Consider the following 72,089-nt stretch of genomic DNA (forward strand, 5'->3'; position numbering starts at 1 on the left):
TTGTCAAATTAATCTCTGTAGTTTGTGCCCTTAGTAAATGTTGTTGGGCTCTATCTGATCATTACGTTAAACCAGAAATGTCATTATGTAAAGTCTGAATGCTATGCTGAGTCTGTTTCTCTAAATGGCATTATTGTCCCTTACTTACTGTCTCTATGGAAATTTTGAAAAGCTGTGAAAACCTTTTTTTTTAAAGGGTACTATTGATAGCACACTGTACTATGTTAGAACTTTCTTGTTTTTGTGCATTTGCAATATTTACTATAAATAACATTTTTGTGTAGTCTATTACATTACTAAAAATAATTGCATACTCTTGTACTGTATGAGATTTAGGTGACTGCAGAAGGTACATTTAACTGTTGTGTATGTGAAGAACTAACAACGCTAGAATCAAACAGATTGTTTATCAGAATAGGATATATCTTATGGTATGGCTTACATACTAGACTCCTGTGACAAGATAGACATAAGTTAGGAAAGTTACTTCCATAAACAACAGTCTTTATGAATTGGTGTACATTTTATGTATGGATTATAGGCATTTCTACATTTACAAACACAACTGAAATCTAATGTCCGAACATCAAACATTTCAGATTTACTTTTCATGTCTGGCATAGAAGGTTTAAACCATGTAAATTTATATATACAATATGTGGTCACTGTAAAGTTAACTGTCTGTACTTGCATCCATGTTACAACTGTGAAGAAAGTACCATAATTTGTGCAGAAGACAAGCAGGTGTTCAGGCTGAAGTCAATCTGGAAAAGGACGGTGTTTCTCCACAGACGAATTGTAGGTGGTCCGACACAGGACAGCTTCCATGGCGGTGCTCTGTGTCCACCTACGAAGTACTGTAACTGGAACTGTTTCTCTGTTAAAGCAATGGAACTGTCAAGTCTTAAACTAACGTACTAAGTAGTAGGGATCCCTCTGTAATATTAACTGCTGGTAATAGATATATGGTCACTGCCACTGGCCAAGGCTCGACCCGAAGAAATGTCACCACTGAAGAAAATGTCCAAAAGTGACCAAACTCCATACTACTGTAGCTGTTATTCTTTATTTGTCTCAGAATAAATTCTTGCCAAACAGTTAATTCTATCAGAGCTATTTCAATTATATTATAACACAGCTAGACAGATGAATAGACTAATGCACACTTAGTCAAAGACGTCACTACTCAGTGAAAACATACTGTCCAATTTATATACTCTTTTTAACCAATATTATTTTTAATGTCCTTGTGACTTGTTCTTCTGGTTTCTGTCTGTGTCACAAAAAAGTCCATGGTTATTTCATGCCCTTTTTTGGTCCTTGCTGTATCTGAAGACTTCACAAAAGTCTCTCCACGTCATCTTTGCGTCACTTGACCTGTATGCATTTTATTTATTTATTTCTGCATCTGAAAGCCAAGAAAGTCAACTTTCTTTTTTCTATAACAGGATGCCTTTACAGTAAAGCCCAAATCTATATGTTATTAATATCTAAGCTGAACATGTACAAGAAATAACTGTTCTTGCAAAGCAAGCCATATTATTTTGAAAACTGCTGTTTGGCCTTGCACATTTCCTTTCACTGTATGCACAGTATATTGGGGAAAAGCATTTTAATTTACACAATATCTATCAACCATGATAGCTGAAAAATTGTGGTACTATACCTGTGGGATTTAAATACCAAGAGAGTGCAATAAGAAATATATGCATAATATCCTAAACAGTTCCTCAGATTTCTGTACTATTAGACAAATCTCTAGAACCTAGCAAAAGGAATTCATGATTCTGATCTTACAGTGCAACTTCTGAAGGAATTCCAGTCATCTTTTCCCACCACAGAATTGAACTGGGCAGAGTGACGCAATCAGCATTTGTGCTGGAATGGCTGGCGCATTTATAATAAATTTCCAGGAGAACTGTGAACAGGGAGTGTGTTGTCAGCACTGGATTAGGATGGAAATAGTTAGTAGGCATCAGTAGCAGACATGCAACCATCATCCATATCATCAGAAGTGGGGCAGAACAGGAGAACTGAAGGGAGCAGTCAGCAAGTGGAACAGCACCAGGGTAATGCAGCCATACAGGAATAGCAGGGCAATATCAGCATGGAGGGGAAATAAGGCAATGTTAGTATGCAAGGGTAAATGGATGGGTAAGGATAGCATGCAGTGACACCAGGTAATGTTAGCATAGATTGAAAGTAGGGTAATGGTAATGATACCATAAAGTGGCAGCAGGGTAATATTAGCATGCAGTGACAGCAGGGTAATGCTAGCATGCAGTGATGGCAGGGTAATGTTAGCATGCTGGGGCAACAGAGTAATGTTAGCATGCAAGGGCAACAGGGTAATATTAGCATGCAGGGGCAACAGGATAATGTTAGCATACAGTGACAGCTGGGTAATGTTAGCATGCAGGGGCAATAGGGTAATGTTAGCATAGAGTGACAGCAGGGTAATGTTAGCATGCAGTTACAGCAGGGTAATGTTAGTTTACAGGTGCAGAAAGGAAATATTAGCTTATGTTAACAGCACGGTAATGTTATCATGCAAGGGCAGCAGGGTAATGTTAGCATAGAGTGACAGCAGGGTAATGTTAGCATGCAAGGGCAGCAGGGTAATGTTAGCATATTAGGGCAGCAGTGTAATGTTACCATGCAGTAAAATCAGAGTAATGTTACCCTACAGAGGAAGCAGGGTAAATGTTATCATGCAGGGCAGTATGGTAGAGTTATCATGTTGGGGCAGCAGGGTAATCTTAGCATGCAGTGAGAGTAGGGTAATGCTAGAAAACAAGGGAAGCAGAGTATTGATAGCTGGCAAGGGTAGCAAGATAATGATAGCATGCAGAAGAGGCATGGTAATAGTAGCAAACTTGGCAGCAGAGTAATGTTAGCATCTAGGATTAGCAGAATAATGTTATTACACTGGACAACAGGATCATGTTAGCATGTGGGAATAGCAGGGCAATGCTAGCCTGCAGGTACAGCAAGGTAATGTTAGCATACAGGGGTATCGGGATAATATTAGCATGCAGTAACAGGAGGATCATTTTATTTTCATGGGGTAGCAGGGTAATATTAGCATGCAGGGTAGTAGGTCAATTCTAGTGTACAGGGACAGCAGAGTTCATATGTTCATAGGTGTATACTAGGTTAATGGCTACAAGTGCCTTTATAAGCCTAGCCGTGCAAACCAAATGTGTTTCATAAGTTAAATGCTTTATAAGTTTATATGTTATAACATGATTTACTGCTGCCTCTGTCAATCAGAGACATAGGCGCCAAACTAGAGGTGAATTTCTGATTTTACATCCAATGGTCCAAGCAAGGTTTATGGAGACTTTGTTTCACATGGATGGGGAGCCCATTCTAGAGAATGGGAATTTTCTGAGATACGTTTGTCTCTCCAACATGTCTACAAAATTTAGGTCTTTAGACCTAGTAGCTCTGATGCTGTTTGTTTTGTGAATGTGCAAAGGGTTCATCAGAGTATGGTCCAAGGATGCCTTGTATGCCAGGCATAAATCGCCTCTCAGTCTGTAGGAGAGAGAGTACAGAGAGAGAGGACTTTGAGGCAGTCTGCATTGGACACTGTGTTTATGCCCTGCATTATTTTTGTAAGGAACCTTTAGGGATGTTCCAGTTGTTGCATGTGTCTGGCCAGGTATACACTGAAGGCGGCACTATACTCTATGATCGTTCTGATGAGAGCTGAGTACAGCAATGATGACTTCCCTGGATCTAGATGATATGCCCTTACTTATAAGGACAGCAGCATAGAAGGATTTTCTTACTACTTTGGATACATGTCGGTTGAAGGCTAGGTTACTATCTGCATGTTCCTCAGATCCCCAGCTTAGTCAACTCTTAGAGGTGTTTTATCGATGACATAGTTTTCCAGAGTGTCTGACTTACTAAAAAGTACTATAATGCATTTCTTGGCATTGACTTTTAAGCCGTGGCTTTGTCACCAGTCATTTGTCTGTGTTAGATCCTCCTGTAAGGTATTTGCATCTTGGGGGGATTCTGTCACTGCTGCCAGTTTACAATCATCTGCAAACTTGGTCATCCAAAGACCTCTAATGTTGGTCTTGACTTCCAATAAGTAGATGCCAAATAGGAGTGGCCCAGCACAGAGTGCTGAAGGACTCCAATGGTGACTGACCTCTTTGTGGAGATGGTCACACCAGTCCTTAACTTCTGGTATCCTATCCATGAGCCAGATGGTTATGCAGAGCATTATATAGGGAGAGATGCCTAATTCCATAAGTTTGTTAACAATGCCCATGTGGGTGTTGTAGCAAATGTCTTAGCCAGGTCAGGTTAGGCAAAATGCATCATTTTCCCTCATGCATTGTCTTAGTGACTTTTACATAGAAGTCCACCAGAATCAGTAGGCATGACCTACATTTGACAAAGCCAAACTGGGATAGATCCAGTGTATGAAGGTCTCCTTTGTCATTGTTGATCATTCCATGATAATACTTTCCATGGCTTTGCATATAAGACTAGTCAGACTAATGAGTCTGTGATTTGTTTGATCTGTTGATGGTCTGCCCTTATAAAGAGGGATGACTGTTGCAGTCCTCCATTCTTATGGCACAAAGTCTGTTTAGAGACTATAGCTAAACAGTGACTCCAGTACCCCTAATAGGTTATATTTTAGATTCATAGATTAGTACTAGGCTAACTGCCCCTGCAAGCCATTTTAAGCCTAGCAATTATCCCCTGTGAGATTTAAACCCTGTATCTTGTGCTTGTAAGGCAAACACCTTAACCATTAAGCCACCCTCCCAACTATTCAAGAGGTATCTGAGGCTATTATCAAGGCCTTTTGAAGCTGTGTTCTTGGCCTTAGTGAGTGCAGTCAGGATATGCTGTCTAGTTAAAGTTGGAGGGGTTAGGTTTGAAAGTATTTCTTGGGGGTGGTGGCTGGGGTGAGTGGGGTGTAAAATTGGAGCTGAATTTGTCAGCCAACAGCTACATCTCCAGGCTCAGTGAATATGGCACCATTAACCACCAGTTTGGCACACTTCTGTGTGCTGTTGTTGAGTTTTGTGACATAGCCGAAGAAGGCTTTATGGTTGTCTTTTGCCTGGGAGGTGATCTTGACCTCAGAATTGGCTTCATTGGACTTAATTTGCCATCTTAGTTGCTATTTAGTTTGGTGAAACAGTTCTTATCTTTATGGGAGTTACATTTCCTGATATTAGCCATGAGTTTTTTCCTTTTGTTGTATAACCTGTTTACTTTGGGATGGCACCAGTGTTATTTGTTTCTAGAGTTAGTTTTGGACTTACTTCTGGTAGGTTTAGCAGCCTCTATGCAGCCATTGACATGGTTGTAGAGAATTTATGTGAACAATTCTGCATAGCCTGCTGTGTTCTCTAGGTTTGGAGGGGCACTGAATTTTTGACAAACTATTACTTAATAAAAGGTAGTTTACCTTGGAATAGTTCCTGACTGTTACTGGGTTTACTGGGGTTACCAAGCTGATTTTGATTTCAGAAGAGACAGCTTCATGGTTAGACCTTACCAAGGAGGATGTTACACTGGGGAAGGGTGCAGCATTCACACATATTTGTGAGTATGAGATCCTGTATGTTGGAACTTCTAGTGGGCATTTTCGACTGGAAACAGACTGCCTGCCTTGCTTGGATTACTTTCGAATACTTAGTAATTCTGTAGAATTATATATTTTTATTATTTTTATTTATTTTCTTTTTTACTTAAGACGAGTTTAGGTTCACTACTTCTACTACTATTGTCTGATTAATATACAGTGATTAACTAGAGATATATGGACTGAAAATCTTCCACACAGAGAAGTTTCTTACACTGCTTTGTTTTTGGACCCACTACACTTGTTTAGTGGGTTGTTTTGAGACTTCGGGGATACCACGGAGATTACTTTTTTTTTTTTTATCTCTAGTGATCAGCGCATCATACTGTTTAGCCAGCCTAGAGGTATGCTTGTCATTGATGAATATCAAGACACCTCCTCCCTTGGCTTGTGTTTGTGCAGCTACTAGTCAAAGTGTGCAAGGCATTGAAATCTTGCACTGCCAGGGTACTCTCTATATCTTTAAACCATGTTTTGATAACTGCATGGATGTCAGAGGTATTGTAGTTTTTTGTTTTGGTTCCTGACAGCACTTTGAGGTTCTGTTGAGTTGAATTTTGCTATGTCAGTAGGTTTGTCAGTTTGATATTGTAAGAACAGCAGGGTAACAGTAGCATATAGGGACAACAGAGGAATGTTAGCATGCAGAGACTGTAAGGTAATGTTAGCATATATTGACAGAAGGGTATTTTTAGTGTGTGGAGGGGTAGCAGGGTGATGTTAGCATGCAGAGTCATCTGAGCAATATTAGCATGCAGGAAGAGCGGGGTAATATTTCTATGCAGGGACAGCAGGGTAATATTAGCATACTGAGGGAGCAGGATAATGTTAGCATGATGGGAGGGTAAGAACATGTTAGCATGTAGGGGCAGCAGGGTAATGTTAGCATGATGGGGCAGGGCAGCAGGGTAATATCATTAATGCAGGGAGAGCAGTGTGATGTTATTATGCAACAGCAGCAGGGCAGCAGGGTAACATAAGCATGCAGTAGCAGCAAGATAATGTCAACACCCAGAGACAGCAGAGTAGTGTCAGCATGCAGGAGCAACAGGGTAATTTAAACATATGGGGCAGCAAGGTAATGTTAGCGTGTAGTAACAGCAGGGTACTTTAGCATGCAGAGGCAGCAAGGTAATGTTAGCATGTAGTAACAGCAGGGTACTTTAGCATGCAGGGTCAGCATGATAATGTTATCTTGCAGTGACAGCTGGGTACTTTAGCATGCAGAGGCAGAAGGATAATGTTAGCATGCAGTGATAGCTGGGTAATATCAACCTACAACTGTAGGGCAAAAGACTTTGTATATATGATCACATCATTGCTAATAAGTTTGACTCTGTGGTGCATGGCATAACATCAGGTGAGACCTTTAATTTTGGAAACAAGTGAGAAATCCCATCTAAACTAATATTGTAAGATGCAATTATAGAAAAGTAGGGAAAAGGAAAGGTTATGTAGCAATACCTGCTCTATGTTTCAGCTGATGGATGGCAGTTAGATACTTTTGCAGAAAAGTTGACATTCAAAGCAGGGCTGATGAATGAACAAGGGCTGTGGCTGACTGCTAAGATGTGGCAAACAGATTAAGTCAAGTATACACTGAATATCTTAAAGTCTTGTCCCTTTTCTCAGCATCTTACAGACTACTGAAGGGACAGCCCTGCTTCGCTTACAGACTCTAAACTGACCCTATCATTTCAGACCTACTGAACATCCAGGAGTCCAGTGATGGCATAAACTTTCACTGATCGTAGGTTTACCCCGGGTATCACTTCTGTGTCACTGTTAGACAGAGGCACAGTATACTAACCTCGAAAAAGGGCATAGCAAAATTAATTTAAAATGGGTGGCAAAAGCCAAACACACTCTGGCTAGGCTTATAAATGCCCTAGGGCAGATAGCCTAGTATGAACCTATGAACCTATGAAGAGATGTTAGTTTCTTCCTTCTGTGGCATAAATAGAACATGTTGGAGGGATAGATGCATATTACAGAAAATACTGCTTCCCTGCAATTGTCTTCCTATGCACATAAAGCAAAGTATTTTTCTTACTCTGCTCAAACATAGTCTGGACGTATGGAATGGAAACCATAAATTCACACCTGGTTTAACACCTTTGTCCCTTATGGATAGTGGGTAACATGTAAATAACTGGACTCTGGGTTTTTTTATACATATAGTACAAGAGGGATAAACTTTTTAGGAATGCATGGCTAAGCTTCAAAATGATCTTCATGGATCAATAACCTATAATGTATGAAGCTATCAACCTATCAGCCTAATTGCAACATAAACACTTTGGACCAGATTTTAAAAGACTTGGTCTAAGTGCAAGTCTGCCCTGATTTCAGAAGACTTGATCTCAGTGTAAGTGACTTACTTTGGTGTAACACCTACCTATAAACAGGCTTGCACAAGGGACCATATTTCAAAACACCCACTGTGAACCTGCACTCATTGGAAGTAGTAACTTACACTGAGAGTAGCCCCCAGATTCAGCAAGCCTTGCATGGTGTGCAGAAACAGTGCAGGAGCTCCAGGAGGCAATATGTCCGCCGTGCAATCCAGGAATAAGCTGCAGGGATGTGCATGAGCACTCCTGCACTATTCCTGCAATTACTATAGTTACCCCATTTGCAGGTGAAAACCATGCAAATGAGGTGAATTTGCAATCCAGGAAGCTGGCAGCTGGCCATGCAGGACTAGTGTAATCTGCAGAAATGTACTCGGTTAGTAACCGAGTACATTTCTGCAAACTACAAAACGGAGCCATGACAGCTCCAAATAAAGGATGTATATAACGGGTAAAGTATGCCAATGGCTAAGTATATGGCCATTGGCATGGAAAACAGCTCAAAAAAATAAATAATAAGTTTTATTTTTTTTAGCCAACTTCGGCTGTATAACAGTAGGGCAGAGGCACGCAAAGGGGATCGGGATGAAAATATAAAAAATAACCTGAAATAAGCATTCTAACCAAAATCACTATTTTGCCATTATACTCAATGGCAGGCAGAAGACAACATGGCCAGTGAATAGTGGTTGCTAAGGAGGGAGGCTCAGTGTGGGACCTGTAGCTATGCATTAACAGGCAATCCTATGCAAATGAGGGGAATGATACTGAATCCCAGATTTCCCCTCAATGCTAGTCAGCACCCAACAGTGTAAGTGCAGGAATAGTTTGGTTCAAGCCTAAGAGTTAGCTGACATCATAGGGGGGTGTGTCAGGCATACTGTAAGTGGACTGGAGCCCTGTGTCTTGGGTTTTCCCTTAGCTTAGCAGAGCTAAGCAAGGGTGTGTGTCTGAGGCTGCCTAACACTCTTTACATTGCCTAAGCGGGTGTGCGTGCCGCGCACCAGGTTTTAAAGGGAAAAAAAAGTAAACCAGGAAATAGCAACTCTGTGCACATTTGAGCACTGTGTTTGCGCAGCGTGCCCCTGGGCTTAAACAGGAAGGCAATGGGAAGGGAAAACAGCAGTAGGAAGGTAATCAAGGAGAACTAGTATAGCTGGCAAGTGAAATTTATCAGAATCAGCCAATTACACAGGCAGCAGCCCAGCCCAGAACACTACTATAAACTATGCAAACACCTTTCCCTCTGTTTTTTTCCCACATACTCTACACCACCAGTGTATACAAGCAGGGAAATTTTAACAAACAAAAACAACAAAATGATAGGGGCTGTAGTGGCTATCATAGATCAACATGTGGAAGAGGCTGAGGGTGGTATCAACCAACCCACATTGAGGAGACGGAGAGGAGTATACAGACCCAGGGTAACCTACCAGGGGCTACATGAGCTGGAGATAGTGGAGCACTATAGAGTAGACAGGGACCTCCTACAGCAAACTGGTGAGCTGTGCTGGCCATGCCTCACACACAGAACTTACAGAGGGGAACCCATCCCAGTGGATACCAAGGTATGTGTAGGCCTACGAATACTAGTCACAGGTACCTTCCAAAGGCCAACTGGGGATATCATAGGGATCTTACAGACATCAGCATCCAAGGTACTCCACCAGTTCCTGGATGCCATGTGAGCACATGCCGGTGAGCATGTATATTTCCCCAACACTCGTGAGGTGTTGACCAGCAATGTGCATCTCTTCCTCCAAATAGCAGAATACCCTGAGGTAGTGGGTGCTATAGACTGCACGCACATATACATCAAAGCACCACCCAGTGAACAGGGTAGGGTCTACATCAACCGCAAGGGCTTCCTCTCCATCAAATGCCAGGTGATGTGCGATGCCCAGGGCATTATAATGAATGTGTGTGCTGGCTGCCCTGGAAGCTATCATGATTCCCACATCTGGCATCTGACACAGCTGTACCAGAGATTTGCCAATGGGGACATCCCTAATGGTCACCTAGTGGGGGATGCTGGTTACGCACTGGAGCCATGGCTGATGACACCCATCAGAAATGCACACACACTCGAACAAGAACTCCATAATGAGGCACAGACCAGAATTATAATAGAGCATGTGTTTGGGTTGCTCAAGTCATGGTTCTGGTGCCTGGACACATCTGGTGGAACCTTACAGTACTCACCAGCTACATGTACTCAAATTGTCATTGTATGTGCCATGCTACACAATATGATCCTGCAGAAACAGCTGCAGCAGGAACAGCACAGGGCAGGGCCACACAGCCCCCCACCATTGCCAAGGCCTGCACAGGCACAGAGTGACTCTAAGAAGGAACAACCTGAGCCTGGCCCAGTAAGCAGAAGGAGGTGTGACAGATTGCCCTGACCTTGGCAAAGAGGCAATGCATAGCACATACACTGACACAGTAGGGACCCAGGGAATGACACCTTTCTCTGACTTGCACATACAGTAAAAGGGATGCCAAACCTGTGCTTAACCATGTATTGGGAGCGTACTATGTGCATCCAACATAGGCAGCCCCCCAGGACCATCCTCAATACTGGCACAGCCAAAAGGTAAGTCACTCTTCTTACCAATTGCTCAATGGAGTAGTATGTGTTGTTACTTGTATCTATGGTATGGATGTGAGCATGCAAGGGAATCGGGTGGCTGAAGGGGATGCCAGCAGATAGCAGACACCTACAGTGACAGCATGAGATCTGTAACAAATACTGGTGTCACCATAGTAGCCAGTACTACACATGGTGACAAAACACACTGCAGGAAATGTGCTGGGCCACATGTGTATCAATATGACACACACATGCCAGTCAGAGCGGCTCACATATCCGACAACAGTCTCAGCCAGCAGGACAGATGTAGAAAAACACAAACAAAGGCTGTGCTAAAGCCTCTGAATGATGGCTATGGGTAACCTCCCCCCCAGGCCTACACAGACAGACTACATCAGGTCAGGCAGTGGGATGTTAGTTCTGAAGGGTAAGAAGTCAGAAACTGATATGTAGGTCAATCAAACCTAAGACCTGTAGTACATTGATATGCCTCTAGTCAGCATGATAGGTTAGAATACAGAATGAAATGGAGTACCTGACATACCTGTACAGTAATAACAAATGTGTACAAGTGTCAGGTGTGCCCCCCAATCCTATGTAGAAATGTAGTAACAGTCAGGTGTGCCCCCCCAATACTCTGTAGAAATGTAGTAACAGTCTGGTGTGCCGCCCCAATCCAATGTAGACATGTTGTAACAGTCAGGTGTGCACCCCCCAATCCTATGTAGAAATGTAATAACAGTCAGGTGTGCCACCCAATCCTATGTAGACACATAGTAACAGTCAGGTGTGCCCCGCAATCCTATGTAGAAATGTAGTAACAGTCAGGTGTGCCCCTCCAATCTGATGTAGACACGTAACAGTCAGGAGAGCTCCCCAATCCTAAGCAGAAATGTAGTATCATGTATGTGTAGGTATAATACCAGTGGAGCACAGATTACCTGAGGTGTCCAAGGTAGCAGTATAGATTGTAGCATTTGTACAATATGCAGGTATGCGTGTGTTAGGTTGGTGTGTGTTTCATATTGTGTGAGAGTGGTCAGTATGTATGCATGGTGAGGTTTGTCCTAGTGGCCATTTCCCAGTACTGCCGATGACAGGGCTAAGTCCTCACAACTGCAGTGCCAGACATGATGCTCCCCAATATAACACATTCTAGCAGTAAGCCATTGTAAATGTATGGAGGTAATATGTGTCACCATCTGGAAGATGGACATGGCATGACTGTTGGGCCAGATATACAAGCAGTACACAGGGGAAAGTACCCCAGACAGACAGTGTATAATGTGTAACCACTAAATGGATACACCTTGAAATTGTACATACAGGTTTGCAGCACATTATCTGGGCTTGTAGTAGGGAATATCAATGTTGTCTGGCCAAGCACTCACAGACCACAAAGGTCATAGGAATGATGTATTGAAAAACAGCTGATGTCCCTGCACTAGACAGCATAAGTGGAATGCCCCATGCATATCTGTGAGTCAGATACAAGTAGTGTCTACAGCACACATGCACCCAGCTCACCCAACCACCACCCACAGATATCTCTCTGGTCTTATCCCTGCTGTTGGGAATGGGTACAATATGACCCCCACCTGTGTATGGCAATAGTGAAAGAATGCAGCATGCAGTGCAGGTGTCCCATACAGGTGTGTCCCTAGCTGTAAACAGCACCCTGCCAGCATCGACACCACTTGATCAATACTGACTGAAAATATTGGCATGAACACCTAGCACACCTACCCTGTCACCCCAGGAAAATATACTGCATTGCAGTCTGGGACTGTAGGTCTGACATAATGCAACGGCCTGCTACAGCTGGCCTGCATCACTACCAAATGGCCTGTAGTTCTCTGCCAAAGGCCTGAGTCTCACCCATACTGCCAATGTATGTTATGTCATGGACTCCCAAATAACAACATAACACAGTCCACAGAACCCATATGTAAGGCCATGTGGACAAACCCCAGTAACATGTCCACCAAGTCCCACTGCATGAACTGTGGACCAACACCAAATTACTGCTGGGATGAGGTGATAACTATAGGGAAAGTATCAGAGATTGTTTGCATAATGTATGGAAGGGGATAGAATAATAGAGGGGAGGTGAGAGCATAGGACCAATGATTGCCTCACCAAAAGGATCCAGAATTGATTTGTTCAAGAAAAATCTTGACCAATGGATGGGAGATGATCGAATAATATACCCCTAGGATTAGTGTTAGTGTTTGACAGAGGACAGAGGCAATGCCAAAAATAATGTGGGCAAAGTAAAATCCAAATTCAAAGGGGTGGCGCAGTTACAAAACTCTGGGCTAGGCTTATAAATGCCCTTGGGCAGATAGCCTAGTATGAACCTATGAACCTATGAACCTATAGGCAGCATGGAATGTCCGAAGTCCGAAACACAGCCATGTGCACATACAATCGCTGACTGCAAACACAAGAATGGGTGGCTACAAACCTGCTCATAAACCACAATGGGGTAATGTCCTGACTTATGACCCCTGCCTCTGGGTAACCTGTGTTAATTTGTACAGCTGTGAGATATTGCCACAGCAAGATAAGGCCATACTGTCACGTCGATGGATGTACAAGTATGGGATCCTCTGCCACTACTGTACCAAGGTGCTGAACCAGTGACACAGACCCAGTAGCAAGTGTCTGCAGCTCCCCCTCCAGAATGGCATTAGTTTGCAGGAATACATAGGTGTTTGACCACAATAATGGACACAGCTACATTCACCCTGTGTTCCCAAGGACATCGCTGCAAGCAAAAATGTCTACCTGACAGTACTTGATGACATAAAACATCATAGTGTATAACAGTACACATGTCTGAATATCTCTGCTAACACCAGGACCATGTAGCAGAAGCAGCACAGACACAATTACCTACAGTACCCACTATCACTTGCCCAGTTTGACCCCATATTGTCAACTGATCTACAGATATCCTGCAGAAACAGTTTGCTAGCTGTAGGTGTAGAACACAAAAGTCTGCACTGTAGTACAATCTACCTGGAATGGATCCACACATTCAATACAGAAGGGCATACTGAGCATGCTCCCACACTTAGAGAAATGAAGGCAATGTCAGACAACAAAATACTGAAAGGTCATACTGGGCATGCTCACACACTTAATGAAATGAAGCCCATGTCTGGCAAAAACAGTGAAACATACATATCTGACAGTTGTAGATGTTAGTGCATACACTCCTCAGTTTGCAATAGTCATACTTTGCAGACACATTGGATAGGAATGTGCACATATATCCAAGGACAACACACTATAATATGCCTAAAGTACACATACATAGATGTGTGGAAGAGAGTGACAGTGACAAAGAGCCTTCCATCATGAGGCCTGTCCCACCCAGCACACAGCCAAATGGCTACAACCACATGATGTGTAAATGTCACTCACCGTAGACATTTGCTTCTTGAATCCCTCAGCATTATAGACTCTGTGGTGCTAGTGCTAACTGTGCAACATGACTTTACAAGGCAGTAGTCATCTAGCAGTTGTATACACATACTTGTGGAATATAAACTTGTGTGTGCCTGAGTGTGGTGTATCTACCTCTAGATGAATGGGTGATGGCCCATGCACACACACTGCCCTCCCCATTGCCCTACTATTGCAAGCCTGCTGATGTCAGTCACTTTAAAATACACATTTGGGGAAGGGATAGCCCAGTAATCTCTGTGGTGTGTACTATAGCTGTGGAATGATGTAGTGTGATAAGTTAGTTAGCTAGGAGTTCTAATCCCAGATGTGGCAAATGTGTGTGTGTGTGTGTGTGTGTGTGTGTGTGTGTGTGTGTGTGTGTGTGTGTGTCTGTGTAGGGATCAATGCTTTTTAGGCTAGTCACACTCACTACAATTCAAATGCCCTACCTTGGCATGCCTGCTGATGTCATTCACTTGAAATACACCTTTGGGGAAGCAGTAGCCTTGTAATCTCTGTGGAGCATCCTATAACTGTGTAATGCTGTAGTGTGATAAACTAGTTAGGTGGGAGTTCTGATCCCAGATGTGGCAAGTGTGTGTGTGTGTTTGTCTGTGTAGGGATCAATGCTTTTTAGGCTAGTCACACTCACTACAATTCAAATGCCCTACTTTGGCATGCCTGCTGATGTCATTCACTTTGAAATACACCTTTGGGGAAAGAGTAGCCCAGTAATCTGTGTGTGTCCTATAACTGCATAATGCTGTAGTGTGGTAAACTAGTTAGGTAGGAGTTCTAATCGCAGATGTGGCAATTTTGTGTGTGTGTGTGTGTGTGTGTGTGTGTGTGTGTGTGTGTGTGTGTGTGTGTGTGTGTGTGTGTGTGTGTGTGTGTGTCTGTGTAGGGAGCAATGCTTTTGAGGCTAGTCACACTCACTACATTTTCAAATGCCCTACTTTGGCATGCCTGCTGATGTCATTCACCTTGAAATATACCTTTGGAGAAAGTGAAGCCCACTAATCTCCATGGTGCGTCCTAGAACAGCATAATGCTGTAGTGTGATGTAGTAGTTTGGTAGGGGTTCTATTCCCAGACATAGCATGTGTGGATGTTTGTGTGTGTGTGTGTGTGTGTGTGTGTGTGTGTGTGTGTGTGTGTGTGTGTGTGTGTGTGTGTGTGTGTGTGTGTGTGTGTGTTTGTCTGTGTAGGGAGCAATGCTTTTGAGGCCATTCACAGTTACTACAACCCCAGTTGTCCTTCTGTGGCAAGCCTGCTGATGTCAATCACCTTGAAATACACCTTTGGGGAAGGAGTAGTCCAGTAATCTGTGTGGTGCATCCTAGAACAGTGTAATGCTGTAGTGTGATAAAATAGTTTGGTAGGGGGTTTATTCCCAGACATGGCAAGTGTGGATGTTTGTCTGTGTTTGTTTGTCTGTGTAGGGAGCAATGCTTTTGAGGCCATTCACAGTCACTACAACCCCATTGCCCTTTTTTGGCAAGCCTGCTGATGTCATTCCCATTGAAATACACCTTTGGAGAAGTAGTAGTCCAGTAATCTCTGTGGTGCATCCTATAACAGCACAATGCTTTAGTGTGATAAACTGGTTAGGTTGGGGTTCTACTCCCAGACATGGCAAGCGTGGATGTTTGTGTGTGTGTTAGTTTGTCTGTGAAGGGAGCAATGCTTTTGAGGCCATTCACAGTCACTACAACTTCCAGTGCCCTACTTTGACAAGCCTGCTGATGTCATTCACTTTGGAATACACCTTTGGGGAAGGAGTAGCCCAGTAATCTCTGTGGTACATCGTATAACTGTTTAATGCTGTAGTCTGATAAACTAGTTAGGTAGGAGTTCTAATCCCAGACACGGGCAACTGTGTGTGTGTGTGTGTGTGTGTGTGTGTGTGTGTGTGTGTGTGTGTGTGTGTGTGTGTGTGTGTGTGTTTGTCATTCGTATCCTGTGTGGAGGTGGCTGTGAGTGTGTAACAACTGGACTCATTGTGGAGTGGGTTATGTGCCTATTATATGTCACAATGTCCACCTTACAAGGATAACAGATGTCAAATAGCCTAGAGGCTGGGGTGCCAATCCATACCTCTACATGTGACATTAAGGCCTGGAGAACAAATTAAGCAACCCTTGTATTACCTATAGAACACTCTCAACCCATGTCTCACACACAAACACACTTGCCCAGGCAACAACCACTTTGTTGATAGTACCCTGCATATTGCTCACAGATAGTAACCATGGTGTGACTGCAGTGGTCTACAGAGGGCATGGCACCCTGTCCCATCACTACAATAGGCACATAATTGCAGATAGTACACCTTCACTATGTTCCCCACTGGATGCCTGCTACAACTGTGTGCCGTCAAATGTGACCCACAAAGGACATACCGTGCCTTAAACACATGCCCTGTATGGACAGATGCCACTGACACAGGGAATACCTGTATCATGCTATCAATGTAGGTGAAGGGTCAACCTGGTGTCCACTATCAGTTCCCACCACATGAGGCCAGGATTGGCACATCTGATGATAACAATCTGTATACACAACATGGGCCAGACACCCCAGGTACAGTTCCACATGTCACTGAACATGCATGTGGGGCGTGTGCACATCTCAGACACCATCCATGTCATGTACTATAGAACACATACATGGGAAGCATTGCACAGCACTGGCCACACACAATAGTATCCCATGAGACTAGATGGTGAATACAATACCCACCTGTGTGGGCCAATCCAGACACTACACTCCTAAGCCGCAATGCAGACCACTGTCATATGGTCTGATACCTAGCCATGCACAGCCTTCTGGCACAGTCAACCACTACACACCTGTGAAGCAATGCACCCATGCATGTCAGTACTGGCACCCTGTGTCTGTGTGTGTGGAGTATGATACTTTTGACCACATTCACACTCACTACAACTCACATTGGCCTACTGAAGCATGCTGTCTGATGTCAGACACCTTCCCTTTGCCCATATATCATCTGGATAACCCCTGTGGTGCATGTGATACCTGCGGATTACTGTATTGTGGCAAACTAGCTAGTTAGGAAGTCTATTCCTGACCCTGCCAACTTTGTCAATGTGTGTGAGTCCCTGAGAGAGTGTGGCTGTGTTGACATTGACAGCTGTTCATGTGGACAGGCACATGTACTACACCTACCTTATCACTCTTATATCACTGTTGCAGATGTCACTCACCATCAAATATACCTGTGGACAGCTCTCCAACATGTTAGCTATGTGGCGTATCCAATAACTGCATAGACATGGGATAGCAATACATAGTCAGTCAGGGGGTTGAAACCCCATACTGGTAGGTGTGTGGCACAAACATGCTTAGGTTTTACTCTCCCACCCCCTCCCTGACTTACTTTGTCTCTGTCTGTCTCTCTCACTCCCTCTCTGGTGAATGTGGAGAAGTACAACTGTGTTGCTTAGGCAGCAGCTTGTGTTTTGTAAGTGATGCTCATGATCAGCTGATGGCATCTGCATGAATTGCACTTGCCCTCTAGCTGATTGCATGTGGAACAGCTTTGGTAACATTCCCATAACCAATTGCATGGAAACACACTCCAATATCTAGGAACATCATGTGAGTGTTGGGCCTTTTCATTCACTGTGAGCAGGACCTCAATTTGGTGTTTGGCAAACAGCATCACAGATGGTATTGGGATTTACCTCTAACAACATACATTGTGGAAACAGGCAAGCAGACTGGAGGGGGATGTGCCAGACATGACTACAGAATGTAAGTGTTGCTCTTATGCATTTGGAGTAATTTCGGTTTAACAGGGTGTGTGTGGAAATGGCTGGTCCACATGAATTAATGCCTGTCATGACAGTGTTATGTGTTTGAGGAAACTCCCACCTGTGGGGGTATCTGCAGACTGGGCAGTGTGTGGAGCCTTATGTTTCTTGTGTTACTCACAGAACACCTATCTTAGAACTGCAGAAGCATAGTCTGAGGATTGCAGTCACTACATGGTGATAGCTATGAGATTTACTAACTTTATATCCCTCATAGAACATATGTCACAACAAACCCTGGTATGACAGTAAATGTATGAGGTTGTCACAGCAACATGCCAATATTGGGCCAGTGTTTGTCGCTTCAGCCACAAGTCTGTCAACCTTTGTACACATGTCATGCAGTAAGAGGTGCATATGTTCTGCAAACCATTATTTATTGACTTCATACCTGATAATAAGCCAGTCAGATATCAGACTGCTAGACATGTTATGCATAGTAGGGGTTATTTCTGAGGACATAACCTGGGCATTCTGCAGTTGTGTGTACAGTACTGGGGTCTGTGTACTTATGGTAATTGTTGACAGCATGTGTATTGCACATATGTACCTTGGGCTGTGCATAGACTGCGGCAGATGCCACTGTTCTTCATCCTGTTCTAGCTAATGTTACATGCTGCAGTGTATGGTACCCTAGCAGCTCACATGTCTGTAGGGCCAGACACACATGTGTCCCATACCACAGACAGGCATTGGACCACACTGTGTCATGACCCAGTGTATGTAGGGTTAGTGTGTGAGTGGCACATATGATAATGGTGTTTATTAGGCAGTCCATATAGTGTTACATTAAGCTTATGTACCATATCTGGCTGTGGCTGTGTTCACATTGGTTGTGGGTATGCACTTTCGCACAGGTGTCTGTTACTCTGTGCTGGACATGCATGTAGAGTTTGCTATATTTGCAGGTACATGTGTATTCCCCCATAATAAATGTAGTCCAGTGTTGTGGCAGTCTGCCTGTAGTTTGCACAGTGCTTTGTGACATGTCTAGCAGCTTAGTGTAATTACCCAGTGTGCTGTTATGTCCAGTTATTTGAAAAACATACTGCTGCCAGGCCACCATAACTGTTGTGTATTTCTGACAAAGCAGTGGGATTCTGTACAGATGTATGTCACTAACTACTGGGTAGTATGTGGCCATGTGACCTCTGCACCACCAGGTATTATGTGTCAGGACAGACTGGCATGTGTGAATGCATAAACTGTGTGGGTATATGTAGTCCAGTATTTACGTGATATACCTATGTACATGGCTGTTAACATCCACATTATGAGGCATGGTCCACATGTCTCGTATGAAGGGGATCTTTGTAACACCTCTGGACTGACCACAGAGTGCCAGACTGTCCACATATATTGGTCATATCTGTGCTGTAGTCCACAGGATCAGTACTGTGTTAGCAGCGGTACTGTACCATAATGTCCTTAGGATGTCTATCAGTAGTCAATGGTGTACATGTCAAAAGCAGATGTGACCTGCCACACACAACATGTCTGTTAAGACAACCCCTGTTACAGTAGCAACAGTCTACATATATATATATATATATATATATATATATATATATATATATATATATATATATATATATATATATATATATATATACCTACAATACATATATGACATCTCCTTGCACTAAGAGGTTGGGACTATTGGTGCTGAGGTAGGACTCCACTCCATGTTCTGGACATATGGTAAACATATATATATATATATATATATATATATATATATACATGTATACATATATCTATATAGATATATACACATATACATATCTACATACATGTATGTTCACGCACACACACACACACACACACACACATATATATATATATATATATATATATATATATATATATATATATATATATATAAACTCAAATATATACATATACTCTCATCTAGATCAAGGAGGTCATAGTCTCCCTATACATCACACATCTCAGACCAATGATTGTAGTACCCCCACCATTAAATGTATCCCCGACCCTTGGCAGCAGCAGAGCCAGGAAAGTTCCTCAAAAAAGGATAAAGGGTCTCAAACATCTGATATACCAGGATTACCTCAGTGTCACTGCTCAACAGAGCACAGCAAAATAATGGGTATAGTTCCCCATACTAAAGGGGTGGCTAAAGCCTAAAACTATGGGCTAGGCGCAAAAATGCCGGGATGAACCTATGAACCTATACACAGCAATATTTTATTTTATTTATTTATTTTACATTTGTTGACCGGGCTAGTCTAACTGGATACATGTCCATTTTCAGTAGAGGCCCGGGGAGATAAACTCCAAGAACAATGACATTAACACAATAACAAATAAGGAAACATTAAACAAAACAAAAAAAAATAACATAAATATATATATTTATAGATATAGTTATAGATATCGACATATATATTGACATAAATAGGTATATCTGTACTCATAGGAAGTGCATACATATATATCTATATACACACACACACACACACACACACACACACACATATATATAGATATAGATAGTATGGGTGCTTACACTGTGTAGGCTTCGCTTACCAGTGCGCAAATCTGCTTAGCTGTTATATTGCAGCAATACTGACACCTGCTAAGCATGGCTCAGCCCTGGTAACCAGTGTTCACATCCCAGTCTGATAACATGAATATATGTCTACACATATACAGATATATAGATATATATATGCACATATAGTTATGGATATCTACATATTAATCGACATAAATAGGTATATCTGATTAGATATGTATGCACATATAGTTATAGATATCGACATATATATCGACATAAATAGGTATATCTGTACACATAGGAAGTGCATACATATATATCTATACACACACACACACACACATATATATATATATATATATATATATATATATATATATATATATATATACACACATACACAGAGAGATCTAAAAATTGCCATATATATATATATGATGTACTCTACAGGTATGTAGATATACATATGTATGAATATATATGTGTATGCACATGTATACATATATCTACATATGTATATGTATATATCCATATTCATGTCATGTGTAAACATCACGGTTGTGTATACCTTCCCAGATGTATCTCACTGTGTGTATCTGATATGTGTATATTTAGATATAACATCATATGTGATGCAACAGTAATATCAATAACAAGTACTACACAATTGTGGAAGTCAAAGCAATTGTTCAATACTATTCAATATGTGTAGTGACAGATATATTGGAAAAGCAACTGTCTCCACAGCTGTCATGGCATAGTGGTTAACTGTTGTGACTATAGTGTACAGGGTCCTGGCTTCAAGACCTGCAAGGGCTGCCAATTTTGTTGCTGGGCAGAACAAGGTCTGTTGGATACAGAGTGGTTAAGGCGGTTTTGAGCAGCTTTAAGTGCAGTTGTGTGAAGCTAAGCAGTGCTAGGCTATGGTTAAATGTATGGGTGCTTACACTGTGTAGGCTTCGCTTACCAGTGCGCAAATCTGCTTAGTTGTTATATTGCAGCAATGCTGACACCTGCTAAGCATGGCTCAGCCCTGGTAAACAGTGCTCACATCCCAGTCTGATAACATAACAGGGTAATAACACCTGTAATAAGTGTATGTAATGCCATGTACAATACATGCATCTATGTACTATCATTACAGTAGCAAGGGGTGTGTGTCATGTCTGGGACACTCAAGTATATAAGACTTGTACAGCACTGTTATGCATGTGAATGTGTTACATAGAAGGGTAGTAACCCAGGATACGTGCTGTCACACTGGCATATAGTGTATCATGGCAGTACTACTGTTGACAGTGCATTCCCAGGCAAGAGTAGATTGCTAAATGTAGTACTGGCAACAAGAATACCTGCAGGCATAGCTGGACTTTGAGGCCTCACTGTCATGTTACTGGTGTGTGAGCTGTGTCACAGTATATATCCCCTACTGGATAATGATCTGACATGTGGAAAGTAACTGTAGACGACTGTCTGTACAGCACATGTCAGTGAGAGCCTCCAACAAGTAGTAATGGCATACATATTGGTGTCAGATGTCTGTCAACACATTCATCCTACTGCATAGCTACTTGCCAAGATGATGTCTGTCAGTCCCTGTACAGATGTGCATATGGCAGGTATCCAGCTTGGATATGTACAGGCAACCTATGCTTGACTGACACTGACATGTCTGCCCAGCTGTGTTATAACTGGCACATATAGGAGACAACACCCTGTACACACCACATGCCATGGGTACCTCCACTACACTACCACAGTCAACAGAAAATGCTTGGGTACAGTTCTCCATCACAGACACTAACCATGTGTTGTAATACATGTTGCATACATGTTAACTGGATCACCTCAGTGGCCATTTGCAGGAGGGACCCAGAGGGTTGGCTGATGCATGCTAATCTCACCTTGCGGGTCACCACAGTGGTGTCTGTCGATAGATTACCTGCTGGCACATGGCAGGTGGCATGATACCACTGTACACACATCCCCTACACTACCCATCTCTCCATGGACAGTAACCATGTACACAAGTATGACCACCTGCAGAGATGCACCCCAGTACTGACACGTGTACATGTGCATTACTGAGGATAGCAGTGTCTGTGTGTTAATACACCTGTAGTTGGGAATACCATGACAGCCTTCACAACCACTGCAACACCCATTGCCATAGTAAGATGTGGCTGCTGCTGTATCGGACATTACATGTACTTTGTTACTCTCCACTCCCTAACAGTTACATGAGCCTTGCAGTACCAGCACAATGGTGTCATACAAATGGGTCGATAGGCATGAGATACCCATTGAGTTCTGGCAAGTGTGTGTATGTGTGCATGTCTGTATATCTGTAGGGTACAGCATTCCGAGGCCACATACTCCTATTACAATATGTATTGCCACATAGTAGTATGGATAGTGTTGTTGCTGCCCATAGGTGAGGCATGACAATGTAACACCCTACTATGCCTGTGGCATGTGCAGTAGATGCATATCCCTGTAGTACCACTGTTGGGATGTAAAAAGGGTTGTATCTCAGTTGTGGGCAATTTGTGATGGTGGGTATGTCAGAGTGTCATCATGGGTTCCAGTGAGTACAATATTCACTGTGAGATGTAGGTGTTGTGTACACTGTCATTACACCATGGTACACCCAGTATATGTCCCATGTACTACTGTATGGTGACCACTGTCCATCAATCATACAGGAAAACTGATACCACAATCCAGCCCAGTTATGCATGTGCTGGGTGCAGCCTACCTGTAACACATTGGCCACATTGACAAGTTAGCACCGGTAGGCCCAGGTCTCTTAGATGTGTGTCTCCCTGTTATGTGCCTGTTAATATGTATATGATGGTATGTCACACAATGTATTGTCCATATACAACCATTACATCTCCCATTACCATACTGTACATGTCTGGGGATGTTCTGCATGTAACATGTAACCTATAACACACCTCACCCTAAACACTGTGTGGTGTGTGCAATGAAAGCCACACACTTCAGTAGCACTACATACCTAGGTAGGGGTCTAGTCCCAGTGTTGCCAAGTAAGAGTGTGCGTGTACGTGAATGGATCTACATCAGGTTGCTGATTATACATGTCCCAGCGGGTCACCCGTTAATGTGGCACAGGTATTAAATGTTATACAAGCCTGTGACATGTGTTCAAATGTACCCAGGATATGTCACAGCTATGGTGTCACCACAGTGGCATACCCCTTGTGGAATATGACTGCAGACCATCCTCCTGCTGACACATGTACACCTACAACACAAATGAATAACATTATGGAGACCACAATCAACCAGTGTTACTAATGCTATAATGCATCATTGCTGGCAGGCTACACTACTTGACATAGGTTCATAGGTAGGTACTAGGCTATCGGCCCTGGGGCCTATACAAGCCCAGCCAAAAAGGTACACTGGCTTCTGCCACCCAAGAAAATTATTTTCCTGTGCCACTGTCGATCAGAGCCACAGAGGTGATCCCCGGGGTGAATTTACTATTTCCCATCCAATCATCAAGATTTTTCTTGAAGAGTGCTAATGAGGAGCTTTGTTTGATATAGATAGGTAGTTTATTCCAGAGTATGGGAGGTCTCTGGGACAGCATTCTATCCCTCCGGCATGTTCTGTTTATTGTGGTGACAAGGTTTAGGTCCCTAGAACGTGTAGCTCGGAGGGATTGGGATTTCTTTAAGTGGAGCATGTCCAATAGCTCTGGGTTTGACATAGCTTTGTATGTTAGGCAGAGATCACCTCTGAGTAGGCGATATGCGACGGAGTAAAGCTGGAGTTTTTGAGATGGTCTCGTGGGGCATCTGTTTGAGGCCGGTAATCCTCTTTGTGAGGTATTTCTGTGGCCTTTCCAGTTGTTGTAGATGTCTTGTGAGGTACATACCAAAAGGGGCGTTGTACTCTATAATGGGTCTAATGAGTGATGAATAGAGGGGAACAATGACCTCTTTTTTTCTGGATGAGAAACCTTTTGTGATGTGGTGTGCCACGTAGAAGGATTTCCTGACTACTGTGGCGATGTGATTATCAAAGGAGAGACTACTGTCCACCTGTGTCCCAAGGACTCTTATCACACTTTCGGTGTTAAGTATACTACCACCTACATTGTAGTTCATGGGTACAGAGTTTTTACCAAAGGGGATGACAATGCACTTTTTGGCATTGAGCTTGAGGCCATGGCTTTGACACCAGTCATCCATCTCAGTAAGGCCATTTTGTAGGATGTCCACATCATTAGGAGTTTTGATTATGGATCCTAGTTTGCAGTCATCTGTGAACTTTGTTAGCCAAAGACCTTCTGTGTTAGCCTGTACTTCAGAGAAGTAGATACCAAACAGGAGAGGACCCAGGACTGAACCCTGTGTTACTCCACTTGTCACTGGTCTTTAGTCGGTTTTGGAGTCTGCTACTTTCACAGTGTGGGTTCTGTCAGTGAGCCAGTTGGCAACCCATCTTGTGACATAGGGATTTATACCTAGTTTAGTGAGTTTATCTATAATTCCAGAGTGGGAGATGGTGTTGAAAGCCTTGGCAAGATCTGGATAGGCTGTGTGAACCACCTTACCCTTGTCTACGACTTTGATGACTGCTTCAAAGAAGTCTATCAGGTTTAGGAGACATGATCTGCCTTTTACAAACCCGAACTGGGTGGGATCCAAAGTTTGAAGATTACCAATGTCTTTGTTTATAAGTTCCATGATGATACGTTCCATAGCCTTGCAGACCAGGCTCACCAGGCTAATGTGGTGGTAGTTCCCGGAGTCCGTGGTGGCTCCCCCCTTGTGGAGTGGGATAACCATTGCTGTGCACTATTCAGCAGACACAAAGCCTTAGGTGAGGCTATGATTGAACATGGTACTTAGGTGGGGTGCCAATTAATTCTGTAGTTCATATAGAACGCAGCCTGGGATATTGTCTGGTCCCATGGATACTGTTCTTGGCTTTGGAGAGTGTGGTTTTTATCTGTGCAGCCATGATTACCAGAACTTTGCATTCTTCCGGTATAGAGGTGAGCTCTTTAGGGGGTGAGAGGGGGGGGGGTGAAGTTAGCACTGAACCTATCTACCAGGATGTTGGCAATATCAGTTGGGTCTGTATATTTAGTGCCATTGTACTGTAACTCAGAGCAGATCTGAGTGTTGCCATTGAGATTCTTGACACAGCTATAGAATGCTTTGTGGTTGTCTTTAGAATCAGTGGTGATTTTGTTTTTGTAACTAGCTTTGGAGTTTTTTATCAGGGATCGCAGCTTCTTACTGAGGCTGACCAGGGAGCTCCTCCACTCGTGGGATTTTACTCTCTTTTGCAAGAGTTTCTTCCTTCTGTTGTACAGTTTGTTTATAGCAGGGGACCACCGGATTGGCTTCCTTTTTTTGGAGGACAACATCTTGGTTCTGTTTGGGATAGCTCGATCCATGCACTCATGTAAGTGCTTATAAAGTGCAATTGTGTAAGATTCAGTAGTCGTAACTGTATTGTCCATCTGCATGGTTGTCATGAAGTTCACCACTTCTGTCTTAAGAAGCATGAAGATGGCTTTGGAGAAATTTTTTACCATGGTTTCCTTAATGGGGGGTGGAGGTAGGGTGTGGATATCTAGGGTAATTAGCTTATGGTCGGATCGGACCAATGAGGCATTGACTTAAGGTGTGGAACACCAGTCACTCATATTGGTAATGACTGGATCTAGGATATTGTTGCCCCTGGTGGGGGGTGTGGATAAGTTGATCCAGGGCATTGGAGTTTATAAATTCCAGAAAGCGTTGAGCGAAGGAGTTGGTACATGAGTAGTTTTCCCAGTTAATGGTGGGGTAGTTGAAATTGCCCATTATTAGAGGGTTTGGTTGAACCCTAATATTTTCCAGTACATCAAGAAAAGAGGAGTGGGAATCCTGGGGCATGGTGGGTGATTTGTAGCAAGCTACAATTTGGATTGCAATTTTGCCCAGAGTTAGTTGCACTTGGATAACCTCGGCTGCATTATGCTGAGCAACTAGCCTGGAGGTGTGGATATCCTTAATGAATATGGACACACCTCCGCCTTTGGTGTTCCGGTCCAGGTTACATGGCCAAAAAGTGTGGTATGAGTTATAGCCTGGTAGTGAAGGGGTGCTCTCTGGAGCCTTGAACCAGGTCTCAGTCACTGCACAGATATCGATGTTCTCCATTTTAAGTGTATGCATTAAAATTTACTCCTGACAACGTGTTACACAGCAGTACATTGGTACACTTTAGTATAGTCACTGTGTGCATCAGAACCATATTAGCCTGTCCCTGCATCAATGTTATGGATGACAGGGATGTGGCACAGATATTATTATATATCATCATATGCACAGGGTTTGTTGTTGGTTTGCCAGAGACCGAGAGTGGGCCATAAGTTTGACACCATGTGTGCGGGTGAGGGGTGTAATAAGCTGAAATGGGCATGGTGATGTGGTATGTGTGTAGGTATGGGGTTGCCCTAGGTGTGTCCATATAGTGTGTTGGTGTGCATGCACACAGTTCTGCCATGTGGCTGCCCTATACAGGTGTTTCTTGGACAGCTGCAGACCATACCTGTCAGGGTGTGCTGTTCACCACCTCTGGCTATGGACATACTGACTGTGCCTGCCAGGGGTTCCATGGGCACATCCAGGTACAGGCCTCGATGTGCTACTCCTTCATTCAACGCTTTCTGGAATTCATAAATTCCAGTGCCCTGGATCAGCTTATCCACACCCCCACCAGGGGCAACAATATCCTAGACCTAGTCATTACCAGCATGAGTGACCAGTGTTCCACACCTAAAGTCAACTCCTCATTGGTCAGATCTGACCATAAGCTAATCACCCTCGATATCCACATTCCGCCCCCACCCCCCATTAAGGAAATCATGGTAAAAAATGTCTCCAAAGCCAAACTTAATGCTTCTTAAGACAGAAGTGGCGAACTTCATGACACCCATGCAGATGGACAATACAGTTACAACTGCTGAATCCTACACAGATGCACTCTATAAGCACTTACATGAGTGCATGGATCATGCTATCTCAAACAGAACCAACACACTATCCGCCAAAAAATGGAAGCCAATCTGGTGGTCCCCTACCATAAACAAACTCTACAACAGAAGGAAGAAACTGTTGCAAAAGAGAATAAAATCCCATTAGTGGTGCCTGGAGGAGTTCACTGGTCAGCCTCAGTAAGAAGCTGCTATCCTTTATAAGATCCTCCAAAGCTAGCTACGGAAACAAAATCACCACTGATTCTAGGGACAAACACAAAGCATTCTATAGCTATGTCAAGAATCTCAATGGCAACACCCAGATCTGCTCTGAGTTACAGCATAACGGCATGAAAATTACAGAACCAACTGATATTGCCAACGTCCTGGCAGATAGGTTCAGTGCTAACTTTACCCCCCTCTCACCCCCTAAAGGGCCCATACCTATACAGGAAGAATGCAGAGTCCCAGTAATCACAACTACGAGCTGCACTTTCTAAAGAAAAAACACAGCATCCATGGGACCGGACAACATTCCAGGCTGCATTTTATATGAACTTCAGAATTAACTGGCTCCCCACCTAAGCACCATGTTCAGTCATAGTCTCACATCAGGCTTTGTACCCACAGAATGGTGCACAGCAACAGTTAACCCACTCCACAAAGGGGGAGCCACCACTGATCCCGGGAACTATCGACCTATTAGCCTGACGAGCCTGGTCTGTAAGGCCAAGGAACGTATCATCATCGAACTTATAAACAAAGAGATTGGTAACCTCCAAACTCTGGACCCCACCCAGTTTGGGTTTGTGAAAGGCAGATCATGCCTCCTGAACCTGATCAATTTCTTTGAGGCAGACACCAAAGCTGTAGAAGAGAATAAGGTGGTTCCCAAAGCCTATCTTGACCTCACCAAGGCTTTCAACATCATCCCCCATTCTGGAGTTACAGCTAAAGTCACTAAGCAAGGTATAAATCTCTACATCACAAGATGGGTTAGCAATTGGCTCACTGACAGAACCCACACTGTAAAAGTTGCAGACTCCAAATCTGACTTCAAACCAGTGACAAATGGAGTATCACAGGGTTCAGTCCTGGGACCTCTCCTGTTTGGTATCTACTTCTCTGAAGTACAGGCTAACACAGAATGCCTTTGGCTAATGAAATTCACAGATGACTGCAAACTAGGCCATAGTTGAGTCCCCAAATGGTGTGGACATCCTACAAAAGGGCCTCACTGAGACAGATGTCTGGTGTCAGAGCCATGGCCTCAAGCTCAATGCCAAAAAGTGCACTGTCATCCCCTTTGGTAAAAACTCTGTATCTATGAATTACCACATAGACGGCATTCTAATTAATGCTGAATGTGTGATAAGAGACCTGAGGACCCAGGTGGAAAGTAGTCTCTTCTTTGATAATCACATCACCACAGTAGTCAAGAAATCCTTTTACGTGGCACACCTCATCACAAAAGGGTTCTCATCTAGGAAAAAAGAGGACCTTGTGCCCCTCTACTCGACACTCATTAGACCCATTATAGAGTACAACGCCCCTTTTGGAATGTACCTCACAAGACATCTGCAGCAGCTGGAAAGGCCAAAGAAGTACCTCACAAAGAGGATTACTGGCCTCAAACAGATGCCCTACACTGACCGTGTCAAAAAACTCCAGCATTACTCTGTAGCATATCGCCTACTCCGAGGAGATCTCTGCCTAACATATAAAGCTATGTCAAACCCAGAGCTGTTGGACATGCTACACCTAAAGAAATCACAATCCCTCTGAGATACACACTGTAGGGACCTAAATCTTGTCACCCCAATAAACAGGACATGCTGGAGGGATAGATTCCTGTCCCAGAGACTTTCCATACTCTGGAACAAGCTACCCATCTATGTCAAGCAAAGTTCCTCATTAGCACTCTTCAAGAAAAATCTTGATAACTTGATGGGAAACAGGAAGTACACCCCAGAGAACACTTCTGTGGCTCTGCTCAACAGAGGCACAGGAAAATAACTTTCTTGGGTGGCGTAAGCCAGGAAACCTTGTTGCCTAGGCTTAATTAGGCCCTTGGGCTGCTAGCCTAGTACCTACCTATGAACCGTAGATGACATATGTCTGCTGGAACCAGGTCCCTCCTGGGACTGGCCAGGGCCATGTGCATATGACCTGCCATGGGGTGGTGTGGACAGCCCCCCTGCAGTGCTGGTGCTGGCATTTCAGGAGCACCTTGGTGTCCTAGCATGACCATGTTGACCTCCAGCTGTTGGTGTTTCTGGCCTACTTCCATGTGGCCATCACTGCACTCCCACCACATGTTCGAGCATGGACAAACCATGGTCGATGAGGACCACCATCTCACCCAACCATCTCTCCATGACCTCGGTATAATCACGGAGGGCACCAGAAAGTTCATGGAAGTTGTCGCTTGCAGATGAGAGAGTAGCCCTCTGCAGCCTCAGGCCCTGTCTGGTGTACAGTTCTATATGTGCCTGCACCCCCATGACAGTCTAAAACATGCACCTGGTGGTACCAGTTGTGGAGCTTCTGCAAGGGGCATGATGGCCAGCAGCCCTACCACAAGCACCCCGGTACATCTGCCTATGTGATGCCCTGCTGGACATTGAGCTATATCTGCTGTCACCAGACACAGTAGGCATATATACCACACTCTTCTGTGCACTGACACCAACCACCATCTGTCCCTCTGCTATAGCAACTGGTGACGGAGTATGTATAGGTACTGTAACTGTGTGCAGGTTGGGGTGGCTATGAGGGGGATTTCAAATGATGGTGCAGTTTCGGCCTCTGACAACTCTGCCTGTGCCTCAACAGTACTATCATCATCTTCGGTGTCCGTAATGGACACCAACATCAGATTGCATACAGGAGGGACCACCTCACCGCCTGTGGGGGAAAACAAGAAACACACTTTAAGACCTGTACAGCATTGCATAACAGTACACACATACACACACACATGCACACACACTCACACACACACACACACACACACACACACACACACACACACACACACACACACACACACACACACACACACACACACACACACACACACACACACACACACACACACACACACGCACACACTGACATTCCACCTTAATACCTACCTGTCCCTGATTTTACATAAAGTCCCACATTTATTCACATAAGTTCCCCATCCTGCATCACACTTGGTAACATACACTCATTAATACCACTCATTAACATAGCATTCCTCTAAATGCCTTTGCGGGTAATCACAACACAAGACCTGTTACTCCATTACCTCCTTGAAGTGAGTGGAGTAGGTTTGACATGGCCTCACTGCTGTCATCCAGTGTTCAACCTAGGTATGTCCAGACATCATGAGCATGGCCCCTATATGTTAGGGGCTACTACTTTCACTCCATAATGTCACGCAGTGGAATGTCATATGTAACTATTGCTCAGTATATGCCAGATTTGCTACTCAATCAACTTATCATATGGACAACAGTAATATATGGATACACTCCCTGGTGTTGTCTAGAAATTCCCCAATGTATCTCTAGTGCTGCATATGTGGGTAGTCATTCACTTCTTTGCTGATTGCAATATTAAAGGTATACTTGGTGTCTACTTTTCCTCGCAATGCATGTTCCATGCTACAGACCTTATTATACTATCAGATGTCCTGTGATTACAAATCAGACAAGTATTCCTGGTGCCTCATGTGTCAGTCCGTGTCCATGTACTGCACAATCCCAAAGGGAAGTACTGCCGTACGAACAACCCCACAATCACACATGTGCATACATGGACACCTACACAAACCAATCACACACACATGCACACACATATCCTACATGCATCAACCCCCCTCCACTCTACCAGATTGCACTTACAGACCAAATATCCCCCCCAACACACACACACACACACACACACACACACACACACACACACACACACCTGCAGGTGAGGTTGCACAAAGATAGTACACACAGTCCTCCCATTACCCATCTGTCAACATGCATAATATATGGTACTCAACAGCATGCAGTGCAGCTATAGTCAATCCATGCTAGCAACATTATACATGTGTGTGATGCATGGGTTGTGTTAGTAGGTGATGCCCCTTCCCCTAGAAAACACTGCACCCATGTACACAGTATTGCTGTGCACCTGTTCTGCACCCTGCCATGTACTGTGCACCAAATCTCACAGGTGTACAAACCATTGCTGAATGTGTATTACTATGTTCAGTTATATCTGCTGTAATGCTCACAGCCCCTATGTGTTTGAGTGACACATACCTGGGCGGATATGTGGACAGATGTCATTTGTGAATGCCTGATGTCTGGTTTACAGATCTCAGCATCAGCGGTGCATGTATGACCAATATGATACTATTACAGTGACAACCGTCAGACCTTACTGTAGTTATGGGGAGTGTACATACTCTTATTGATATGACGCACTCTTATTTGATCTGCCCTGGGACCACGTCACCGCGTATATTAAAAGTACATGACCCTGATATGTGGCATGTGTCCTGTACATTCACATGCAATGTCTAAGAAATGTGTTAGGTGTGCATATGCTGACTGCAATGCATACACTCTGTGGGTGCATATGTGTGCATGCCCTTATCATGAAGGTTTGTTGCACCTATTATGTGTACTACAGCAGTTACTATTCCTGGCAGGGGTATACTAGCATGGGACATCTGCATTTGCCAGTATATGGTCAGTTTTCCCTACACATGTCCCCCAACTTTGCATGATTGCAAGGTCTACTCATGTGCACATCCCTTGGAGTTCACACAATGCCGTCACTATTGCTCTGGAGTTAGGGTTACGTCTATCACAATTCCTGAACCTGACTGTGTGCAGATACAGCCATTCTTAGCATTCTTAGGATCCCTGCTGCAGTGCACTGGTGTGTCATGATGACACCCCCTCCCTACCCTCAGCCTTTTTGCAGATGCTTAACAAGTATGGCATACACATGTGTCAGTCTGCAGTGTCCCAAACACTGAACTCCACATGTAACAGCCTAGTCCCAGCTAATAATGTGGACCACAGTATTATGTTATGCCATAGTGCAGATCTGTAACAGTTTCCATTATAATACTGGTATATACACTGTTGTAGCACTGTATAAGGTTGATGTTTCACACATGTCCTTACGTAGGCCATGTGTCCCACCATTATGTTCATCGCTGTGGACACATTTCGCAATGACAGGATGCTAGTTATCTTGCAGGTGTCTGACATACCTTTCAGATACCCCATCATGGTCACCACTGTGATGCAGTGCATTTAACAGCAACAATACGTGAACATGTATGGAATGCATTATGGGTAGGTGTGTTAGATGTGTACATGGAATATACCATAGCCATTACATGCCCAGTGTACTGGCAAGCATGAATATAAACCATACTCACTAGCTACAGGCTGCTGCCTTGGTGGTATACCAGCGGGACCTACATAAGAGTGTGAGAGATGTGATGTCAGTTGTCACAGCTGTGGCATTGCTACAGGGTGGGTGCAGCATTACAGTGCATCAACAGTACAAGTCCACAATACTACCGCTTATGCACATCTGTTTATTACTACTACATAGCAACAGACTATATATATGACATGTCAGATATGCATGATTTACCTGTACAGATGCGGATACATACACAACAGTGGGCTACTTATGTGCCCTGTGGACTTACCTGCACGCTCCTCAGTCAGTGTGTGGGTAGTACCCACCTCCACAATGGTCTCTGCCAGTTGTTAGGTGTGCGGGCAGGCAGGTGCCATGAGGCTGGCGAGGAGCTCCTCAACACATGTTGGGGGGGATGGATGGCATGACCCCCCCCGTTGCAAGTTGATCCCCCCCGGACTGCAGAAGCACACTGATGGGCATCGGAAAGTAGGCCAGTACAATGATGCCGGACCTGCTCATAACTGTGGTTATGCAGGCCGACATCATTGACCATGTGGACCAGATTGCTCCACAGGGCAGTCCGTTCTTGCTGCTCATGGGTGGTCCTGCCGAACAGAACCAGATAGTGCTGTATAATGTGGTTCAAAATTACCTCATTTTCCCCTGCTGAATATCCTAGTAAACGGCCGTGAGACATCTTGCCTGAAAGACGTAAAGATGGAAACAGGTCTGAGCAACCCATACAGCAAGGTTACCATAGTTCTTAATACACATCTCTGTCATCCCCCCACCATATCAGTGACAACAAACTGTTCACACAACTCAGTAGGTATGGCTACAGCTAACCTACCATTGGGACATATACTGTACTGTACCACACTTTGTGCTATGTGTTTGTAGCCATGTTCCCTGTGTGGACACTATCATTACTGGCCTGTTATGGACTATTTCACCTTCATGCCATTGTAAGGGCCACTATGGTTCCATATATGCATGTGGTATGCTTGCTATGTGATTGCTGCACATCTGTCGTTATGTGTTATTGGGGATATCCATGCACGCTGTTGGACATGTTCCGGGATTGTGTGGACTATTACTACCCACATATGTTCTACAACAGTGACACAATAGCATGTTTAGGGAATAGTTGCCAGCAGAACCACCTCTCCCACCTCATCTGGCCATGTTACCAGGCCACATCACATGTGGGACCCACCCTCAGGCCTCCTCATCTACTGCCCCAGCACTACCATCAGGTGGAACCACCTCAGGGGATGTTGTTCCCCCCCTGGGGGCACACACAGACATGATCCTGTCACCCGAGGTCAGGTCCAAGGTCTGTTCCATAGGGGGCTCCACAGAAACTTGTGGGATGTGTTACAGCACCTTGAGGCACCCAGTACACAATCACAGGGTCCACATGCTCCTCCTGCTCTGCCTCCAGGCCAGGCACCTTCAGGGCTGTGGAACTGCTGTTGTGACTAGCAATGGGTTACAGCCTTGTTCCCATTGTTTCCATATTGGGGCTCATGGGGCTTCCACATCACAGACCACACATGCCATCCAGGGTGTTTACCCACCACATGTGTCATATACCACCCCTGTAGGCTGTCCTCTATATCTACCAATCCGAACCACCTACACAAATATACCTGCTATCCTTCCCCACATTCCCATTCACTACTTCACAGACAAGGACAATGTGATCCTAACAAGGGGTTCACATGTGACATACTCGTCCATGTTGCACACATTTACAGCTGTATATATCTGTGTGTATTGCTATGTGTGATGTTCCCTCACACATAGCATGCAGCAGTGTGGTGGAAATATAGGGGACATTTATTTACATAATGTGTGTGTGTGTGTGTGTGTGTGTGTGTGTGTGTGTGTGTGTGTGTGTGTGTGTGTGTGTATGTGTGTGTGTGTGTGTGTGTTTGTGTGTATGTGTTTGTATATATGTAGACATATGCACACACACACACACACACACACATACATATATATATATATATATATATATATATATATATATATATATTTTAATAAAAAATCATTACAACAACACCTGATGGCACATATATATCATTCCACATAATCTATCCCATTATTATGGACCAAGTACTACAGTCAATTGCATGCATATATACTTCACATACCTGTTGTGGGAATGAGGTCTGTTGTGGATGGTTTCCTTGTAGGAGTTTTTTTTTCTCCTTGGCTATGGCCTTAGCCTGCTTTTTTTGTTTCTGTTTTGGTTTTGGTTGTGGATCTGGTTTCTCTTTCTCTCTCTCTCCAGTAAATGGATTGAGCTGCTTGGAATAGATTGCAGCATGGCTTTTGTAGATGATGCACAGGATCAGGTGATGGCCTCTGCACCAATCAATGTCCTCCACTTGCTACCTGCATGCAGCATGCTGTGTAGTACTTCCAATTACCACTGTCATGGGAACCCACTACTACAAATCCCTACATCATGTGGGTGTGGTCCCTTTACCTTTCCTGTATGGTGGACATCCTTCATGTGTGTGGGAAGAAGTGTTACAGACAGCAGGTAGCAATACCTCTTACAAGAGAACTTGCACACTCAGGCCAGCTACATATTTATATGAGGTTCCAGAACTACAGAGTGTGAGTAGTGTTGTTGTATGCATTGTATAGCACCAGTGTTACAGGGTTTGTGTGTACATACTAGTTTAACATGGAATGCAATCTGTCTGCATAGCTCTCAACTGTTGGCCTATCCACTTGATGGCCAGAGGTGTGCCTGTTATGTTTTGTCTGTCCACCACACAGGTCTTGTGTCAGATAGCTCACTGGCAGTGTGTGTGTTGAGTGCTATCAGTACATAGCTACATCCATTTGTGTTTCTGACTTCATATTCCTGACTAAGGGTATGTTGCAGACTATCCTGTAACACCAGCAAGTTGCTTAGTGTATGACAACACTAATTCACAAATGGGCCTGTGTTTCGGCCTCTGTCTTCCACCTACATACCAGGCTTTTCCCATACAACATGCTGTCAGGGGTTGTTATGTAGTAGCCTGTGAGTATGTCATGCTGCCATTCCTGCAATCATTCCACTGCTGTTATGGCCCCCACACATATTGTGGGCTTGGGTCCATATATATGTGGGGTTCATCTACACAATACATGTGTGCCCTTCTGCAGTCCAGAGGTCAGTGTATGTAACAGTGGTATATGCCCCTGTAAGTCAGTATATGGAGGGATGCACCATAAATAACCAAGGCTGTTACAATATGTGAAGGATATCAGGAGTAAGCTGCCTTAAGGTATCTGGATGTACATTACCATACAATTCACTTTGGGAAAATGCAGGCCTACTGCTTCCTGCCATACAGACTGTTCTGTTTGTCAGTGTGATTGTGATGGTTTCAGTTATGCCTTGTTATGTAACAGATACATCCCATTGTGTCAACTGAAGTCTTTTCCCACTAGGGATTGCATAGAGTGTAGATAAAGACTGCTGGAAAATACACCTGCATTACTTACTGTTGATTGATTGTTTTCCTGTGGCCCAGTCTGTATTTACTGATGTACTACTTGAAGGCCTTGGCCTGGACAGCAACATATGTTATGATTTCCAGAATACTGTATTAATTGATCTGTTTGAGAGTTGCATTAGTCTGTTTATATGTATTTCAAAGTCTAAACAGCTACATGACATGGCTTTCTCATGTATGCAAACCTGTGTATATCCTTTGACCTCTCTGTGGGTATATGTTTCAGGCAACAATTGTCTTTTGTATGGGTAACTCATACAGTGTCCATTTGGTAAGGTGGCAACTGTAGGAATACTGGCTGTTCTGTATGGTGTGCAGCCTCTAAATATATATATATATATATATATATATATATATATATATGTATCTGCATATATGTGTGTATGTGTGTATGTATCTTAGGATTGTTTATTGCTTCCACATTGTACATTCCCTATGGTAGCCAGACTGTATTGCATGATATGTTATTGATACCAGCCTGACATCATACAGGTGGGATGGTTACTGTTAACATCTTGTGCCCATGTTGTGTTGGGTCCTGGTTATGGGACTTGCAACAGCTGGTATTCTATTGCAGGCCAGACCTGTTTGGCTGGGTAATATCAATGCATTACAAGGCATTATGTAGCTTGGGCCCCCTCACCCCCATTAACGGTGCCTGTGGTCATAAATGTATATGTTATGTTATCTTTTATATCTATAGCTATATATCTGTGTATGCATACATATATATATATATATATATATATATATATATATATATATATATATATATATATATATATATATATATATATATGGGTCTACTTCATTTGATCGAAAGACCATTTGACCTAAACCCATTTGATCAAAATTTCATTTGATTTAAAACCAGTATTCAAGGCATAAAACTGGGATTTGTCCCCCTCATCCATTTTCGTGCGACCGTGGAGTTGGCATATATAGTTAGGGGGGGTATGGGAGGCGAAGCCCCCCACCTATTTTCATTTAAAATCTGTACTTTTTGTTTTATTTTATTCTGCGCCCCTTCACACCCTCCTAACTATATATATATACCAACTCCAGGGTCGGACGACATTGAGGAGGGGGAAAATCCCAGTTTTATGCCTTGAATACTGGTTTTCGATCAAATGAAATTTCGATCAAATGGGTTTCAGTCAAATGGTCTTTTGATCAAATGAAGTAGACCCATATATATATATATATATATATATATATATATATATATATATATATATATATATATATATATATATATATATATATATATTTAGTTAGAAATATACACACACACACACACACACACACACACACACACACACACGTGCTATTGTAACCTGATAGAAACTTTTTTGCTGGCTGTAATGGGACTTTGATACATTTTATTCACTGAGGAGCTTTTCTCCCTGGGTCTCTGTCGAAAATGAGCCAAAAGCTCAGTCAGACTAACATGGTTAACACATGCAAATTAAATAAATACATATACACATCTACATATTTAAATAACAAAAACAATTTTCCACAACAGCAGTTTAAGGATGCAGGAACACCAGGCGTAAGATGAAATCCTTTAATTCCAACAGTTGCATACAGACTTAGCGCTTTCACCAGTAAACTGGTATCATCAGAGTCTGTTGAAACACTAATCCATCCATACTTAAATAACAACCAAAACATCACAAATCACTCAATTAATTAATTAAACAATTAACCCTTCCAGTCATTCATTAAAGAAATACCTCCATAAAAATAGAACAGCAGCCTTTAAACAGTTGTGAATACACATAAAATGAATAAATGACTTTTCATAAAAATATATATAAATGATAAATGATTACATATAATTATTAACATATCAAATAGTGAATAAATTAATTATTAAGTTTTAATGTGACTCGATGTATTAATGTAGTTACACTGGTTATACAAATTTGGTTATGTAAAATATATAATGTGTGTAGAATAAAACAATAAAGCAATCTATATATTCAAGTCCAAAAAATGCATGATAAAACGCGTAATGCAGTCTAGAGTCCTATTATTGGTGTCAACTCCAACGTTGTTTAGAACAAATATATGTCTATTATACAAAATTATCTATCTATGTGTAAAATAGACAACCCAACTTTGGAATTAATACTTGGGTGAATCACACTTGAGGCACTTTATACAAAACATGTCTATTTTCCCTTTCTTGGCTCAACCGCACCATCAAAACACAAATACTTAATACATGTTGGCCTAAACAACACTATGCTCATTATATTATACTAGCTTTTAATTTAAGGTGTGGTTTTAAAGATATGTGGTCATTGAGACCAGGGAATCTGGTGGCGTTTAGTCTCATCTGCCACTCTGATTCCAAAACAGCTACTCTATTATTAATGTCTCCAGGAGTAAGGGGCATCACCCTGTCAATAATAAAAAACAAGAATTTAGTGAAATTGGTACAAACCCTACTGTGCAAATATAAGGCATTGTGCACATCCTTGTTCTTTATGCATCTAGTGTGTTCACAAATTCTTTCACGCAACTTGCGGGTAGTCATGCCAACGTAATAGGCATCACAAGAGGCACATGATGCTAAATACACACAATTCCTTATATTACAATTGCACAAACCAGGACATGCCAAAGTTCTTGTGAAGCCCACCACACATACATAACTTCCTTCAGCAATAAATCTACAGGCGTTACAATTTCCACATTTACTCATCCTAGATCTATTGTAACCTTTATTCTCCCTTTCCAATATATTTTTGATGTTACTCCCTCTACTAAAGACAATTTTTGGGTTACCTCCCAACAATTGTCTAGTTTGTTCATTGATGCAGTGGTTCCAATTGATCCTTACACTATCACAAAACTCTTTGGCCATATCATTGAACTTCAACACAAAGGTGAGACTATCTCCCTCAATGTCCACCAATCCCTTATTTTTTCCTTGCATTGTTGCCAAAGTCCCCTCACCATTTAGTATAGGGGTGTATAACGTCCTTCTTCTCCTATAAATTTCCTTCTTTGTTTTTAACAATAATTTCAAGGGGTATCCCCTTTCAATGAATAAACCTATCAAAGTGTACATCTCCTTCTTAAACATGTCGTCGTTACTGACCAACCTGGAGAGTCTAACCATTTGCCCTTTAATCACACCCTTCCGCTGATGGAAGGGGTGGCAGCTAGTAAAATGTAGCATAGAGTTGGAAAAACTTGGTTTTCTGTAAATATTACTTACTAGCTTACCTTCATGTTTGGAAATGCAAATGTCCAAATAATTAATTGATGTCACATGCCATGTGTGTGTGAACCTAAAATACTCTGTAGCTCGATTAATGTGAGTCATGAAATCAATTACTTCTTCTTCTGTGCCCTTCCAAAGAATTAGGATGTCATCCAAAAACCTGCTATATAATACTGTATGTTTTTTGAACACCGATGATAAAATGAACCTCTTTTCCCATGCCAACAATACCAAGTTGGCAAAAACAGGGGCACAGCGGGCCCCCATTGCCACCCCATTGGTCTGTTGGTAGGTTTCTCCTTCAAACATTAAGTAGTTACTTGTCAAAATAAATCTCATGAAGTCTAAACATGTATTAAATCTCCCTGAATCAAAACTTTTGCTATTCATTAAACTTTCCTGAAATAATTCCAAATCCTCATTGTGGGGAATAGTCGAAAAGAGGTTCACTACATCTATGGTTAAAAAACCATAGGTCTCAACATCCATTTCACTTACTACTCTAATCCTCTCAAGGCAGTGCAAAGTTGGGTTGTCTATTTTACACATAGATAGATAATTTTGTATAATAGACATATATTTGTTCTAAACAACGTTGGAGTTGACACCAATAATAGGACTCTAGACTGCATTACGCATTTTATCATGCATTTTTTGGACTTGAATATATAGATTGCTTTATTGTTTTATTCTACACACATTATATATTTTACATAACCAAATTTGTATAACCAGTGTAACTACATTAATACGAGTCACATTAAAACTTAATAATTAATTTATTCACTATTTGATATGTTAATAATTATATTTAATCATTTATCATTTATATATATTTTTATGAAAAGTCATTTATTCATTTTATGTGTATTCACAACTGTTTAAAGGCTGCTGTTCTATTTTTATGGAGGTATTTCTTTAATGAATGACTGGAAGGGTTAATTGTTTAATTAATTAATTGAGTGATTTGTGATGTTTTGGTTGTTATTTAAGTATGGATGGATTAGTGTTTCAACAGACTCTGATGATACCAGTTTACTGGTGAAAGCGCTAAGTCTGTATGCAACTGTTGGAATTAAAGGATTTCATCTTACGCCTGGTGTTCCTGCATCCTTAAACTGCTGTTGTGGAAAATTGTTTTCGTTATTTGGTTTTGGATCCTGGTTTGGTTTCCTGTTTTTTGGCTTACATATTTAAATACATTTCCTGTACTGTTGAATGATTGTGCTGGATGATATGTTTGTGAAAACATCAGGGTTATGTATATCTGACATGGTTTAGTGGTAAATCACTTTGGCTATGGTGTGCAGGCTCCTGGGTTTGAGCCTTATAGAGGCTGTTTATTTTGTTGCTTGGCAGAACAAGAGCCGTTGGATACAGAGTGATTAAGGCAGTTTAAGCAGTAGTAAGTGGGTTTGCGTGGGTTTGCACGCAGGTAAGCACTGCTAACTTCTGGTTACAGTTTCTTATACTCAGTTAGCTTCTAAATTGCTTAACCTGTGTAGGCATTGCTTGCCCCCTTGCAACCAGGCTTAAACCTGCTTCCTGCTGCTTAGGGTTGATAGGAAAGTGGTGAAAAAGGGGCACAAAGAGGGAAAGACTGTAGGGAAAATAGCTAGGAATGTGCAGGAAGGGTGTAGGGAAGGTCCATAGCTGCCCATTTCTTCTACAGTAACAGCTGTGCATATACACTGAATTTGGAGATAGATTTGGACACTCATATCCCTGAGAGGGGAGTGAGGACAACAATAATATGTTGTTAAGCCAATTAGACCAGATTATGTGTCCAGTGGACATGTGTGCAAAATGGACAGCTATGTATGGGGTGAGATTATTTTGGTGGGGGGGACAGATTGCCCTTTTTTTCAGGTGAGAGTAGGATATTGGGGAGGGATAGTAGGTATATTTGGGGAGCTAGGTTGGGTAGGTTAACAGACCAGACAAACAAGATGCATACAGGGGCAGTATATGACACATGTGGGGGGTAAACACCTTGATAGGGAGGGGTGTTGGGAAATCGGAAACCCATGAGCCCCCTAGTGGAAACAGTGGGACTGAGGTTCCCACCCATGAGCAGTCACCACTGCACCTTCACAGCCCCAAAGGTGGCTGTGCCGGGGGCTGAGTAGGAGGGCTAGGCCGACCCTCTAGTTGTGACCCACAACCCTCAAGCTGGCATAGCAGATTTCTGACCTCCCTGCAGAGATTGCTATGCACCATGACCCAGACCTGGTGATGGGTGACAGGTTCCTCTCCACTCCCACCCCCGGGGGGGGTGAGCCCCATCCCCTGAGGCGGTTCCACCCAAAAGTGATGCAGGACCACCAGACTAGGAAGTCCCGTGTTGGGCTCCAGACGTGCTGGTGCCCAGTGCCACAGCCAGCTGAGGTGGGGCAGGTGGGTCCACCGGAACTGACCTTCCCAAATGTGCTATGGTGTTTAAATTTTATCAACATATGTGGGTTAGTAATAGCACATGCCAGGATTAGGTATAACAGCATGCATAGATATTCCCATTAACCCAAACACCAGATATTGAACAGTTGCATAGCAAACAGAACACATGCATATATGGGACCACAGTGGTCATTACAACAGCATGCAGGTACATTGATGGCAGCATGCCACCAATGTGGGGGCATTTCAGCATAGCACATGCATAGAAACAAATTTAAATAATTATCAAACAATAGGACATATGTCCCAACATTAGAGTTAATTCAGCACATACCAATTGCGTTGTGTATTTAGTTTATTGTTGCAGATATGGTGGGGGGGGAGAGAAAGATGTCAACAAACAACTAGTATATTCCTGTAGTTCACATTACTTTCCTAGTCAGTGCTGTGATCTGTACCTTACAGGTATTAATACACTACCCTATTGCCTTAGTTTGGACAGTGGTATGTATGTCAACAACTAGATACATGAACTGGTTTTACCTGCAGTATACACCTTTTACCTGGTATACCTGTGGAGGTATTGTTTGTTAACACTACCTAACTGTTTCTACACATGCTCCCAGATTCCAGGTTGATGTTATACACATACCTGTCCATCTCTTTTTGCACACACTCTGGGCATGTGTTTACCACATGCAGGTGAACCAAGACATATTTCAACTATTGCACCCTTAAACCTTTAGTGACTTGTACAATGACAGGTTTGTTTTATTTGACACTTTCCAAATATGTACAGGTCTGACAGTCAGATATATGACATGACATGCTGCCTACATGTCAGAAATTAGCACACTGATATGGCAGGGTAACAGCCAGCAGATATAGGGTGAATAACTGGATGTTTTGGACATTTCTGTACACTTGTGGGGTATGATTCTGCATATAGCTTACTACCACTCCCAGGATTCGAACCATGGTTGTGTCTGCTAAAAATAAAACACTGTCCATCACAGTTGAGTGTGCTATATAGGTATTGCTGTGTATCTCTTGTCTGCTTTCTGTCTATAATTCTCCTGTGGTTTTACATTCCGACCTTGTAATTACAACGCTCTTATACAGGATTTCCTAGACAGTTGTATTATGTAGTATATTGTGGGTGACAGTGATGAGTAATACCTTATTATTCTGAGCAACTGCAACATGAACAATGCCATACAATACCAAAGTAAACAGTACCAGTACAGGATATCAATCTTTTATTTATAGGCACAGTGTTCGTATATGACAGACCTGTGGGAACAATGTTTGTTAGCACTACCTACATTTTGCCACACAAATTACCAGTTTCCACATTAATATTATGCACATATGTCTCACTCTGTTACTGTACAAACTCTGGTCATAGCTTGACAACATGGGGGTGGAGATGGGACATACTTGGCTACTTACTCTCATAACATTTTAGGGGAGTTGCTAGAGTGACATGCTTGTTGTTATAGCTGTCTAACAATCAGTTATATGTCTTGTTTGCTGCATAAACATCTGGGATCATCCCATTGATTTGCCAGGTGGACAGGCAGCAGCTATGGGCTGATTTACTGGACATTCTGGACATTTCTGTACACTTGTGGGGTATGATTCTGCATGCAGCCTATTACCACTCCCAGGATTCAAACCATGGCTGCGTGTGCAAAAAATACATTATTTCACGTGGCAGCTGAGTGTGCTATTTGGATTTTGTTGTCCGTCTTTTCAGTGTTTTCTGTCTAAGTCTCTCTCAGTTGTACTATTTGACCTCTTGGGATTACAACAGTCATATACAGACATTTCTACATATTTTATTTATGTAGCACAGTGTGGGTAACAGTGCTTACTGCAACAGCACTATTAAGTGATTGCAAATCTATATTACCATATGATACCAGAGTGAACACATGCAGTCCAGCAGTTAGACTTTAATTGTCAGGCTATTATGCTTTTATTTACACACAACTTATATGAAACTCTTCCTGCCCTATTCTCTGGTGTATGCAGTACATGCCTTAAACAATACAGGTTTTATACAGGCAATTAACTTACTACTACTTTTAGATTTATTTCCTATGGCAGTACATGCAAGAGTATTACTAACCTGCCTCGCATTGCAAATGCTGCAGTCTACAGCCATGGGTTTCCTGGTTCACAGCCTGCTCACCTGCCACTGTGAAAGACATAAGAGGAATATGTAGCCATATCTATCCATAATATATATGAGCTGGCGATTACTAAACAGGTAGTGGACTGATACACATGGCTGGGACATCCCCTGTCCTCCTAGCCTCTTGGATCCACTGATTCAAGAGATCCCCCTTTCTCCGCTTCAGGTCGGCATAGTGATGCCTGACTTGCTCACCAGTTTGGGGTATGCCAGTGGCACTGGTGAGGTCATGGGCAAGATGGTCCCAGGCTTCCGCTTTGTATTGGAAGCCCTGCAGCAGTCTCTGGTCATGGTCTTTCACAAGGAGTCCTGCCATGACTCTGGAATCCTGGATGCACCAGCACTGCATCTGAAAGTGCACACCCTCTCCCATTCCAAACACAGTGTCTACAAGGGGAAGCTACAACCAGTTATGAGATGTATTCCCGCCTGTTGGGTTTAAATAGGGCCAGTTTCTCGCACTTTGCCATAATTGGACTGTTTTGAAAATGCTAAGCTATGGGCAAACCTGCTTACCTAAGGTTGGTATTGCTTAAAGGGGTATACCAATGGGCAGACTGAGTTAGCTGGCCTACACATTGCTTACACCTACTAAGCTGGGCTGTGCAATGCTTAGCGTTGCTTAATATTTAATTTGCATTATATGTGCATTGTGGCATTGATTTATTATTCATTACATGTTATATATGTGTTTGGTATCCATGATTCATGTGTACGTACACTGTATGGGGTCCTTGTGTTTATTAGGGGATTTCAACACTTTATTACAATGACACCTCACATCTGGGCTTAATGCAGTACTCCAGTTCACATATTTATGTCCTGTAGTAGGTTATACAATATAAATGTGTACATAGATTCCTTTCACATGTTCAGTTTGTATTTCCTACAGTGATGATCTGTTTGGTGATACCTCAGTCTTACGCACTGCTGTAATGACTTAGTGGTTAACTACTGTGACTATAGTGTACAGGGTCCTGGGTTCAAGACCTGCAAAGGCCGTTTATTTTGTTTCTGGCCAGAACAGCGGCTGGTGCATACAGATTGTTTAAGGCACTTTTAATCAAATGTAAGTGGGTTTGCATGGTTTGCTCGAAGGTAAGCAATACTAACCTCCGGTTAAATGTGCTTACAGAGTGTTAGCTTCAATATTGCTTAACCTGTGTGTGCATTGCTTAACCCCATGCAACAGGCTTAAACCCACTTACTACTGCTTAAATATGCTTACTCTTGCTTACAACTGCTTACTCCTGCTTACCAACGCACTAATTTAGACAGTAATGTCTAATGGTTCTTGGGAAGGTGGTGGATTTGGAAACTGTATGGGTTTATCATTCATTAGACATTTTACCTTCCATTTGTATCCCTGATTCCTGTATACATATACTGTATGGGGCACTTGTGATTATCTGTGGACTTTACATTATGACAATGGCACCTCACATCTGCATTTAATGCAGTACTCCAGTTCACAAATATATCTTATGTCGTAGGTTATGCAACAAAATCAATTGATCATAAAGTGCTTTGACATGGAAAATGGATTGTATTGGAGTGGGACTTGAACCAGAAATTAATGCTTGTAAGGTGAATGCTCTGCCCACTACACCATTGCTGTACTGCTTCATTTGCATATATCTTGCTTTTTATCCTCTTGTGCCATTTAAGCTGCATTAACCGTAGCTAAGCAATGGGCAAACCCACGCACCTACGGTTAAATTTAATCTGTTTTATAAAAAAAAAAAAAAAAACACTTCTTTATATTTAATGCTTTAACTATTGCTCTTGTAAACTTGGGGGATGTTGCTGGGGGTATGTGAACACCTATGAGCGGTCTTGCTCATTCTTATTCATACACTGCTGTTCTTCATTGCAGGGGCGTGTATATTCTGAGAGCTTTGCTCTCAGACACTCCCCCTGCACACGTACACACTCAATGTCAGTTTAGGAGCTCAGGCAGCGCACCTTCATTAATATGCATGGCGTGCTGCCGTCCTGCTCCTAAACAGCCGCTTCCGTGCTGGACTAAGCTAGTCCTGCATGGAAGGATAGTGAATCTGGGGGATGGTCTTTTTGGAACTGGGCCTTTTGTTTTCCGCTGCACCCAAATGATTTCTAGCTGGAAGAGAAAAGAGAGTGGTGCCTGGATCCTCAAGTATGTCTGAACAACTTAAATAGTAAAAATATGCTTGAAGACAACTGGTAGGGTGTTCAGCCCTTAAAGGGTAGTCAATTACTGTTTAAACATCAAAAGACTCTTCAGCAAAATAAGTGTTAATACACCAACAGAACAATTTTTCAGAGCTACAAATTGGCTCAGTAGCAGTTCAGTTCTTCTGGAATTAAGTTTATTTAAGGTATGGAAGGCATTATGTAGCTGAAGGATTGATATAGAATTCTTTGAAATTCACATATAAAGACAGTTATACATTTATTCACAAAGGTACTAAGGACATTTATGATGACAAAAGAAGCTTTCTTCATTTAATTATTCTATGAAAGGGTTCAGAAAGTGAAAATACATGCTTTCTAAATATTTTAAATATTTTTAAAACTTTTTCTAATCAGAAAAAAAAACACCTTTCAAGACTCTATGAAATGCAACTACTATCTCTCTGGTTATATAACTTAACCTCTAGAGATTCTTCTTCCCTTTATACACATTGTTCAGCCTCTAATTTTGATCGTCATTCTCTCAGCATGCCAACTCTAATTTCGACTCTGTATGTAGTGTATGTATATATTGTGTTTTGTTAAGCACTCTGTTTATAACAGCATTTATCTCTTATCTATTGCCTTTATATCCTCAAGCCAACTATGATGTCCACAGTGTATGTACTTTATATATATATATATATATATATATATATATATATATATATATTCCATTTTGTCATTCTCTCTCTATCTATATCTATCCATATCTACCTATCTATATGTATATATATATATATATATATATATATATATATATATATATATATATATATATATGGGTCTACTTCATATTGACTGAGACCAAATGACCTAAACTTCGTTTGACCTAAAACTCATTTCACTGACAATGAGCACTGGTAGTCTGTAGAGCACTGTAAGGCAAGTAAAAGATTTATGCCATGTTCCCCACTGTAGTGTGACCCTGGAGTTAGAATATATATTTAGGGGGGTGTGGGAGGCAAAGTTCCCCACATTGGGGGGTGTGGGGGCATAGCCCCCCCACCTAGTTTGATTATATATTCTGTGGTTTGATTTTATATTGTTCAGTAAAACTGAACTTTGTGGGGGGCTCCATACCTCCCCTTACTATATATTCTAACTCCAGGGTCGCACTACAGTGGGGAACAGGAAATATACCTTTTACTTGTCTTGCACACACACACACACACACACACACACACACACACACATATATACATATATATATATAAAACATGTCATGTATCTACTGTGTTTATCCCAGACTGAGACTGAATTAGGTCCAATGCGATTAGTGCTCTATGCCGGTTAATAAATTCAAAATAAGGTAAAATGTCATTTTCTCTTTAACAAATCCTGTAATTATTCAGATACCAATTTTCTATGCAGAAATGAAGGGGTGAGTATTTCAGATACATTGTATCATTATTAGAAATAGGTGTCATCCTTTGACACTTTGGAATCACATCTGAACTGCCCTTACAGGTTCAGTCCTTTTCTTGCCTTAGTTATACGTTTTATCAAGATGCTTCCTTCAGCATAGTTAGATGCAAGACTTTCCAAGCATTAAAAAATGCCAAAAGTGCTCCCAGAGTTTTCTCATAGCTGCCGGGACTGATTTTGACAGAGCTAAAAATGTTGAAGCCACTCTACTGTCAGTGATGTCAGCTTAAAGGCAGGAACAGTTTTACACCCTGCAGTAGTACATAGCCAACACCTCTGTGTAAGCAGGCAGCCATAAGTATCAGAGTACAGCCAAAAGTTGTGCTCTCCAGAAAGCAAAAACAAAACAAAAAACAGGTGCAATAGCCATGGAACAACAGACAACACAAAAAACTAGTAATGCACATAAGGACACATTTCTCCTCTCTGTACCATGCTGCTGGTGTCTATTCTCCAGAAGCTGATAGATGCAGCATAAAAGAAGGAATGTAACAAAAGGAAGATAAACAGAAAGCCTCCACAAAAAATAAGCAAACTATAGAGAAGTGCAGAATGAGCTCTGCATGAAGCGCCAAAATAATTAATCATGGAGAGTGTTAGATAAGCTTTGGTTGTAGTACAAACTGTAGTTCGATGCTGAGGACAAGAATTCAGTTTAGCAGAAGTGAAGTAGAAATGCTTAAGGAATCAGTGGTGGGGGAATGTGATGTTACAGAGACTTAACAAATATCAGATGCAGGAAAGATAATAGACATGAGAACAGCATGTAATGCTAGGAAATGAAATCAGGAGTCCATTTCGTATTATAATAGCTAATGTGATATAAGGGGTGAATAAATGAATTAACTGCAGGACGAGTGCTGTATGTTTCCAGCAGCACAGCAGGAGAATGACCTTTTCATAGAGGCGCTGTTTGTGTCAGTTACTTAACATACACAGTACTAAGTCAGGAAGGAGGCAATAGCAATCATCGCTGTGGTAATGGACAGAAAATGGAATCCTGAAGGGAAAGTGAGTTCATTTCATGAAAGGCTGACTGTGATGTGATTAAAATAACTAACAGATGTTGAACTGGGGACAGGAATGGAACTCTGGGGTGAGGATGCAAAATGAAATGGAAGACAAAAAAAAACAGGTACAATGACTAAAAAGATTCAAAGAGTTAGTGTCTCTGAGAAGGGAAAAAGTTAACCCATTCAACCCTAGCAACTGTGAAATGTCACATCTAGCAACCTAAATGTGTTCTTAGATGTGAGCATTTTCTGAAAAAAAAATCAAGCTAAAACAACATAAGACAAACAAATGTAAATATCTCACGAAGAGCAAAGATTATTAAAAAGCTAAGAACAGCAATGCATTTTTGCAAGAAAGGTATTTTTAAATTAATAATAATAATAATAATAATAATAATAATATAATAATAATAATACATTCACAGTCTTGGGGGCTTTCAAGCTGGCTGCACACTGAGTAACAGCTTAATTCTGGCTCTCCCGCTGTGAAAACAGAAACTCAGCAGAGAAAGCCAGTGGACGTATATTTCTGGATAAATTTCAGTAACTGGCTAGTAAGTGTACTGCCTAGGTACCAGGAGAAAAGAAATACAGAGGACCTGAAAGAAAACTAGCTACAACAGGTGATAGCTACTATTTTACAGGAGCATTTAATTGAAAACCTTGATTCGTACCTAGTAACTATTTCAGATCATATGCCAGTAATAACTAAAAGAAAAACACAGGGTAATGAAATAAAAATGAAACACTGGCGCTTTCCCACCTATCCGTTGAAAAGAGAGGAACTTAAGGAAAAGGTAGGAATGGGTAGTGGAAATTATTCAGGGGCTATTAGAGAAGATAGAACTTTCTTCTGCAGCTATAGCTAGGGAATGGGATACAATTAAAGTGGAGTTAAAAATAGGGTAGAAATAAAAGAAATGGGATATGGTTAAGAAGTACCAAGAATTATTTATAGAGACTGACAATTTTTAAAGTATTGTAGAATCGAGGGGAATCTCACAGAACAAGAAGATGATCAATTCCAGAATAACAGGAAATAAGAGATTACCTTTATAACATGCATGAGTTTAAAAGGATTGCTGCTAGGCAACTGTTTTTTGATAACTTCTAGAACACAAAACCTTTTAGCACAATGACTCAGGCAACACAAAGTAGAAAGGGCTGCCACCAAGCTTAATGAGCCTATAACGAGGGAGATAACAAGGGATCATGTAGAGATATTAGAAATATTTTGGAAAATTTGTGAAAGTTTGTGTAAAGCAGAGAAATATGGAAATCAAGAAAAGGTGTAAATGGAAATGTTTATGGAAGAATTAAATATAGCAACGTTAGAGGTAGACGAAGCTCAATTACTAACAGTTAGGATAGGAGGAGATGAGATAAAATGGTTATGTCTTAATAATCCACCGGAAAGTCCTTATTCCTGTGGACGTTTGGAAGCTATGAGGGAAAAACTGATAAAGATCTGGAAGGGTTTTTTTTAACATTATTTTAAAAAGAGGAGAAGTACTAACATCCTGGAAGAAAGTGGTTGTAGCTGTAATACCTAAAGAGGGAGAAGATCCATCACATCCACTTTCATACAGGCCCATTTCAACACAAAACCATGATTATAATGTGTTTATGTCTATAATGGCTAGCCGCGGTGGTGCAGCGGTTAGCATTGTCGCCTCACAGTAAGAGGTTCTCCCGTTCGATTCTCAGCTGGAGCACCTTCTGTGTGGAGTCTACATGTCCTCCCCGCAGTTGAGTGACATTAAAGACATGCAGGTAGGTGCGAGCATGAATGGGCATGCCTTCGTTGAAGGTCGGGCTGGCAACTTGGCACCGTAAAATCCACTGCCAATCATGAGCGGACCGGAGTTCTGCTGTGGCGACCCCTAACTGGGAAAAGACAAAAGACTATGTCTATAATGGCTAAAAGACTGACAAAATTAATGCCAAAATTAATGAATACAGATCAATGTGGTTTTGTGGAGGGGAAGCAAACATTTGACAACATTAACAGAACATATTTTATTCAGCTGCTCTTACTGTAACTGTCTTAATTGCTGTTCTGCGTGCTGTTATCTGTTCAGTCGCTCTTACTCTGCACTTAGTACTGCTTGTTAGTAGCCTTCTAATTTACTGCCTTCTGCACTTGTTTTTTAGTCATTTGTTAATTTAATTGCATTTATTTAAACTGCATTTGCCATAATATTGCTACACACTCAAGTGTGCTAGCCTGCACTGCAATTTGAAATGTATTTACTGCTGTTTTAGCTGCTTTTCATTAAAAAAAAAAAAAAAATTCTAAGCTTGTTTCCTGCCTTTCCTGTAATTAGTCTAGTCCAGATACAGAGTTGCTGTATCCAGGATTGTTAGTAAGCTTCTGAGCCCCCAAGACTTTCTGTGTTGGAGAGAAGCCTTCTAGCTTATCAGTGGGAGTGGTAAGCATTAGGTAGCCTATCTACCGCAAGAGGAGTGGTTCCTGGCCCACAAATTGTAGCTATTGGCCTTTTGGGCAGTTTTTTCCATCTCTTTCAACTTTCTGGTTTAAAAGCTGCACTTGAGCTTGTTTCCCGCCTTTCCTGTAACTAGCCCAGTCCAGATACAGAGTTGCTGTATCCAGGATTGTTGGTAAGCTTCTGAGCCCCGCAAGCCTTTCTGTGTTGGAGGAAAGCCTTGTAGCTTATCAGTGGGAGTGGTAAGCACTAGGTAGCCTGTCTACCACAAGAGGAGTGGTTCTTGCCCCAGAAATAGTAGTTCATTGACCATTTGGACAGTTTGTCCATCTCTTTCAACTTTCTGGTTTAAAAGACCACATCTGCGCTTGTTTCCCATCTTTCCTGTAACTAACCTACTGGGAAGCACTAGAAAGCCTTAAACTGATACAAGCCTTCTAGCTTAGAAGAGAGACTTCGAAGTGATTAAGTATCAGTTTTCTGTACTTTCTTGCTGTACTGTTTTCCGCCTAAACGCCGATTTTCCAGCATTTATTGTGATTCAAAAGCTTGTTTTTTTTTCACATATTGTACTTATTTGACTTCCTGCACTTTTAAAAAGTCGTTTTTTGTTTAAATAATTTGTTTAACTGTTGTAGGCTACACACAAAAGTGCGATAGCCTTTTCTGGTTGTTTGTAGTCATTTAAAGCTGTTTTAAGTGTATTTTTTACTGTTTTGCCTTATCTTTTCAAAAAACAAACAAAAAAAGTCCTTGTTTCCCACCTTTCTAAGCTAGTATAGTCCAGTTTTCAGGCTAATGCTGAATTCAGGGCTGTGTTACAATTTTCTGAGTTGCCCATACCTTACTTGGATAGAAGGAAGTTTCTCTGTTCACCTGTGAGAGAGGGGAGCTTTGAGCAGTCCATCTGTCCCTGGAGGAGTGGTTCCAGCCCAGAAGTTAATAGTTTATTGGCCATTTTGGGCTAATTTCTATCTCTTTCATTTCCCTGCTATAAAAACCGCGTTTGCACGGTTTTGTGTGATGGGCAGTGCCAGTTAGCTAGGGTTAAATTATTCCCGGCTCCACTAAGTCTCCTCTTCAGTTTTTCCCTTGAAACTAGTCTCTCAACCTAAGCACTCAAAAAGCATCCTACAGCCCAGCACTTGCTCAAATCTAATAGCAAGCACTAATATACCCTGACACTTGATTTCCCGGGTTCCTATTATGCGATCAAAAATCCCTTTAGGTGAATATAAAGACGTCAAACCGTATTGCGCGAAGTACGTAAACCCTGAACGTTCAAAACCGCGAATTTTGAAATGTTGATTTGTTTTGGTTGGCCCATCTGCGGTATAGCTCCGTAAGGTAAGTGTGCGATAGATAGGACTTTAGTGTTAGGATTTGGGTTAAGGTAAATGGATAGATAAGTAATGTATGTAAGAGTTAGTGTAGTGTTAAGTGTAGGGTTTTTTTAAGTGTATGTATGTGTATTATTTATTTTGTTTAGGTGTATGTCTGTAGGGGATGTGTGCAATAGTTACAGACCTTAGGGTTAGGGAGGGGTTAAGGAGAGTGCATAGATAGTTGTGTTTGTGGGGTTTAGTGTAGTGTTGGAGGTAGGGTTTTGGTGCTTTAGTTTAGGTTAGAAGTAGAGTTTGGTTAGTGTATGTATGAGGTTTATTTATTTTGTTTGGACAGGTAGTATGTAGCGGGTGGTGGGGTTGGCCGATTATGACAGTTCGATATTTTTTTTCGTGGTTTAGTGCATTCGGGATTTTCGCGGTTCACTGTATAGGGGTCGATGTTTCGGTATTCGCACATAGGGTTTTTCGCTGTGGTAATATAGACCTGATTGCCCAGCAGGGCAAGGCTCTTTATTTACCGCTCACCAACCAAGCAACTAAGCAGCTCTGCCTACTATTCAGGCATGACCAAAGGGCAATTTCAGGTGTACTCTCCAGTTCAGCTGGTGAATCTGGGTATCCTGAGGCAATGTTACAACTGACTCATGTACACAGACAACCCTCTCCTCCTACCACAAAACACTAACATATGCGAGAGATGCAATTATACAACCAAACTAGAGGCTAAGCTGTCTCCACCCAAGACTGGAACAGACAGTCAAGAGGAGAAGGTTAACACTTGCACCGCACCTCCAGCCACATATAGACCTACTAAACCAGCACTGGCAAAAAATACACATAAATACACAAAATAACATACCTAACACACTAGTAATAGATGACTCTATAGTCAGGCACACTGACGTCCCACTCACTAGGCTAGACAAGCAGAAGGTTACTGTTAGCTGCCTGTCAGGAGCCAGAATCCGCCACATAACACAAGCACTCAGGTCACTCCAGAACAAGTACAAATATGATTCTGTCATTGTTCATGTTGGTTTGAATGACCTGAGACATACCTCCCTGGACTACATGAAAAGAGACATGGAAGAGCTCCCTGATCATGTAGCCCAGGCTGGTATGACCCTGACCCTGAGTAGCATCCTGCCCTCACCAAGAATGATACCTCAGTATAAAGAAAAAATGATCAATTTCAACAATTGGCTAAGCTTCTGGTGTCATTCAAAGGGGATCCAGTGTCTGTCAGCCTGGGACGACATGCTCAACAAGCCATGTTGCTTCACAAGAGATGGCTTGCACCTGTCACCCCTAGGCTTTCGAATACTGGCCAAGGCTCTTGCTGCCCCCATAGTGCCTTTTTTAGGCAAGGCTCAAAAGTCAAACCCACCTCTGTAAACAGCACAATTAACAAAAAACTGAGGGTTATGCTACTCAACGCCAGGAGTTTAAATCTCAAAATGCACATGCTCGAAGCACTCCTCAGTATGGAGAACGTTGACATCTGTACAGTAACTGAAACCTGGTTCAAGGCTCCAGAGAGCACCCCAGCACTACTGGGCTACAACTCGTACCGCATGTTTCGGCCACAGAACATGGACCAAAACACAAAAGGAGGGGGTGCATCCATATTCATCAAAGATACCTACACCTCCAGGTTAGTGGCACAGCATGATACCTCTGAGATCATTCATGTGCAACTAACATCAGACAAATCTGTAATGCAAATTGCGGCCTGCTACAGATCACCCTCCATGACCCAGGACCACTACTCCACCTTTCTAAAGACACTGGAAAACATGAAGGTACTACCGAGCACCCTGATACTGGGCGATTTCAATTACCCTACCATTAACTGGGAAAACTACTCGAGTACAAACTCCCAGGCCCAGTGCTTCCTGGAATTCATCAACTCAAATGCCCTGGATCAGCTGGTAAACTCCCCTACCAGAGGTGAAAACATATTGAACCTGGTCATCACAAACATGGGTGACAGGTGTACCACAACGGAGGTCAACCCGTCACTGGTTAGATCAGACCATAAACTAATCACTCTGGATGTCCACACCCCAACTAAAGAAACCACAGTAAAAAACTTTTCTAAAGCAATCTTCACCTTACTTAAGACAGAGGCGGTAAGTTTCACAGCCCCCACGCTAAAGGATAACACTGCCCAAGATGCAGAAAATTTTACAAATGCACTCTATAAGCACCTACAAGGATGCATGGATCATACCATCACTAGCAAAACCAAGACTCACTCCTCTAAGAGAAGAAAACCAGTCTGGTGGACCCTGCCATAAACAGGCTATACAATCGAAGGAGGAAACTAGCTCAGAAAAAAGCAAATCCCAAGAAGGAAAGACATCCCTGATCAGTATCAGTAAGAAATTAAGGTCCCTCATAAAATCATACAAGGCTAACTTCGAACGAAAAATAGCCAATAATTCAAAAGATAACCACAAAGCCTTCTTTAGCTATGTTAAGAATCTAAGTGGCAACTCACAGATATGCACTAAACTAGTGCAAAATAGCACAAAATATATTGAACCTACTGATATTGCCAACATCCTGGCAGATAGATTCAGTGCAAAATTCACGCCCTCTCACCCCCAAAAAGGCCCACAACAATACCGTAAAAGTGTAGTGCCCTGGAAATCAATGACACACAGGTGAAAATAGCCCTTTCAAAATCCAAAAACACAGCGTCAATGGGGCCAGATGGTGTCCCAGGCTGCGTCTTGCATGAACTACAGAACGAACTAACCCCCCACCTAAACACACTGTTCAACCTCAGACTCTCCACAGGCTACATGCCCATAGAATGGTGCACAGCAATGGTTATTCCACTCCACAAAGGAGGGGCCACAATTGACTCTGGTAACTATCGCCCCATAAGCCTGACTAGCCTGGTCTGCAAGGCTATGGCGTGCATCATCATGGAACTCATTAACAAAGACATTGGGAACCTCCAAACACTTGACCTGACCCAGTTCGACTTTGTTAAGGGCAGATCATGCCTACTAAACCTGGTTAACTTATTCGAGACCGTCACCAAGGCCATAGCCGAGGGAAAGGTTGTTCACACAGCCTACCTTGACCTTGCCAAGGCTTTCAACACCATTCTCCACTCGGATATTACAGAAAAACTCACCAGCCTGAACATAAACCCCTATGTCACGAGATGGGTTGCCAACTGGCTTACAGACAGAACTCACATGGTAAGAATAGTGGGCTCCAGGTCTGACTCTAAACCAGTCACAAGTGGTGGCCCGCAAGGCTCAGTCCTGGGACCCCTACTGTTCGGCATACACTTCTCAGAAGTACAGGCAAACACAGGAGGACTATGGCTAACCAAGTTCACCGATGACCACAAACTGGGAGCCATAATTGACTCTACGGCTGACATGGACATCCTTCAAAAGGGCCTTACTGAGATGGACACCTGGTGTCAAAGTCATGGCCTCAAGCTAAATGCCAAAAAATGCATAGTCATCCCATTTGGGAAAAACAAAACACCCACGAATTACCAAATAGGTGGCAGCCCCCTTAATACAGAAGAGGTAATATGAGATCTGGGGACCCAGGTAGATAGTAATCTCTCCTTTGACAATCATATTGTCAAAGTAGTTAGGAAATCCTTCTATGTGGCCCATCTAATTACTAAAGTGTTCACATCTAGAAATAAAGAGGTTATAGTGCCCCTCTACTCATTACTCATCAGACCCATTATAGAGTACAATGCCCCATTTGGGATGTACCTCACAAGGCACTTCCAGCAGCTGGAGAGACCAAAAAGTACCTCACCAAGAGGATTACTGGCCTCAAACATATGTCCTATGCAGCCCGACTGAAAAACTCCGGCTGTACTCAGTGGCATATCGCTTACTCAGAGGTGATCTCTGCCTGACTTACAAAGCCATGTCTAACTCAGAATTGATGGACATGCTCCACCTAAAGAAATCCAAGTCACTACGAGCCACTCGCTCTAGTGAGCTAAACCTTGCCACAACAATAAACAGAACATGCTGGAGAGACAGATTCCTGTCACAGAGACTCCCCATGCTTTGGAACAAAATTCCAAACTACATTAGGCAGAGCCCCTCACTAATACTCTTCAAGAGAAACCTTGACAAGTGGATGGGTAACAGAAAATACACCCCTGGGATCACTTCATTGGCACTTCTTGACAGAGGATCAGTTAATCAATGGGGCAGTGAAAGCCGACACACTCTGGTTAGGCTTATAAATGCCCTCAGGCAGATAGCCTAGTACCTACCTATGAATCTACCTATGATCCAGAGGGAAGCAGAATGTAAGAACATATCACTGCTGTTAGTGGGTCTTGATGCAGAAAAAGAATTTAACAGAGTAAGCTCAGACTTTATGAGCAGGGCAATGGAAGCATTTATATTCTCTGATAAAATTATAAGGTTGATTAGGAGGATATATGAGGGATTGGAGGTGAAAATGAAAGTGGGTGGGTTCCTCTCTGAAATTTTCTGCTTGAAAAGAGGAATCAGGCAAGGGTGACCTCTTTCTCCTTTGTTATTTGCATTATATTTAGAACCATTGTCAAAGAAAATAAAGGCCTCAGAAATTCAAGGATATAGCTGGTATGGTAGTGAAGAAAAGCTGCTCTATTTGCAGATTATATTATTTTATACTGGATAAAACCAGAAAAGGGGCATTTCAGTGTTGTGGAACATTTTGAGACAGTTTCATATATTTTCATGATACAAATGAATGAAGCTAAAGCAAAGGCAATAGTGGTAAATTATGTTCCCACACATGAATTGATTGGTTCCTCAATATCCATATTTATGGGGACATGATAAAGTGAAGTACTTAGGATTATGGATTAAAAATGATTCCTGTGTGGCAGCTAAGGATATGTAGGAAGAGAATAAACAAAAGATAAATAAAAAACTGAGAAATTGGAAGCTCTGTTATATGGATAGGAATAGTAAGATATAAGCAGTTAAAATATTTTTAGTCTCTTTAGTCTTATACACAGGTCAGGTAGATTTTCATCAACCAGAGGAGAAGTTGTGGCTAGTGACTAATTAAGAGCTGAAGGATTTTACCTGGGAGGGGAAAACAGCAAGAGTCAAGTGAGATAGGCTGGTTCTACTAACAGAACAAGGTGGAGTGACTACATAGTTAAGGCTCTTTTATATAGAACAAGCAGAAATCCATAATTCAAAGTGGAAAAGGATGATGATGAAACAGAGGGGAAGCTCAAGACACAACGAGAGACTGGGATTTTGGATGCAGATCTTTAAGGAGAATAACAACAATCATACAGAATATTATATTCATAAAGTAGCAGAAAGTATTTCTAAGAACTAAGCCAATATAAGAATGGAGAAAGGAGATTCTGCCAATAGGGATGACTGCAATTAGGGATACAGCCAATAGGCAAGAGGGGGCTAGAATTTATTGGAGAAAACTGGCAAAAGAAGCAAGGTATTGGGAGCAAATAATTAGAGAAGGAAAGGTAATAGAATGGAAAGAGGCCAAGAATGTGTTTGGACTGCAGGCTAGGGATTGTCTTACCTATCAAGGATTGGTATCAGAGTATAGGCAATGAGAAATAAATAGGGGGTCCTATATGTCAGACCAGTACTGGTTGAGTTTTTAATAGACTCTAGAAAAGAAGCTGCTGTTGAAAAAGGAACAATTAGTAGTGCATATGAACTGGGCAGCCGTGGTGGTGCAGCAATTAGCATTGCCACGTCACAGCAAGAGGTCCTCTGGTTTGATCCTCAGCTGGGGTGCCTTCTGTGCAGAGTCTGCATGTCCTCCCTGTGGTCGCATGGGTTTCCTCCAGGTGCTCTGGTTTCCTCACATCCCAAAGACATGCTGGAGGTGGATTGGATACTCTACATTGGCCCTAGGTGTGAGTGCGAGCATTTGTGTGCCTTCTGTGGAAGGTTGGGTGCCAGGCTGACAACTCAAAACTGTAAAACTCCACTGACAATCATGAGTGGACAGGTGCTCCACTGTGGTGACCCCTAACCAGGAAAATCCAAAAGAAGAAGAAGTAGTGCATATGAAATATTGCATGACAACTATAAAAATCAATCAGAGGAGGTTAGAAAGGACTGGGAAGAGAGATTGGATAAGCAATAAACAAAGTAATGATGGGGGATATATGTGTGTCTCCCATATGTGCAACAAAATCTAGAAGGTTTAGGATTTTTGCTTGGAAATGTTTGCATAGGTATTTTTATACTCCAAGCAGTCTCCAGAGAATTTTTTCTAAGGTAGACAACAAATGTTGGAGGTGCAATGGGGAAGAAAGAGGTAAATGGAACATATGTTTTAGGAGAGTAATGAGTTGGTGGACTTTAAAGATTCTATACAAAGTACTCCATCAGAGATACTGAGTGAGCAAACTGGTGTATCCAGGATAGAGATTCTTCTGAGCTATGATACAGAATCGGAATTGCCTAGACATAGTAAGGCCTTGCTGTGTCTAATAATGGTGGCTGCCAAAGAAGCAATTAATAGAAAATGGAAATCAAAGTCTTAACCAACTATACTAGAGGTAGTGAATATAGAAACAGAGATAAAACAACTGGAAGTGGGATCTTTAGAAGAGAGTAGGAGCAAATTACATAGGAAAAAATGGGAACTGTGGGAACAATACATACAGGGGAAGAATGAGGTTTAAAAGAATGTAGGATTTGAATGAGCTAGGTAATGTTTGACTGAAAATGATTGAGTAGATTATGAGTGATGTATAATATTTGCAACTAAAATTAGTTCAATGTGGTTGTTTGTGATGTATAATGCTTGCAACTAAGATTATGTCAATATCGTTTGCTTTCGTTTATACAAATGCATGATTGCCTATATCATAAGTGATAATTTAATAAAGATGTTTCTTGTTTAAAAAATACATTCACAGTCTTTTATATCAAGGCTGTATTATACCACAATGCAAAAAAAAAAAATGAAAATCCAGAACTGGATATTTTTCTATTTTTTTACAACTTTTCATTTTTAGGAAACTGTATAACAGATATATAGCATCAGTAGCACTTTTTTTCAGCCAGAACTGAGATTTCAAATGTTGACAAGAGATTCATTTCTGAGTACTTATCAATGAGATATTTACAGAAAAATGAAAAATCAATTAAACATATAAATACACACTACATAACAAGATACACAATTTATAGTACAAATATTAATGAGATTTTTTAAAAAAACTTCTGTAAAGCTTCACTTGATGTACTATAGTTTGTAAGTCAGTTGGTTTTAGAAAATGTAATGTGCATTTGGAAATATTGCATATCTTCATAATTAGTAGCAAATGACTAGCAATATTTACAGCAAAGTGCATTATACATGGACAGTGACAGGATATGTTTTCTGATTTCCATTATATCATACTCACTATTCTAAAATGCAGTGTATAGCTCACATAGTTGTGAAAAGATGAATGTAAACATCCCATTATATCATGCTCACTATTCTAACATGTAGTGTGTAGCTTACATAGTTGTGAAAAGATGAATGTAAACATCCCATTATATCATGTTCACTATTCTAGTATGCGTGTGTAGCTCACATAGTTGTGAAAAGATGAATGTAAACATCCCATTATATCATGCTCACTATTCTAGTATGCGTGTGTAGCTCACATAGTTGTGAAAAGATGAATGGAATGTAAACATCCCATTATATCATGCTCATTATTCTAGTATGCATGTGTAGCTTACATAGTTGTGAAAAGATGAATGTAAACATCCCATTATATCATGCTCACTATTCTAGTATATAGGTTAGTACTAGGCTAACTGCCCTTGCAAGCCATTTTTAAGCCTAGCCAATTATCCCTTGTGAGATTCAAACCCTGCATCTTGTGCTTGTAAGGCAAACACCTTAACTATTAGGCCACCCTCCCATGTGTAGCTCTTGTAGTTGTGAAAAGATGAATGTAAACAACCCATTATATCATGTTCACTCTTCTAGCATGCGTGTGTAGCTCACATCATTGTGAAAAGATGAATGTAAACATCCCATTATATCATGCTCGCTATTCTAGTATGCGTGTGTAGCCCACATAGTTGTGAAAAGATGAATGGAATGTAAACATCCAATTATATCATGCTCATTATTCTAGTATGTGTGTGTAGCTCACATAGTTGTGAAAAGATGAATGTAAACATCCCATTATATCAAGTTCACTCTTATAGTATGCGTGTGTAGCTCACATAGTTGTGAAAAGATGAATGTAAACATCCCATTATATCATGTTCATTATTCTAGTATGCGTGTGTAGCTCACATAGTTGTGAAAAGATGAATGTAAACATCCCATTATAGGATACTCACTATTATAGTATGTGTGTGTAGCTCACATAGTTGTGAAAAGATGAATGGAATGTAAACATCCCATTATATCATGCTTATTATTCTAGTATGCGTGTGTAGCTCACATAGTTATGAAAAGATGAATGTAAACATCCCATTATATCATGCTCACTATTCAAGTATGCATGTGTAACTCACGTAGTTGTGAAAAGATTAATGTAAACAGCCCATTATATAATGTTCATTCTTCTAGTATGCGTGTGCAGCTCACATAGTTGTGAAAAGATGAATGTAAACATCCCATTATATCATGCTCACTATTCTAGTATGAGTGTGTAGCTCACATAGTTGTGAAAAGATGAATGGAATGTAAACATCCAATTATATCATACTCATTATTCTAGTATGCGTGTGTAGCTCACATAGTTGTGAAAAGATGAATGTAAACATCCCATTATATCATGCTCACTATTCTAGTATGCATGTATAGCTCACATAGTTGTAAAAAGATGAATGTAAACATCCCTTTATATCATACTCACTATTCTAGTATGCGTGTGTAGCTCACATAGTTGTGAAAAGATGAATGTAAACACCCCATTATATCATGCTCACTAATCTAACATGCAGTGTGTATCTCACATAGTTGTGAAAAGATGAAATTAACATCCCGTCATATCATGCTCACTATTCTAATATGCAGTGTGTAGCTCACATAGTTGTGAAAAGATGAATATAAATATAAAAATATGAGTAGCAAGTAAAACAAACAAAAAGAAGAACAGTGGTTAATATCATCACTGTGGTGCATTCTAGATTAATAACCTTAGTTTCATTTGCCTTTTAATATGCTGCCTATTATTAATTGGTAAGTTACTTAATTAAAGAAGGCATTCTCAAAATATCATGATACCTAAGGAGCCATGAGTGTTAAAAAGAAGTATACAAAGATGAGGCTATCGGTGTGAATGACTTTCTTGTAACGGGAAGACAGGAGGGGAAAGGACAGTGGAAAAAAGGCAAATTAAGTGGGTATACAAAGAAGATTGATATGATAAGGTGAGGGAAAACAGTGATACAAAATTAAGCCACACTTTGGCTGGGCATTTGAGATCATTACTAGCTTCCCTCTGCCTTACAGGTTCTGGAAATTCCATTCAGCTTCTCTAGTGAGAACAAAGGGAGAAGGTAGCTGCAGTAACTTCACTTAATTTTAACCTGCCACCATGCCTTTACTGGCCAGAACGAGTTCAGCCACAAAATCTACTGTTTTTGTTTTAGCCTGCCACCATACTCCCCTTCGCTGGCCAGAATGAGTTCAGCCACAAAATCTACTGGTTTTGGTTTTAGCCTGCCACCATACTCCCCTTCTCTGGCCAGAATGAGTTCAGCCACAGAATCTACTGGTTATGGTTTTAGCCTGCCAACGTAGACAATAAATACAAAGCTAGTATTATAAATCTGAAGATGGTGACAGTGAGATAAATATAGAACAGAAAATGACAGATTTTATAACCCAAGAGGAAAGATATGTTTGAGGTATTGTTAATTATACAAATAATAATGATCTGTAACTCAGCATTTTGTTGTCAGGTCCAACTCCTTAATACTTTGTTTTTTTCCTCATCAGATGCTACCTCCTGCTTGCCCTGCCCAAATGACCAGTGGCCTAATGAAGGCCGACAGACCTGCATCTCAAAACCTGTAGAATTTTTGTCCTTTGAGGAACCCTTGGGAGCTACTTTGACATCTCTCAGCACCATATTTTCAGTCGCTGCCATATTTGTGCTTCATCTCTTCATTAAGTACCGGAACACACCTCTGGTGAAGGCAAATAACCGAGACCTCAGTTACATTCTCCTTTTCTCTCTGGTCCTCTGTTTCATCTGCTCTTTACTATTTATTGGTCAGCCAAATCTGTGGAACTGCTTACTCAGACAATTTGCTTTTGGTGTCATCTTCACTGTTTGTGTCTCCTGCATACTTGCTAAAACTGTTACTGTGGTTATTGCTTTCAATGCTACAAAGCCAGGGAGCAAAGCTACAAGGTGGGTGGGAACCAGGATTCCAAATGGAATTTTAATGTGTTGCACTGCATTTCAAATACTGCTGTGTTCTGTCTGGGTATCTATCTCCCCACCATTCCCTGAGGATAACAGGAATACACCACAGCAGAAAATTATCATTGAGTGCAATGAGGGATCAAAGATTGCCTTCTACTGCATGCTGGGATACCTGGGTCTTTTAGCAAGTGTGAGTCTGATTGTTGCTTTCCTTGCAAGGACATTGCCAGACAGTTTCAATGAGGCAAAATACATCACATTCAGCATGTTTGTGTTTGTCAGTGTTTGGCTGTCCTTCATTCCAGCTTATCTCAGCACCAGGGGGAAGTATATGGTTGCTGTGGAGATTTTTGCTATACTGTCTTCAAGTGCAGGTTTACTAAGTTGTATATTTTTGCCAAAATGTTATATCATTCTGATCAAACCTGAACTGAACACAAAAGAACATTTAATTGGGAGAGGAAGTCATGTCTGAATGCATATATCAACAGAAATATATAGAGGTGAATATGTCAGCATCATTTGTATTATGTATGTTTTCCAGTACAAGAAAAGGACTGTGTATAGCAATGGTATATATGATGATTTAAATCATTACAACTTTTAGTTTTCAATACAGATGGTATTGGTATTTTTTTCCCCAACACCTTATCACATAGCAACAGATATCAGCAGTTCATTGACATGTTCTTGCATACTGGCCCACATCTTAATAAGAACATTCCTCAATATATCCATTTAAGATCAAGATAATGCAGTTGTAATCAGCTAAGTGAGAGTAATAAACTGATTACATCCCATTAGTAGGAAGATTGCCACTACTAGTATACTCTAGAGTAAGTTATAAAACTTCTGTCTAATACATAGCAACAGGTTCTAAATAATGCTCAGTATAGAAGGGAGATTTCTTCATCCAGATCACTTCATTGACATTTGGGCTTTGACTACACTGCTGTTCGGCAACAGGTTCATGTCAGCAATGGACTCCAGTGTTCATCATTCCACTGTGTCAGTGGTATTTTGAGTTACCTACCAATGTAACTAAGTACTGGCCAGCTTTTAAAAGTTCAGATTCCCCTTCCACTCTGTTCCTGTGTCATCTGATTGGCTGAGCATATCCTGAGAGGGAAGCCATCAACTCTCACAGGAAGTGAGTGTTGTCTTTTTCAGTAATCCAAAAAAGAAATTCCTCTGACACTCTTCATGGTATCCAGTGCTGACTTTTACTGCTTACTGCTCAGATAAGCTCAATTTGGGGACCCCCTTCCTCTCATTTTATTATTGGATTTATTATTCTCTTTCTCTGGTTCGATCCTCGGCTGGGGTGACTTCTGTGTGGAGTCTGCATGTCCTCCCTGTGGTCGTGTGGGTTTCCTCCAGGTGCTCCGGTTTCCTCCCACATCCCAAAGACATGCTGTAGGTGGATTGAACACTCTAAATTGGCCCTAGGCATGAGTGTGTGCATGTGTGTGCCTTCTGTGGAAGGTTTTGCACCAGGCTGGCAACTCGACACCGTAAAACTCCACTGCCAATCATGAGCAGACAGGTGATCTTCTGAGGTGACCCCTAACCGGGAAAAGCCGAAAGATGAAGTTTTCAATACAGATGGTAACACGGGTAATGTTACAGTTTTGGACCCTAGAAATGAAGTAACTGCTGAAGGAAAATCCAATCGAGCAAAGTTCTATTTAGGTGTAGTTGAAGTCAATGACATAATGAGATAAACTAATAGCACACACACACACACACACACACACACACACACACACACACACACACACACACACACACACACACACACACAGCCATAACATTGTTCAAATTTGAAGAATCATGATTTTATACATTTGATATGTATACGTTATCATTAAAATATACTCATACCTTTCTCTCTATCTAAGATGTACACTTAGATTACACTATATCTTTGTGTTACTTCTGTGTTGTAATGCTTTGATATTTTGTGCAATTGCCCTGTTGTAAATGTGGAGCTTTTCTCCCTGAGCCTCCGCTGAAAAAGGAACGGTATCCAATCGGACTTTCCCGGTAAACAAATGTAAAATAAAATAAGTAAAATAAATCACTATGAGTTAATTTTTGTACTTTGATCAAATTCCAGTCCAGAAGGTCAGTTTCTATATCAGATTGGGCAGACATGTACATCGAGGTGTCTCTTGTGTGCTACAAACAAAAGAAGACTGAAGTGTTTGATGTTAACTTCAAACAGAGGCATCTCTTGAAAGCATAATAAGCCTGAAATGGTTGTTTCATGTTTAACCTAAAACAGTTTCTCCTGTTGTAAGAATATGAGCACTGAGGTCAGAGATTAAGAAATAATCCTGAAATATTTGTTTCATGTTTAGAATGTGAGAACTGAGCTCTGAGATGAAGAGATATGTATAATTATCTAAACAAATCATAAGCTGGGTTACAACCAAGTCATCAGGTCATCTCAACCTCGCATTTTAATTTACAGAAATGTAGAATCCTACTTTCAGTTTTCTTTTTCTTTTGCATTACAGTATCTTTGGTTTACTACATGAATATATCCATTCTGTTTTCTCAGCCTAATTTTGTAAATTAAAAGGGGAGTAAAGAATAATTAAATCATCTCAACAACAGACTGTACAGAACCACAGAGTCATTGCTGACAAGAAGGAACATTGAGGTACAAATATTTTATATGAGCTATCTGCTGCAGGGATGTATCCAGAAAATTCTACTTCTTTTTTTACTCACAGACTCTTTTTATTCTGCCCCTAGCCCACTTAGTATTTAGAAAGATGGATGAATCTGTCAATGTTGGCCCCAAACCCTTAAAATATATGCAACATTTTTGCTGTTCCCTCTATTAAATATATTGTTTTGCAAGTTATGTACCTGTTGTTTAGTGCACTATTTTAGACAATTGTAGACATATTATGACCTGAAAAGTTGCAATCTTCCTAAGTGATGTAGTGTAGTACAAAGAATATACCTGTTACACCTCTGACCTACAAAATTAATACCAGTTTTATTTTCTTCTATGATTGTCATGTAGTTTTATGTATAATGTGGATAACATCATATCAATTTCAATATGATTAATACTATATTATTACGTTAAAAAGTTTTATTTTAATATTGCAAAGAATGCTGCTTTAATGATGTAATTATATTATGTCCAAACATCAGCGACATTGACACAAAGCACGTGGCGAGTTTTATTTTACTTTATTTGATTGTGTATGACTTCCATGCAGTGTGGTTTATGAGCTGTATAAAATTACAGCAATGTGGTATCTGGGATAAATTTTTAGAACAGACCTGTACACAGTTTGATATGTATGCTGCTATATTTATTTACAAGTTTGTTTGATATTATAATGTCAATCTAAAAGTCAAGAGAACAATGTTCTTCACCATCAGAATAAATTGTAATGTTATCATGAACAGGGGAAAGACAACACCCAAGCTCACTTTACAAAATGCACAATGATCTGGACTTACTTCATTGGCTACAGCCCTTAGAGATGGGTGTTACTTTGTTAACCTAAAGTTTATAAAAACTGAGATTTTGTTTAACTTAATTGTCATCATTTGAGCCTCAGTCAGTGAATCATGCAGTTATTTTCATCAGTTTGTTATACAGTTATATCTGTTATGTTGCAGGGTCAGTGGCACAAAAGGTAGCACACTTGCCTTTGGTGCAGAAGGCTGTGGGGTCATTTTTTACATCATGCGGATCGATTGCTGACACCACAGTGCAGCATATGGAGTGTGCTGCATTTCAAATGAGAATTTAAACTAAGGCCCCATCTGTTTGGGTTGGTGGTAGCGCATGTGGATGGAAAAGATCCCACAGCATTTACTGAAAAGAATAGAGGGAGGAAATTCCCTGACGCCCTGGCCAAATTTTCTCTAGTAGTATAAATACTACCTCAGGCCTCCCCTGAAAAAGAGGCTACTAGCCTAGTGGGATTAGCCCGGTCAACAAATGCTACATAAAAAGATATATAAAATATACTGGCTATTAAATGAATACATTTTAATTGACACTGCGGTGCTTCACCTGTCTTATATTTATGCTAAAATGAATGTCTTAGTTTATATGGTAGTTCTCTGCTACAGTTTCCTTTGATGGTTAAGTACAGGATTGCACATTTTGAGCTCTATTGCAAATAACAGGGTTTTGCTGTACCTTCTCTTCTTGCATTATCCTCCACTGCTAAAATGCATTCAGAATTAGAAAATGTATAAAGAGAAGTCTAACTTCTGATTATCTAATAGTGTGTTTAGTTTGTTATTCCACAAGAAGCATGAAATCCCAGCCCTCTGTCAAATACAGGCAAAATATGTTGCATTGAACACATTTTCATTTTCAAATGGTTGTTGACTCTATTCTTCTTAAAAGATATGATATAAGCCATTCATTTGTAGGCCAGTCATACAGTAAAGCTATTCCCCCCACTAGAGTATTCCCCACATTGTTTCAATATTAGTTCCCAGTATCACTCCATGTCTTTCTCAAGCAATCTTCCCAAGCCATAGACAATTCCAAATTTTTGGAATAAATACAGATAAACTATGATAAGTACTGAAACATGAAAAAAAATTTAACAACATATCTATTTGCGGATAGTACACTGGTGTAGCAGTAGCATTGTCACCTCAAAGCAAGAGGTTCTCCGGTTGGATTCTCAGCTGGGGTTCCTTTTGTGTGGAGTCTGCATGTCCTCCTTGCATTTATCTGGGTTTCCTCCTGGTGCTCTGGTTTCCTCCCAAAATGTCATAGACATGTGTCTGGAACGTTTCTCCCCAGACCTCCGCTGAAAATTGGCTTTGTTCCAAGTTGAACTTTCCCAGTAAACAAATATTAAATAAAATAAATACCTTTGTATGATTATCTTTCCATTTGTACTTCTGATTTTACATTTCCTTAATTTCACTGCACTCCCTTATGTGCAATGGAATGCCCCATAAGTCTGATAATGCTCACTCTTATCTGTCTTCTTTCTTTATCCAACTTCTTCAGTCTCTCATCATGTCCTCATCATGTTTTAGCTTGGTTTAGTCCCAATCAGTGTCTCTTCAGTGATGCGTACAACATCAATCAGACCCTCAGCTCCCTAGGAAACTTCTAGTACTGAAGAAATACCAAACATAATTCTAAAGAAGCTGTACATTGTCATATTATATTGAATGAATACAGGTCTGAGCTGTCTGGATCAAGTCTGATTTATAAGAAGCCATGGTTAGCATACCAGCATTGACAAATATTTAACTTGGTATGCTGAATACAGCTTCAACAGTCTTACATTGATACTGATCTCTCAGAACTGCTTTGATTTGATGCTGTGGATCTATGCAGATTTTAATATTGTCTGGTTTAATTACAGTAAACATATTGCTGCCTCATGCAGAGTCTATTTTTGTCTCATTATCTCACCAGTTAGTTTCAAACACTTCAACTCCTTTTTAAATTCTTTGTTTTGATACAGGTAGATCTCTCCTCAATATACGTACAAATGATAAAAATCTTTAAATGCTACTTAAGGATCCAGAATATAGCCAAAATCTAGGAAAATCAGTATGACTCTCAAAAACATAATTTTTGTTACCTTATACTTTTTCTTTATTTGCATCATCCATTACTGTAGGTCTTCATAGTGTACTTCTCAGAACATCTTCTTTTCCCATCCACCTTATGCTGAGCCTAAACTTTTACTAGCAACTTCTGATTATCTAAACACCATATAAAATCCTAATTCTCAACTGTGCTGTATTTATCCCATTTTGTGCACCAGTACCTTTGCTTTCCTCTTCTAAACTATTCTAGCTCTCAACAAAACTGTATAATTACATTATACTCTGCCTATTTTTAGGAAAGTCTCTACTTGTTACTTTCTGCCATTGTATTTTACAAATTATTTGTCAAACTTTAGAATCATCCATTTCTGGTTTTCTTTAGGTTAAATGCCATAACTTCAATTTTTTGTGATGGTATAACACTCTTCAGAATCAGGATGTTACAAGAGTTCACACAGGAAGAGGTTTCTATAACATAAAAATAATACAGTTGCCTGCATCATACCCAGTCTATCATCCTCTTTTTCTCTCAATGGTATCTCCCTGTTAGCAGGATTATGCCTACAACTCCATATTTCAGAGAATATTCATAACCTTCTTTTCCATATGGTCTGGAAAAATGCAAATGTGTTCTGTATTTATAACTAAGGCAAGCGACACTTCCTTAATCGTGTATACCTTTTTTGTGTAGAGAGTTTCATTGTTTTCCTTAAACTAACATGTCTCTTCATTCTGTGATCATTGTAAATTCAACTGCCAGTAACTTAAATACCTTTTTTTGTCAATATCTATATTTTTTGCCATAATACTTTTAAAGTGCTTAATAGCTGTGCAATTAACTTCAGCTCATCTCTGATCTCCTGAAGCAATACTGTCAACATTTGCAAATGTATACCTAAGAAAATAATGTCATCTTTTTAATATACAGGTTTTTGTTATCCATTGACATAGATGGATGAAGTCTTGATTATGATTGAAGTGATCCAGATCTGATTACTGGCTTAGGTGCCTGCTGGATTTGGCATTGGAGAGGATAGGAATCAGGAAAGATGATGCACCACTAACTTGCCTATTGTCAGGGAGGATTGAAGGAATGTGCTGGGAAGTTGGTCAATCCTCACTGCACTGGTAGAGACTAGAGAACAAAATAGGCACACAGTTATCCATGAAGACATACAAGACCTGAAAGAAGACACTGCCTGGGGAGGCAGTGACCTTCCTATACTATGCCTCAGAGCACAAAATAGCCTATCTATCTATCTATCTATCTATCTATCTATCTATCTATCTATCTATCTATCTATCTATCTATCTATCTATCTATTTAAGCCTGCAAATAGAAAGGTAAGATGTCCACTACACACCAACCAGCAATGTAAAACCAGCCACAATATTATGTCTGTCATCTGTTACTCTTCTGTCATGTATTGGGAGACTGTATAGCCCTGCTTGACCTGCCTGGGGAGGTTCGGGCCCTGCTCAGAGAAAGAACATCTAGGACATGTCCTTGATGGCAATGGGTACCTGGGAATGAGTGATGGGCAGAGAAGAGACTGATGTCACAGATGGTTCTACACCTATCAAACCAACTCACCTTACAACCAACATGCTACATCGGGGTATTTGGGAGTAAAATCATGAAGAAAAAATGTATACAGGCTTACACTATGCTTCATTGATGTGTAGCATAATGTGTTCCATTTATTCAAATACACATCTAATACTTAGCTTTGTTGTAAATTTGGAGATATGTCCTCATGCTGACATGTATGATTTCAAGATACCCTTTAACCAAATTACCATTTTATGTATGCTGATGCATGCTTTCTTACTGACAGCAGGATCGCTGTTTGTGTAAGACCACTGTTTCGTTTCATGGAGCTGTTGGGTTGAACTTGGCTTCTGTGATATATTAGAGCACTTTTTTTTAGCACAATAGGATCACTGTACAAGGCTGCAGTATATTTTAATGGAGAATTTTTCCTTTCCCCACTGCTTTGCAAACAAAGGTGGGCTGTGTTTCAGCTACACACCCTACCCCCCTGCAGAAATGCTTATTGTAATGTTAGCAGATGAATTTCTAATGAACTGATTTTTTGGTTATCTTTAATTGACAAATAATTCCTCTAGTAGTATATGCCGACAAATTGTAGGCAAAGCAGTAGCTTTCTATACCTCCTCACAATGACCTACAAACAAGTCAATTCTTTACTGCCCAGACTATGTCATTATATACACATACAGGGTAATATTAAGCTTGTGGCTGGAGAGTTCCCTTTGGAGACAAGATCATTCACATTAGTACCAAGCATGAATTCACAGTTTATTTATTTTATTTTATTTTATTTTACATTCGTTGACTGGGCTAGTCTAACTGGATATATTTCCATTTTCAGTTGAGGCCCGGGGAGAAAAGCTCCAGTAGTAGACAAATTGATTATAAAATTTGAAATAAAAATACACGTGATGCAAATCATGGTTGATACATAGTAAATGAAAGTAGTTAAGTAAAGATACTAGAAGAAGTAAATAAAAAAATGGAGATAAAAGATGACATGTACATTAATATAAAAGTTACAAATATTATGTGCTAAATTAATTACACAAAAAAGTGAGAAAAGGGTCTGAACCAATAATGAAAATAAGAGTGTTTTGTGATCAACAACAGTATAAAGTCCAGCAGTCTGTTCCATTGTGTTCACCAGTTCATTTCTGCTTCAAAAAGTATGCAAAGTGTTTGCAATATATAGAAAGAGGCACAAATAAAAGTTAGCAAAACCAGATGGTTAGTCAGAGTTATAAGTTAGTAAAAGCAGGGTTATAAGGTAGAAAAAACAGAAGGTTAGTCAGGGTTACTGCAGGGGCATAACCAGTGTGTTTTAAGGTGTTTTTTGAGGTTTTGTTTAAAGAGAGGCAAGGAAGTAAGTGATGTAAGATCGTTGGGGAGTAGGTTCCAGTTTTTTCCCACTGCATTAGAAAACAGAGAATCACCAGCTGTGTTGTTAGTCTTGGTTATGCTAGCTAGAAGTTTACTAGAAGAGCGTAGGGGTTTTTATAGGGGATTATGAGATTGGATAGTACAGGAGTGCTGTTAGGTTGATAAAATATCTTATGGGCAATGGTTAGTTGGGAGATATTCGGATGGTTTTCAAGTTCAATCCAGCCTAGCTGCATTAGATTTAAACAGTGGAGAGTTCTAAAGGGATTGCCAGTGGCAAATCTGGCGATGCTGTTGTAGGCATGTGCTAGTTTGACAAGATTATTTTTTTTGAGGTTAGTGTATATGGGACAGGCATATAGCAGTGTTGAAATTACATGGGAGTGTGCAATTTTGGTTCTGGCTATTGGAGTTAGGAAACTTTTGATTTGATATAAGGAGCCTATTTTTCTGTTGACAGTTTTTATGATATTATTTATGTGGATATCAAACGTAAGATTATTGTCAATAGTTATTCCTAACAATTTGGCGGTAGAGTCGGGGTATATGGTAGTG

Source organism: Protopterus annectens, chromosome 3.part1 (assembly GCF_019279795.1).
Source record: "Protopterus annectens isolate FY-2018-M chromosome 3.part1, PAN1.0, whole genome shotgun sequence".
Classification (NCBI taxonomy): Eukaryota; Metazoa; Chordata; order Ceratodontiformes; family Protopteridae; genus Protopterus; species Protopterus annectens.